The sequence below is a fragment of the Salvelinus sp. IW2-2015 genome, linkage group LG34, assembly GCF_002910315.2.
Source record: "Salvelinus sp. IW2-2015 linkage group LG34, ASM291031v2, whole genome shotgun sequence".
In the NCBI taxonomy this organism is placed as follows: Eukaryota; Metazoa; Chordata; class Actinopteri; order Salmoniformes; family Salmonidae; genus Salvelinus; species Salvelinus sp. IW2-2015.
The window spans coordinates 2,851,231-2,915,087 of record NC_036873.1 but is presented as its reverse complement, the minus strand read 5'-3'; the positions used below and the strand labels follow the sequence as shown (position 1 = coordinate 2,915,087).

The 63,857-nt window shown below is 42.9% G+C and overlaps 3 protein-coding genes and 1 long non-coding RNA gene across 8 annotated transcripts; 1 reads left to right on the top strand and 3 right to left on the bottom strand.

Annotated features, from left to right (window-relative positions):
- Positions 1 to 14,242: 14,242 nt before the first annotated feature.
- Positions 14,243 to 29,846, bottom strand: LOC111958422 (uncharacterized). Of its 2 annotated transcripts, none has more exons than XM_023979678.3 (7): positions 29,399 to 29,846; positions 28,939 to 29,069; positions 28,580 to 28,744; positions 22,531 to 22,692; positions 22,039 to 22,150; positions 21,684 to 21,805; positions 14,243 to 17,348 (listed from the first exon to the last, which is right to left on the bottom strand). In XM_023979678.3, exons 1-7 carry the CDS (start codon positions 29,661 to 29,663, stop codon positions 16,416 to 16,418), a joined length of 1,890 nt encoding a protein of 629 aa, XP_023835446.2. In that variant the 5' UTR covers positions 29,664 to 29,846; the 3' UTR covers positions 14,243 to 16,415. The 2 variants fall into 2 exon arrangements, with proteins under 2 accessions (XP_023835446.2, XP_023835447.2); XM_023979679.3 differs by having other exon boundaries at positions 28,948 to 29,069; positions 29,399 to 29,845.
- Positions 29,847 to 31,555: 1,709 nt separating this feature from the next.
- Positions 31,556 to 37,270, bottom strand: LOC112067929 (uncharacterized). Of its 2 annotated transcripts, XM_070437190.1 has the most exons (7): positions 36,988 to 37,270; positions 36,481 to 36,611; positions 36,071 to 36,262; positions 34,141 to 34,290; positions 33,687 to 33,798; positions 33,414 to 33,541; positions 31,556 to 31,862 (listed from the first exon to the last, which is right to left on the bottom strand). In XM_070437190.1, exons 1-7 carry the CDS (start codon positions 37,268 to 37,270, stop codon positions 31,659 to 31,661), a joined length of 1,200 nt encoding a protein of 399 aa, XP_070293291.1. In that variant the 3' UTR covers positions 31,556 to 31,658. The 2 variants fall into 2 exon arrangements, with proteins under 2 accessions (XP_070293291.1, XP_023990607.2); XM_024134839.2 differs by lacking the exon at positions 31,556 to 31,862 and having other exon boundaries at positions 32,180 to 33,541.
- On the top strand, positions 37,262 to 41,043 carry LOC111958452 (uncharacterized). 2 transcript variants are annotated; one of them, XR_002876530.3, is made up of 4 exons: positions 37,262 to 37,345; positions 38,471 to 38,593; positions 39,118 to 39,227; positions 40,624 to 41,043. It is a non-coding gene; the product is annotated as an uncharacterized lncRNA (long non-coding RNA). The 2 variants fall into 2 exon arrangements; XR_002876531.3 differs by lacking the exon at positions 38,471 to 38,593.
- A 173-nt stretch (positions 41,044 to 41,216) lies between these two features.
- LOC111958386 (uncharacterized) lies at positions 41,217 to 57,665 on the bottom strand. Of its 2 annotated transcripts, XM_024134838.2 has the most exons (5): positions 56,978 to 57,662; positions 56,494 to 56,618; positions 53,036 to 53,233; positions 45,199 to 45,310; positions 41,217 to 44,129 (listed from the first exon to the last, which is right to left on the bottom strand). In XM_024134838.2, the coding sequence occupies exons 1-5, from the start codon at positions 57,258 to 57,260 to the stop codon at positions 43,264 to 43,266; spliced, it is 1,584 nt and encodes a 527-aa protein (XP_023990606.1). In that variant the 5' UTR covers positions 57,261 to 57,662; the 3' UTR covers positions 41,217 to 43,263. The 2 variants fall into 2 exon arrangements, with proteins under 2 accessions (XP_023990606.1, XP_023835409.2); XM_023979641.3 differs by lacking the exons at positions 41,217 to 44,129; positions 45,199 to 45,310 and having other exon boundaries at positions 45,319 to 53,233; positions 56,978 to 57,665.
- Positions 57,666 to 63,857: the final 6,192 nt, after the last annotated feature.

Below are 63,857 nucleotides of genomic sequence, written 5' to 3'. Positions count from 1 at the left end.
TTCTTATCATACGCATAATAGTACTGTAGAGCTCTCTTTACTTGCACACAATAAGGCTGGATCTCCCCATCCTGCCCCTAAGGGTACACAACCCAACACACCCCACTCAGCTTTAGGATCTTAGTGAAACATTCATTATTGGTTTCCGGTGTGTTAGGCAAAGGCCAGAGTGACAAACAACAGTAAGGCAGACCCCCAGGGCCAGGACTGAGCAGCCCAGCATCTAGGGATTACATAAATATGTATCTCCCCTGACTTGGGCATGTTTTCAATACAGACTCCTTTTGTCGTACAGTATTCCATATAAGGCATCCAAACATTATAAAAGCTGCAGTATACCTTTAAACGTCTAATAAATCAAATGATACATAACTTGACATTTCTGCCATCATTGGGACATTGTGGGAGGATAACCAACCTTCCAAATAATGGCAATGGATTTCTTTGCCGCCATAAATGCTAGGTTACACAGTTTCTTATGATAAGTCTCTAGTATCTACAAAACAGTGAGAAGGGAGAATCTGTAGGCATGCTGAGATAAAAGAACATACTCTGTCAGAATTCAGCCGGCCTTCACAAGATCATAACATATGCAAATATGTCCCCTTTTGTGTTTTACATGTCTGAGTGCATGATAATCATTTTCTCTGGCATATAGTACGTTCTATGGAAGGTCTTAAACGGCAGAAGTTTATCTGAACATGACTGGGCATTCAAACATATCTGTATCCATTCATCATCCTCAATAGTCTCCCAGGTCTTCCTCACATTGTTGTTTTACATGTTTTGTGTCATCGGGAAAAGCCAATATCAACCCTTGATACAGTTTGGAAATCAACTGAGGTTTGTCAGCCTGCCTTAAAATATAGTATACAAAAATAAACAAAGTAAAAGTGCAATATGTGCCATGTAAAAAGCTAACGTTTAAGTTCCTTGCTCAGAACATAAGAAAGCTGGTGGTTCCTTTTAACATGAGTCTTCAATATTCCCAGTTAAGAAGTTTTAGGTTGTCATTATTATTGGCATTATGACGCGTCGACTATTTCTCTCGATACCATTTGTATTTCACATACCTTGGATATGAATGGATGTTCTTATAGGCACTTTAGTATTGCCAGCCTAATCTCAGGAGTTGATAGGCTTGAAGTCATAAACAGCGCTGTGCTTCAAGCATTGCTAAGAGCTGTTGGCAAACACAGGAAAGTGCTGTTGGAATGAATGCTTACGAGCCTGCTGCTGCTTACCACTGCTCAGTCAGACTGCTCTATCAAATATTAAATCATAGACTTAATTATAATATAATAAACGCACAGAAATACGAGCCTTTGGTCATTTATATGGTCAAATCCGGAAACTAGCATTTAGAAAACAAAACATTTATTTTTCCATTGAAATACAGAACCCTTCTGTATTTTACTGAACAGGTGGCAACCCAAAGTCTAAATATTGCTGTTACATTGCACAACCCAACCAAACAATGTTATGTTATAATTGTACAATTCTGGCAAATTAATTACGGTCTTTGTTAGGAAGAAATGGTCTTCACACAGTTCGCCAGGTGGCCCAAACTGCTGTATATATCCTGACTCCGCTTGCACTGTATGCAAGAGAAGTGACAATTTCTCTAGTTAATATTGCCTGCTAACATGCATTTCTTTTAACTAAATATGCAGGTTAAAAAATATATACTTCTGTGTATTGATTTTAAGGCATTGATGTTTATGGTTAGGTACATTTGTGCAACGATTGTGCTTTTTTTGCAAATGCACTTTTGTTACATCATCATGGCGAAGTTGAAGTAAGCTGTGATTCGATGATAAATTAACAGGCACTGCATTGATTATATGCAACGCAGGACAAGCTAGTTAACCTAGTAATATCATCAATCATGTGTAGTTAACTAGTGATTGTTAAGATTTATTGTTTTTTATAAGATAAGTTTAATGCTAGCTAGCAACTTACCTTGCCTCCTTGCAGCCACAGGTCCTTTTGATGTTGCACTCGCGTAACAGGTGGTCAGCCTACCACGCAGTCTCCTCGTGGATTGCAATGTAATCGGCCATAATCGGCATTCAAAAAGTCCAATTACCAATTGTTATGAAAACTTGAAATCGGCCCTAATTAAATCGGCCATGCCGATTAATCGGTCAACCTCTACTGCAGTGGAGCAGGTTGAGAGCTTCAAGTTCCTTGGTTTCCACATCACCAACAAACTAACATGGTCCAAGCACACCAAGACAGTTGTGAAGAGGGCACGACGAAACCTATTCCCCCTCAGGAGACTGAAAAGATATGGCATGGGTCCTCAGATCCTCAAAAGGTTCTACAGCTGCACCATTGAGAGCATCCTGACTGATTTCATCATTGCCTGGTATGGCAACTGCTCAGCCTCCAACCGCAAGGCACTACAGAGGGTAGTGCGAATGGCCCAGTACATCCAGGGTCTCTATACCAGGCGGTGTCAAAGACTCCAGCCACTCACAGATGAAGCAATCGCATTCCACACTGCCGTCCACCTGGACAAAAGGATCACCTATGTTAGAATGCTGTTCATTAACTATAGCTTAGCGTTCAACACCATAGCGCCCACAAAGCTCATCACTAAGCTAAGGACCCTGGGACTAAACACCTCCCTCTGCAACTGGATCCTGGACTTCCTGACAGGTTGCCCCCAGGTGCTAAGGGTAGGCAACAACACATCTGCCACGCTGATCCTCAACATGGGGGCCCCACAGGTGTGTGCTTAGTCCCCTCCTGTACTCCCTGTTCACCCATAACTGCGTCGCCAAACACGACTCCAACACCCTCATTAAGTTTGCTGACGACAACAGTGGTAGGCCTGATCACCGACAAGGATGAGACAGCCTGTAGGGAGGAGGTCAGAGACCTTGCATAGTGCAAAGTCACTTTACCCCTCCCTACATGTACAAATTACCTCGACTAACCTGTACCCCCACACATTGACACGGTACTGTTACCCCCTCTATATAGCCTCAGTAGCCTTTTCTTAGCTCTATTTCTTGAACTGCATTGTTGGTAAAGGGTTTGTAAGTAAGTATTAAAAGGAAAGATCTACACCTGTTGTATTTGGCACGTGACAAATAAAATTTGAACAGCTCTGGTAGGCATTCCTGCAGTCAGCATGCCAATTGCACGCTGCCTAAAAAATAAAAAATTGAGCCATCTGTGGCATTGTAGAGTGGCTTTTTATTGCCACCAGCACAAGGTTTACCTGTGTAATGATCATGTTGTTTAATCAGCTTCTTGATATGTCACACCTGTCAGGTGGATGGATTATTGCCAAAGGAGAAATGCTCACTAATAGGGATGTAAACAAATGTGTGCACAAAATTTGAGAGAAATACACTTTTTGTGGGTATGGAACATTTCTGGGATCTTGTATTTCAGCTCATGAAACCAATGCTTTACATGTTGGGTTTATATTTTTGTTCAGTATAGTTTCAATCTTTGAAGCTTCTGGCTTGTCTAGTGTTTGCTGCACAGAGAGAATAGTGTTGCATCAGCAAAAGTTCACCTTAGTACCATCACAGACTGGTCTTCACTGTCTCTCTGACCCTGCTGAGACCGCTGTCACCATCTGACCCTGTTCAGATGAGGTATGATAAAGAATTACCTTGGTGTGCATGTATACATCCAAGAAAAGAATCAATGGTTCAATAATTGAAATTACCATTATTCCCAGATCCCAAACTGTAGTCTACCCATCAACTCAAGATGGAACTTTCTATCCATTCACTGGTTGTTATAATATACTACAAAATTCACCGGAGCTCTGTAGACTGGTCTTTCCTGGCTGTCTGACCCTGCTGGGACGCCTGTCACCAACTTATCCCGCTAAGAGACATGGTGAGCATAGTGTTGTGTACTGACTGTGCACCATGACAGTGAAGCCTGTAGAGCTGTTTATACTGTGTCAGTGTGAAAAGTAGGGAATTAGTTAGGGAAACTAACAGATCAATAACGTTACATTGCTATACTGACTAATAAAAACACATTACACTTTAGAAACGTCAGAATAGATCGGTCTTTAATCATTTTACCGCTGGTTTCATCATTTGATTCAGGTCTAGTGTGATTGAGGCAAAAAAAATAGCTAAAGTTAGTGAGCTAGCTCTAGCTTATGGTACATCAAATTTACTTTTGAAATGGGACAAAACAACGGCTTCAAAACATTTCCATACACACAACAACCGTTAAATACTGCTAGCTAGAGCTGAACTGGCTACTAGCTAGCTAACTAGGTGCTAGTAGTTCATTTATTTCAGTCGAGTGGGGATGGAACGTTGGCTAACGTAACATGTCAGTTATATTAGCTCAGCTCAGCACTGGGAGTAAATACATACCTTGCCAGCTAGATCAGTCAACTAAAGAGTAGCCGGTTTCTGCTCTGCTTGCTTTTATAACTCTGAGAAAAAAGTGCAACACAGACAGCAGCTGCCTCTGATCATCTCTCCCATCCTTGTCCTATACGTAATGACTTCTCACATCCTGTTCGCATGCTCTGTGGTGTCCTTGTGCCCTAAATCCAGCCGGCTGAAACCGGAAAACATCCTGCACGACCGCTCTGAGGTGTCCACATGGTCCTAAAACACACCGGTGCTGTGTTTTGTATCACAGTGCGATTATAAAACTGGGGGGGACAGAAATGCAATGTCAGAATGTGGGGGGTCCCCAGTGAAAGTTGCACCCCTGGTCCTACCCTAAGTTTACTGTCTCTCTAAAAAGGTATTTACAAGCCTTTTTCAAATGACATGTTAATGAGGGGTACAGTTGAAGTCGGAGGTTTACATACACTTAGTTTGGAGTCATTAAAACTTGTTTTTCAACCACTCCACAAATTTCTTATTAACAAACTATAGTTTTGGCAAGTCGGTGAGGACATCTACTTTGTGCATGACAAGTAATATTTCCAACAATTGTTTTCAGATTATTTCACTTATCACAATTCCAGTGGGTCAGAAGTTTACATACACTAAGTTGACTGTGCCTTTAAACAGCTTGGAAAATTCCAGAAAATGATGGCATGGCTTTAGAAGCTTCTGATAGGCTAATTGACATAATTTTAGTCAATTGGAGGTGTACCTGTGGATGTATTTCAAGGCCTACCTTCAAACTCAGTGCCTCTTTGCTTGACATCATGGGAAAATCAAAATAAATCAGCCAAGACCTCTGGTAGACCTCCACAAGTCTGGTTCATCCTTGGGAGCAATTTCCAAACGCCTGAAGGTACCACGTTCATCTGTACAAACAATAGTACGCAAGTATAAACACCATGGGACCACACAGCCGTCATACTGCTCAGGAAGGAGACGTGTTCTGTCTCCTAGAGATGAACATACTTCGGTGCGAAAAGTGCAAATCAATCCCAGAACAACAGCAAAGGACCTTGTGAAGATGCTGGAGGAAACAGGTACAAAAGTATCTATATCCACAGTAAAATGAGTCCTATATCGACATAACCTGAAAGGCCGCTCAGCAAGGAAGAAGCCACTGCTCCAAAACCGCTATAAAAAAGACAGACTACGGTTTGCAACTGCACATGGGGACAAAGATTGTACTTTTTGGAGAAATGTCCTCGGGTCCGATGATAAAAAATAGAACTGTTTGGCCATAATGACCATCGTTATGTTTGGAGGAAAAAGGGGCAGGCTTGCAAGCCAAAGAACACCATCCCAACCGTGAAGCATGGGGGTGGCAGCATCATGTTGTGGGGGTGCTTTGCTGCAGGAGGAACTGGTGCACTTCACAAAATAGATGGCATCATGAGGCAGGGAAATTATGTGGATATATTGAAGCAACATTTCAAGATATCAGTCAGGAAGTTAAAGCTTGGTCGCAAATTGGTCTTCCAAATGGACAATGACCCCAAGCATACTTTAAAGCTGTGGCAAAATGGCTTAAGGACAACAAAGTCAAGGTATTGGAGTGGCCATTACAAAGCCCTGACCTCAATCCTATATAAGATTTGTGGGCAGAACTGAAAAAGCGTGTGCGAGTAGGGAGGCCTACACGCCTGACTCAGTTACACCAGATCTGCTGGTGTAACTTAAAAAAAAAAAAAAAAATATTATTTACCCAACTTATTGTGGGAAGCTTGTGGAAGGCTACCCAAAATGTTTGACTCAAGTTAAACAATTTAAAGGCAATGCTACCAAATACTAATTGAGTGTATGTAAACTTCTGACCCACTGGGAATGTGATGAAAGAAATAAAAGCTGAAATAAATCATTCTCTCTACAATTATTCTGACATTTCACATTCTTAAAATAAAGTGGTGATCCTAACTGACCTAAGACAGGGAAGGTTTTACTGGGATTAAATGTCAGGAATTGTGAAAAACTGAGTTGAAATGTATTTGGCTAAGGTGTATGTAATCTTCTGATTTCAACTATATTTCATAAACAAAGTTATGCAACATACAATGCTTCTATGTAAACAAGTAATTGCCCCTTTACACTCAACTGGTTGTGGCACCTTTAGCTGCAAAGACTTCAACCAAACGCTTCCTGTAGTTGTTGATCAGTCTCATGTCGCTGTAGAGGAATGTTGTCCCATTATTGCATGCAGAACTGCTGTAACTCAGCGACATTTGTGGGTTTTCAAGCCTGAACTGCTCGTTTCAAGTCCTTCCTCAATATCTCAATTGGGATTAGGTCTGGACTTTGACTTGGCCATTCCAAAACTTCACATTTGTTGCTTTTTAACCATTTTCATGTAGACTTGTGTGTTTTGGATCATTGTCTTGCTGCATGCTTCAGCTCACAGACAGATGCCCTGACATTCTTCTGTAGAATTCTCTGATAGAGAGCAGAATTCATGGTTCCTTCTATTATGGCAAGTCGTTCAGGTCCTGAGGCAGCAAAGCATCCCCAAACCATCACACTTCCACCACCATGCTTGACCATTGGTATGAGGTTCTTACTGTGGAATGCAGTGTTTGGTTTTCACAAGTCATAATGGGACCTATTTAGTCCAAAAAGTAATACTTTTGAATCATCTGTCCATAGAACATTCTTCCAAAAGTCTTGATGATCATCAAGGTGCTTTTTGGCAAACTTGAGTACAGTTTTGTCCTGAATACAAAGTGTTATGTTTGGGGCAAATCCAACACGTCACTGAGTACCACTCGCCACATTTTCAAGCATAGTGGTGGCTGCATCATATTATAGGTATGCTTGTAATCGCTAAGGACTGGGGAGGTTTTCAGGATAAAAAAGAAACGGAGTGGAGCTAAGCACAGGCAGAATCCTCGATGAAAACCTGGTTCAGACTGCTTTTCACCAGACACTGGGAGATTAATTCACCTTTCAGCAGGTCAATAACCTAAAAAACAAGGCCAAATCTACACTGGAGTTGCTGAACAAGATAACAGTGAATGTGGCCGAGTTACAGTTTTGACTTACATCTACGGAAAGACCTGAAAATGGTTGTCTAGCAATGATCAACAACCAATTTGACAGAACTTGAAGAATTTTGAAAATAACAATAGACAAATGTTGAACAATACAGGTGTGAAAAGCTCTTACAGGCTTACCTAGAAAGACTCACAGCTGTAATTGCTGCCAAAAGGTGCCGTTACAAAGTATTGACTCAGGGTTGTGAATACTTACGTAAATTAGATTGTGTATTTAATTTTCAATAAATTTGCAAACATTTATAAAAACATGTTTTCACTTTGTCATTATGGGGTATTGTGTGTAGATGGGTGAAAAAGGAAGAAGGGGGTAGCTGCATCTCAATATGGCGACTGGAGTATTGGCGAGTGGGTGTGTTGAGATTGGGGTCCTTAGTGGTCCTTAGTGGGGTCCTTAATTTGTTTATTCCCGCCAGCAAAGAGATTAGTCAAACAGCACAAGTTACTCAGAAGCTCTGAGGAGGTACTTCCCCCTCAGCATATTTATACTATCAGTACGGATCACACAAAGATAGAATGCACTTGGCTATCTCAGCAAAGTCTGATCTTTGATTGAGCAGTGTTTTTTCTTCTGTTTCTTACCATGCAACTACCGTACAATGAGCTACTGTACCGTGATAGTTTGGTCTTCTGTTTTGAAGCCAGAGAATGAGTTGTATTTCACTGTTAGTTTTACACAAATAATTTTTAAATGTTAAGTTATAAAACTGATGATTGATGGGTGTACTGTTACTTCATGCGTTGTATGTGTGTACTACTAGGTAGCTACTTCCCACACAGTTTCCGGACAGTAGTGCTTGTCAAGCAGGAGAGAAGGGCATTGTGTCCCGGTGTTGTTGCAGTTCGCTGCCATTTAAGATTAGGGAGGACAATTTTCTTTTATGACCATGGCCTTATTTCTATTACAGCATATTGGATGACTGTCATTCATCTTCCATTCACCTAGCTCAATGTAACATCGATAGGTTTAGGCTACTACATGAAACTAGAAATTTTCCCTATACCCATCATGGAGGTTGCTACAACCTAGCCTACGAATAAAAGTTTATAACGTAGGTGCACAGGTCGAGAGACAAATTGTTGTAATCAAGGTGACCCAGTGCCACATTCAATACCAACGTGCACACTCTTGCCTACATCTAGCTGATCTAGCTTGTAACCATTAGTCCAACCATTTTTTTTCTTCATTAGTCCAAACAGTTGGAAACGAGAGTTTCTATTGGACAAATTCAGGTAGGTTTATCCCTGTTTCGTTCTGTTTAAGAAATGTTTTTCAACAAAATTGGCAGAATGAATACACCCCTGATCACCTGCACACACAGTTCACCTTCATAGCAGCCACATACAAACAGCGTAATCATTTTGGTCATTGTATAATTCCTTCTCACATCTACATGCTCTCCTCCTCTCACATTTTCCCTTCACTTGTGGACTTCAGTGCACAACACAACAGCTGTCTGTGACCAGATGAAAAAACCTTTCCAAGCCAAACCATCATACCATAACCGCTACACACAGCCCACATTGTTGTCAATGTCACAATATTAGCTAACGTCATAGTCAACATAGCTACTAGAACTAACGCGTTAGTAAACCCGCAACAATCACGCATTACAGTGTACAGCAAGCAGTTTAGCAGTTTCACCGGCGGGCTGCGTGGCAATAAATTACTTAAACCGAAGCTTACCTTGACTTGGAAGAGTTCTGTTGGATAGCCTTAGCCAGCTAGCTAACATAATAGCATTCTTCTCGGTTTAAGTAGGCTAAATTAGCTAGCTGCACTAGCTAGCTAAGTTAGTAAAAGTGGAAAAAAAGACAACAAAATATAGCCAGCTCTCACTCTGCTGCTTCTCCTTAATTTAAGAGATTTATTTGTTCAAAACTGTTCAACTATTGTCTTTGAGTCAACTACTCACAACATTTTATGCACTGCAGCACTAGCTAGCTGTAGCTTATGCTTTCAGTACTAGATTCATTCTCTGATCCTTTGATTGGGTCGACAACATGTCAGTTCATCCTGCAAAAGCTCTGGTAGGTTGGAGGACATCCTCCGGAAGTCGTTATAATTACTGTGTAAGTCTATGGAAAGGGGTGAGAACCATGAGCCTCCAAGGTTTTGTATTGTAGTCAATGCACCCAGAGGAGGGCGAAAAATTGCTGTCCTCCGGCTACACCATGGTGCTACCCCAGAGTGTGCTGTTGAGGTTACCGTAGACCTTCACTGCAAAACAGTGCGTTTTAATCAGTTATTTGGTGACGTTAATATATTTAGCATAGTTTAATCTAAAAAGGACAACTTTTTAAATGTTTCCCTATTTTTTAAATGAAATTGACCGAGTAGGATGGTCCTTCCCTGAGGAGCCCCCACTGGACTGTACGTATGTATGTATCACGATGACATGTAGATGGTTATCAGTATTGGTTATATATTTTGTAGGCTGCTATCCTATGTTGAAATAAAGTAATGGGAGGGATATTGAGCATTACATATGCAAAGATTTGGTAATATTTTCCTAGTTTAAAAAAAATATCAATACCAAGTTCAGTATGGTTTATCTTAGGAACATCCATGATAGTGATTACAAGTCAAGTTATTAGGCCACTGTGGAGTGGATTTACAGTGGTTTACATAGACACGTAAAATCAGATTAGCATATGTGCATCTACTGGTATAGTGTGGCCATCTTTGAATGCGTCAACATTTTCTCAAACTATAGGGACCAAATTTGGAGTGAATCTGGCTTTTAGTTCATGAGAATATTATTTTAGGCATTAGCGTTATAGTAAAAAAAGATATCAATGCCAAACTTAACATGGTTCATCATGGTAAAAAGTTGAAAGTTGATAAACTATTGTGGAGTAGATTTACAAATAATTTAAAAAGACATGTCAAATCTGATTTCCTGATTTATTAATAATTCAGCCATTTCTTAACAAATCCTTTAGCTTTTGTTATGGTTCATGAGAAGACGTTTTCCAAAATGTCTAAGATGGAGGAAAATCTATCCTGACAGATCTTATGGATCCTTGAGGCAAATTTGTTCAGCATCAGGAAAGACACCTACATACAAAGTATCAAGTCTCAAGGTCAAACGGGGCGACGGATGATGTTCTAAAATCCTTAAGAGTCTAAGCTGGTTCTTACATAAAAGCTGTGAAAAAATCAATCAATCAAAAGGAAGTTTGTTTTAAAGTGTGTCTGAGGTATATATCTGAGGATATGCCTTTTTCCACATTTTGTTAGGTTACAGCCTTATTCTAAAATGTATTAGAACATTTTGCTAATTTATTAAAAATAAAAAAACAGAAATATCACATTTACATAAGTACTCTGACCCTTTACTCAGTACTTTGTTGAAGCACCTTTGGCAGCAATTACAGCTTCGAGTCTTCTTGGGTATACTGTAACGCTACAAGCTTGGCTCACCTGTATTTGGGGGATTTCTCCCATTCTTCTCAAGCTCTGTCAGGTTGGATGGGGAGCGTCACTGCACAGCTATTTTTAGGTCTTTCCAGAGATGTTTGATCGGGTTCAAGTCTGGGCTCTGGCTGGACCACTCAAGGACATTCGGAGACTTGTCCCGAGCCACTCCTGCGTTGTCTTGGCTGTGTGCTTAGGGTCATTGTCCTGTTGGAAGGTGAATCTTCACCCCAGTCTGAGGTCCTGAGCAGGCTTTCATCAAGGATCTCACCGTACTTTGCTTCGTTCATCTTTACCTCGATCCTGACTAGTATCCAAGTCCCTGCCGCTGAAAAACATACCCACTAGCATGATGCTGCCACCACCATGCTTCACTGTAGGGATGATGCCAGGTTTCCTCCAGATGTGACGCTTGGTATTTACATTTACATTTAACATTTAAGTCATTTAGCAGACGCTCTTATCCAGAGCGACTTACAAATTGGTGCATTCACCTTATGACATCCAGTGCAAACGCCACTTTACAATAGTGCATCTAAATCTTTTAAGGGGGGGGGGAAGGATACTTTATCCTATCCTAGGTATTCCTTAAAGAGTGGGGTTTCAGGTGTCTCCGGAAGGTGGTGATTGACTCCGCTGTCCTGGCGTCGTGAGGGAGTTTGTTCCACCATTGGGGCCAGAGCAGCGAACAGTTTTGACTGGGCTGAGCGGGAACTGTACTTCCTCAGTGGTAGGGAGGCGAGCAGGCCAGAGGTGGATGAACGCAGTGCCCTGTTGGTGTAGGCCTGATCAGAGCCTGGAGGTACTGAGGTGCCGTTCCCCTCACAGCTCCGTAGGCAAGCACCATGGTCTTGTAGCGGATGCGAGCTTCAACTGGAAGCCAGTGGAGAGAGCGGAGACGGGCGGTGACGTGAGAACTTGGGAAGGTTGAACACCAGACGGGCTGCGGCGTTCTGGATGAGTTGTAGGGTTTAATGGCACAGGCAGGGAGCCCAGCCAACAGCGAGTTGCAGTAATCCAGACGGGAGATGACAAGTGCCTGGATTAGGACCTGCGCCGCTTCCTGTGGTGACAGGTCGTACTCTGCGGATGTTGTAGAGCATGAACCTACAGGAACGGGCCACCGCCTTGATGTTAGTTGAGAACGACAGGGTGTTGTCCAGGATCACGCAAGGTTCTTAGCGCTCTGAGGAGGACACAATGGAGTTGTCAACCGTGATGGCGAGATCATGGAACGGCAGTCCTTCCCGGAGGAAGAGCACTCCGTCTTGCCGAGGGTTCAGCTTGAGGTGGTGATCCGTCATCCACACTGATATGTCTGCCAGACATGCAGAGATGCGATTCGCCACCTGGTCATCAGAAGGGGGAAAGGAGAGAATTAGTTGTGTGCGTCTGCATAGCAATGATAGGAGAGACCATGTGAGGTTATGACAGAGCCAAGTGACTTGGGTGTATAGCGAGAATAGGAGAGGCCTAGAACAGAGCCCTGGGGACACCAGTGGTGAGAGCACGTGGTGAGAGACAGCTTCTCGCCACGCCACCTGGTAGGAGCACCTGTCAGGTAGACGCCAATCCAAGCGTGGGCCGCGCCGGAGATGCCCAACTCGGAGAGGGTGGAGAGGAGGATCTGATGGTTCACAGTATCGAAGGCAGCCGATAGGTCTAGAAGGATGAGAGCAGAGGAGAGAGAGTTAGCTTTAGCAGTGCGGAGCGCCTCCGTGATACAGAGAAGAGCAGTCTCAGTTGAATGACTAGTCTTGAAACCTGACTGATTTGGATCAAGAAAGGTCATTCTGAGAGAGATAGCGGGAGAGCTGGCCAAGGACGGCACGTTCAAGAGTTTTGGAGAGAAAAGAAAGAAGGGATACTGGTCTGTAGTTGTTGACATCGGAGGGATCGAGTGTAGGTTTTTTCAGAAGGGTGCAACTCTCGCTCTCTTGAAGACGGAAGGGACGTAGCCAGCGGTCAGGGATGAGTTGATGAGCGAGGTGAAGTAAGGGAGAAGGTCTCCGGAAATGGTCTGGAGAAGAGAGGAGGGATAGGGTCAAGCGCAGGTTGTTGGGCGCCGGCCGTCACAAGACGCGAGATTTCATCTGGAAGAGAGGGGAGAAAGAGGTCAGAGCACAGGGTAGGGCAGTGTGAGCAGAACCAGCGGTGTCGTTGACTTAGCAACGAGGATCGGATGTCGTCGACCTTCTTTTCAAAATGGTTGACGAAGTCATCTGCAGAGAGGGAGGAGGGGGGGGGAGGGGGAGGAGGATTCAGGAGGGAGGAGAAGGTGGCAAAGAGCTTCCTGGGTTAGAGGCAGATGCTTGGAATTTAGATGGTAGAAAGTGGCTTTAGCAGCAGAGACAGAAGAGGAAAATGTAGAGAGGAGGGAGTGAAAGGATCCAGGTCCGCAGGGAGGCGAGTTTTCCTCCATTTCCGCTCGGCTGCCCGAGCCCTGTTCTGTGAGCTCGCAATGAGTCGTCGAGCCACGGAGCGGGAGGGAGGACCGAGCCGCCTGGAGGATAGGGGACATAGAGAGTCAAAGGATGCAGAAAGGGAGAGAGGAGGGTTGAGGAGGCAGAATCAGGAGATAGGTTGGAGAAGGTTTGAGCAGAGGAAGAGATGATAGGATGGAAGAGGAGAGGTAGCGGGGGAGAGAGAGCGAAGTTGGGACGGCGCGATACCATCCGAGTAGGGCAGTGTGGAAGTGTTGGATGAGAGCGAGAGGGAAAAGATACAAGGTAGTGTCGGAGACTTGGAGGGAGTTGCAATGATGTAGTGGAAGAACAGCATCTAGTAAAGATGAGGTCGAGCGTATTGCCGCCTTGTGAGTAGGGGGAAGGTGAGAGGGTGAGGTCAAAAGAGGAAGAGTGGAAAGAAGGAGGCAGAGAGGAATGAGTCAAAGGTAGACGTGGGGAGGTTAAAGTCGCCCAGAACTGTGAGAGGTGAGCCGTCCTCAGGAAAGGAGCTTATCAAGGCATCAAGCTCATTGATGAACTCTCCGAGGGAACCTGGAGGGCGATAAATGATAAGGATGTTAAGCTTGAAAGGCTTATTCAGGCTAAAGAGCTCAATCTTGGTTTCATCATACCAGAGACCATCTTTTTTCCTCATGGTCTGAGAGTCTTTAGGTGCCTTTGTAGAAACATCAAGGATGATCAATGGAAACAGGATTTATCTGAGCTCAATTTCTAGTCCCATAGGAAAGGGTCTGAATACTTATTTACATTAGGTATGTTTTTTTATTTGTAATAAATTAGCAAAAATGTCCAAATACCTCTTTTCGCTTCGTCATTATTGGGTATTGTGTGTAGATTGCTGAGGAATTTGTTTTATTTAATCCATTTTAGAATAAGGCTGTAACGTAACAAAATGTGGAAAAAGTCAAAGGGTCTGAATACTTTCCGAATGCAGTGTATTTGCCCATATTAAGCACATGTTTTAAATCAGCAAGGGATTCCTGCATAGCTATAAAGTTTGACCGTAGTTTTGACACAGCCAGATCAACAGTTGGTGCAATAGCATAAACAATAGTATCATCTGCATATAGATGAAGTTGACAACTTAACAGATTGACCAATGGTGTTTATATAAATAGTGAAGAATACAGGTCCCAAAATCGACTCCTGTGGTACGTACACCTTATGTACCTCAAGAAATTCAGACTTAACCTCATCAATCACGATGGCCTGAGTTCTGTCACTAAGATAACCAGGCGTCAGAACTCAGGCCTATCGATGACAACTTATTCAATAAAATGGCATAATCAACAGTGTCAAAAGCTTTTGACAGGTCCACAAACAAAGCAGCACATTCATTTGTGTCTAAAGCATTGACAATATCCATAACTAAAGTGGTTGCTGTAATAGTGCTCTGCCCAGGCCTAAACCCTGATTGGTTTACATTCAAAATACATTTCTCAGATAGAAAATAGCAAAGTTGTACATTTACCAAGGATTCAAGAATCTTAGCTAGACAAGGAAGCTTGAAATGGGGTGATATTAAGATAACTACTATCCTGGCACAAGAGCTGATTTACATACTTGTGTAATATTTCCTGATAAACGTTAAATAAAATCTGACGGTTATTGAGCCAACAGTAATGGGCGCTGCAAACCTAAGTAGACCTGGATCCAATTGGTTGGCCCCTGTGGATTTCTTGTTGTCGATTGCCAGCAAAGCACCCAGGACTTATTTTTCTGTAAATAGTATAAAAGAAAAGCTTTGACTATCCTTTCTCTGATCATTCAGCAAGTTTCCCCTATCAGCATTCAGCCCAATATTATTGTGAATAGGCTGAGAATTTATTTCAAAGAGATAGCCCGCTGAAATAAAATTGTGATTAAATGCAACAAAGGCACTTTTTACACCATACATTTTCCTTGACACCCAAAAGTACTCGTTACATTTTGAATGCTTAGCAGGACAGGAAAATAGTCGGTCAAATTCACGCACTTATCAACTGAACATCCCTGGTCATCCCTACTGCCTCTGATCTGGCAGACTCACTAAACACACATGGTTTGTTTGTAAACTATGTCTGAATGTTGGGGTGTTCCCGTGGCTTTCCGTAAATTAAAAAAAACAAGAAAATTGTGCCATCTGTTTAGCTTAATATAAGGAATTTGAAATGATTTATACTTAAGTATATTTTAAACCAAATACCTTTATATTTTCACCCAAGTAGAATTTTACTGGGTGCCTTTTACTTGAGTCATTTTCTATTAAGGTATCTTTACTTTTACTCAAGTATGATTTTTGGGTACTTTTTCCACCACTGATTACACATAAAATCTCCTATGATTAGTATCTTTGAAGCTGAGAGCAGATTTGTTTAGAACGAACAGTGTGTTAGAATAGTCATTCTACTCTATTCTTGCTATCTACATCACCTCAGTAAGGTAAATATGCAACTGTCCTTGTTCTAGCCTAGGTTTACAGTCACTAAAAACAGGTATTTACACAAGCACGTTTCATATTTTTTAAATTATTATAATTTATTGAACTAGGCAAGTCAGTTAAGAACAAATTATTATTTACAACGACGGCCTACCCCGGCCAACGCTTGGCCAATTGTGCGCCGCCCTATGGGACTCCCAATCACGGCCGGATGTGAAACAGCCTGGATATGTTCCAAGAAGAACCCCAAAATGGCCGGACCCCCCAAGAGGCCGGACCGTCCCCCTGAGAACAGAGACGCTGGATACGGAGGGGCAGGGGTGAGCACCAGTCCAATAGGTCCCCCTCAGCTGGCCCTCTTGTCTCCCCCTCAGCAGAGGAAAAGACCCCGCAGCTCCGAGAGGGAGTGACATCAACGATCTCCTCCCGAGGCTGCGCATTGGTTCTCTCATGCATGTAACTAACACTTCCTGCCAGTCTTTCACAGTTGACTTCACGTTTCCTTCAGGCAACTTCAACACGTTGCTTCAGAACATGACATGTTAATAAAGGGTAAATGAGGGGTATGTGGTTAACTACCTTCTTATCCCAAGACACTTCACATGATAACTATAATACGTCAGCTGAAGAATAATTCCCAGACATCCCCTGTGTACACCTCAAACCACACTGCTACAGATTTTTCCCGTTGTGGACACTCTTATGTCTGGTAAGGTTAGTCAGGAAGGAGAAGCTCTTGTAACATAGTTTGCACTTGAAGGGCCTCTCCTTGGTGTGAACGGTCTGGTGCTCCTTCAAATAGTTTGCCCTAGCGAAGCACTTCCCACACGTGGGGCAGGAGTAGGGCTTGTCGGCGTCGGTACTAATGCTCGGCCTCTCACGTTGTGACCCAATGACACCAGAGGAGATGAGAGGAGCCACCGCCCTCAGGTGGTTAGTCTTTGAGCTCCCTCCTTGACCTCTAGCCATTGTTTGGGTGTTGTTGAGATTGTTTGCCGTGTTATAGGCTAGGTACCTCTTGTGATGAACGCCCATCCTGACCCTGTCTGTATTTGTGGGGTAACCATCACCAGGAAGGCTGGACCCAGGTCCAGGCTGTCTATGAATCCAGTCACCAGGCATTAGATGAGACCCTGAAGGAGACGACAGACTTGCTGATAGACTACCACCAGGGGCGTCTCCCACTGCTCTCTGTGAATGCTGAAGCCCAGGGTAACCTGCTCTGTTCATCATGGATACAGTGGTGTTTGTATCATAGGAACAGGAGGGTCTATCTCTATCAGCCCCAGGCCCTGCTTCATCCCTGCACTGAGACTGTGAAGAGAAGGGTCGGGGCTGCAGACTGGATCCCTGACTGGAGCCTCTGTCTCTCTGATGACCACCAGGACTGAGGTTGTTCAGTCTACCTGTCCATTGGTTGTGTTCTGTGTGATGGTGGAGTCTCTGTCCCTCGCGGTTGGGACCTGGTTCCGACTCAAGAAGGAACTGTGACGGCTCCTGATCCAGTGTCCTGATCCGGGGCCAGGGTTTGTGTCCAGCCACCTCAGAGATCCAGTCTCTCCTTCCAGCAACACCGGAAATCAGCAGGTCCTCATGGACTGCAGACTGTAAACACAAATTGAACAGAAGAGCATATAAAGATTTATATAACAAACTCTTTGCTGTACACACAGAAACATGACATAAAAATGTTAACCACAGTCAAGCCCATCTCTAACACTGTGATTGAAGTACCTAACAATATGGAGTCATTGGAGTGTATTATTTTGGTATTTTATTAGGATCCCCATTAGCTGTTGCAAAAGCAGCAGCTACTCTTCCTTGGGTCCACACAAAACATGTAAAAATGACTTATTTTTACAAAAGGCACACAAACTGTTTAGGTCAAATACAGGAGAGTCGTTGTGCCATGAGGTGTTGCATTATCTGCTTTTTAAACCAGGTTTGCTGTTCACTTGAGCAATATGAGATGGAACGGAGTTCCATGCAATAATGCCTCTATATAATACCGTACACTTTCCTGAATTTGGGGACTGTGAAAAGCCCCTTTTGGCATGTCTGGTGTGGTAAGTGTGTGTGTCAGAGCTGTGTGTAAGTTGACTATGCATACAATTTGGGATTTAACAAATTGTTTCTTATTAAAAGAAGTGATGCAGTCAGTCTCTCCTCAACTCTTAACCACTGGCATGCATAGTAGTTATATCAGCCCTCTGATTACAATGAAGAGCAAGAAGTGCCGCTCTGTTCTGGGCCAGCTGCAGCTTAACTAGGTCTTTCCTTGCAGGACATGACCACACAACTGGACAATAATCAAGATAAGACAAAACTAGAGCCTGCAGGACTTGCTTTTTGAATTGTGTCAAAAAAGCAGAGCATCACTTTATTACAGACAGACCTCTCCCCATCTTTCCAACCATTGAATCTAAATAAATGTTTTGACCATGACAGTTTACAAATCTAAGGTGGCACCAAGTAATTTAGTCTCCTGAACTTGTTCAACAGCCATACCATTCATTACTAGATTCAGCTGAGGACTATAACTTATGGAATGATTTATACCAAATACAATGCTCTTAGTTTTAGAGATGTTCAGGACCAGTTTATTACTGGCCACCCATCCAAAACAGACTGCATCTCTTTGTTATGGGTTTCATTAGCTGTGGTTGCTGATACGTATATGGTTGAATCATCAGAATACATGGACACACATGCTTTGTTTAATGCCAGTGGCAGATCATTGGTAAAAATAGAAAAGAGTAGAGGGCCTAGAGAGCTGCCCTGCGGTACACCCCACTTTACATGTTTGACATTAGAGAAGATTTCATTAAAGAAAAACCTTCGATTTCTATTAGATAGATAGCTTTGAATCCACAATATGGCAGTGGTTGAAAAGCCATAACACATACGTTTTTCAACAACAGCTTTTGGTCAATAATATCAAAGGCTGCACTGAAATATAACAGTACAGCTCCTACAATCTTCTTATTATCAATTTCTTTCAACCAATCATCAGTCATTTGTGTCAGTGCAGTACATGTTGAGTGCCCTCTGCTATAAGCATGCTGAAAGTCTGTTTTTAATTTGTTTTAAAGATAAATAGCATTGTATTTGGTCAAACACAATGTTTTCCAACAGTTTGCTAAGTGCTGGCAGAAAGCTTATAGGTCTGCTGTTAGAACCAGTAAAGGCTGCTTTACCACTCTTGGGTAGCGGAATTACTTTGGCTTCCCTCCAGGCCTGAGGACAAAGACTTTCCTCTAGGCTTAAAGATATGACAGATAGCTGACTCTATAGCCACTCCTACCATCCTCAGTAGCTTTACATCTAAGTTGTCAATGCTGTCGATAACAATAATTTTCCCACCTCTCCCACACTAACTTTACAAAATTCGAACTTGCAATGCTTTTTTAATTATTTGTTTTTTCATGCATGAATACGATGGCTCACTGTTCGTTGTTGGCCTTTCCTGACTAATTTTGCCCACTTTTAAATCATTTAAATAATTGGCAGTTTAATTTGTAATTGATGGAGTTTAATTTGTCTTTCTGCCCATAATTTTAAGTACTCAAGTTTTCTTCCATCATTCTTTATATCATTGATCTTGGCTTCATAATAAAGTTTCTTCTTTTTGTCACATAATTTCTCAATTTGCAGTAAGTCAGCCAGTCAGATGTGCAGCCAGACTTATTAGCCACTCCTTTTGCCCCATCTCTTTCAACCAAACAGTTTGCAATTTCTCATCAATCCATGGAGCCTAAACAGATCTAACAGTCAGTTTAACAGGTGCATGTTTATCAATAATTGGAAGAAGCAATTTCATAAATTCATCAAGTGCACCGTCTGGATGCTCCTCATTAATCACATCAGACCAACAAATATTTTTAACATCATCCACATAAGAGTCACAGCACAATCTTTTGTATGATCTCTTATACACTATTTGAGGCCCAGCTTTTGGAACTTTGGCTTTCCTGGATATAGCCACTATATTGTGATCACTGCATCCAATGGGCACGGATACAGCTTTAGAACAAAGTTCTACAGTATTAGTAAAAATGTTAGGTTACAGTGAGAAGCTTCCTCTTGAGCAGACAGCTTACTGAAAACCAGTCAATATTAAGGTCCCCAATAAAGCAGACCTCTCTGTTTACATCATACACTATCAAGCATTTCACACATATTATTTAGATACTGACTGTTAGCACTTGGTGGCCTATAGCAACACACCAAACATTCAAGAACTAAGTATAATGTTTTGTTTTGACTGAAATACAGGAAACTTAGTCCCTGCAATGATACAAAAATAACCAAGTCAGCACAGAGTAAATTTTGTATTTAAGATCGACCAAATGGTCATACACTCACATAGCGTGAAGTACAGTACTTTTATTGTACAACACAATATGTGACAAGTAGTATAACGTTTCTGACTATGGTTACACTTTACAATTTCTGTAAATCTGACGCCCTTGCTTTGGAAAAGGTTGAACACTACACATCACTACTTCCTGTCAAGTAAACATGAATTAAAGCACTATAATTTCCTCATTATCAAACACCAGCATCAAACCACAGAAGTTTTTCACTTTTCATCAGTGAAGCATTTTGCAGACACATCACACAAACCACCATATCATCTACTCTGCCTCATCATACTCATTCTTTCCTCAGTTCACCTCACCCAGTTCCCTACTACATCCAAAACCAACAGAATGAACTACAAACAAACTAGTATTACATTACACTATACAAAAGCCTTGTACACTTTCTGCTGGTGTATCCTGAGTTTGATCCTCTCTGAGAAACTCTTCCAGCAGTGAGTACAAGCAAACAGCCATTATTCCGTGTGGACCTTCAGGTGCATCTTCAGATGGTGCTGGTGAGAGAACCTCTTCTCACATTGGGGGCAGCTGTAGGGCTTCTCCCGTGTGGACCCTCTGGTGCCTCTTCAGGCTTGACGAGTGGGAAAAACAGGCCCAGCACAGGTGGCAGCCGAATGGTGACTCCTTTGGTGATCTCCACCTGTTAAGGTAAACTTAAGGCTTTCCCACAAAACGAACACTGCCACCATTCTTATTCCCACCGTATCTGCTGATAGCGTTACAACTACTGTCATTTGTAGCCATTTAATGTTGAGGCACTGGCATTGTGTGGTCTGGTTTAACATTAATGTCTGTCTTGTCGCAGGGTTCATGTTCCAGTTGATAGATCCGATAGAAGGCTTGCCTGGCTTCCCAGACTCCTTACTCCGGCCAAACACTATTCCACACACACGGACACAATTTTCTTCTCCGCAATGAGTACCTCCCCGACCCTTCACTGAATGCTAACACATTCGGGGCCGTCTGATTGGTCCAGAAACCGATGAGTTGGGCCAGAGCCAGAACACACGTGGGTAAAGCGGAGGTTTGAAAATTCTTTATTGGCTTTGATACTCTAAACCCTAAACTTCAACTAAATATTGTAATGAATAATGTGGAAAGTTGAGGTGAATAAACTACTTGGAGCAACACTGGATTGTAAACTGTCATGGTCAAAACATGTTGATGCAACAGTAGCTAAGATGGGGAGAAGTCTGTCCATAATAAAGCGCTGCTCTGCCTTCTTAACAACACTATCATCAAGGCAGGGCCTACAGGCCATAGTTTTGTCACACCTGGACTACTTTTCAGGTGCCACAAATAGGAAAATTACAATTGGCTCACAACAGGGCAGCACGGCTGGCCCTTAAATGTACAAGGAGAGCTAACATTAATAATATGCATGTCAATCTCTCATGGCTCAAAGTAGAGGAGGGATTGACTTCATCACTACTTGTTTTTGTAAGAAGTGTTGACATGTTGAACGCACCGAGCTGTCGGTTTCAACCACTAGCAAACAGCTCAGACACCCATGCATACCCCCCCCCCCAGAGTTGAGGACACTATCCCATCCACTGACCTCCACCAAGTCACCTCTGGTTGTGGCCTGCTCAGTGATGATGTTCCCTGGGCCCTTGGCTGCATCTGTCTGGGAATCCAAGATGGTCGCCCAGTCTCCTCTATTAGCCTCTAGCCAACCACCTGCAGGAAGATGTTACAAAATAGACTTTCCAAACATGACAGAGAACTCTACATATTGAGTTTTTTTTGTCTATAACCTGGTGAAGTTCATACATTATAATGTGTGTTTTTGTATGTAAACATAGGTTGTAATGATTTAATTTTATGAATGAAGAAAAAACAACAGCCAGGAGTATCACTATTCCCATTTAAGATATATTACTGTATGTAGGCTATATGTATTTCTCCCTTACCTTGCTCCCCCATCTTTAGTCCACTCAGCAGATCAATGCTCTCTGGTCCGTCTTCTATTGTCTCTTCTTTGACCAGCAGCAGATCAGGCTTCCCATCCTCCATGTCTACTGACTGTAAGAGATACAGAGTGAGAAGATGTTGGATCAAGAAATGTGATATCAGCACCCTGCTATGGAGCATCTTCTGGTTAGGAAATGAGGGATCGCTATGAGTACAATGCAAACACGTTAGTTGATTTGATTGACACTCTTTAATGGTTTGATAATTTAAAGGCATGGTCCCACACTTAACACAAAATGTATCAAGACCTGGGCCCGTATCCACGAAGAGTCTCAGAGTAAAAGTGCTGATCAAGTATCAGGTCTCCACCTGTCTATATAGTCTTATTCATTATTATCTAAAAGGCAAAACTGATCCTAGATCAGCACTCCTACTCTGAGAGGCTTTGTGGATACGGCCCCTAATACCACAGTAGTTTACATTGGGCTCACCTCAGTTAGACTGTGTGTGGTCCTGTGCTGCTCAGCTGGTTCCTCTGTGGGTTCAGGAGGAGGTGTAGTCTGGTTGTCCTCCATGTCCATTGTTCCCTCAGGGTTCCCCAGACCCTCCTCATACCCCTCCTCCTTCACCAGCAGCACCTCTGGACCCTCCTCCTCTTGGAAGAGACAGGTGATACAGATCACACAGACATACACTCCCTCAGGTACGTATACACACAGATAATAAACACACTTTCAACATGGAGTCTTTACCCATCCCCACTAGGTTTGAGTCCTATACTGTAGTTACAGAATGACTTAATCGTTACAGCCATCATGGTGGACATGATTGATTGATTTTTTTACTGACAAATACACACACACACACATCAAAATCTTTGTACCATATATATGTATATATACACTGCTCAAAAAAATAAAGGGAACACTTAAACAACACAATGTAACTCCAAGTCAATCACACTTCTGTGAAATCAAACTGTCCACTTAGGAAGTCAACACTGATTGACAATAAATTCACATGCTGTTGTGCAAATGGAATAGACAACAGGTGGAAATTATAGGCAATTAGCAAGACACCCCCAATAAAGAGTGGTTCTGCAGGTGGTGACCACAGACCACTTCTCATTCCTATGCTTCCTTGCTGATGTTTTGGTCACTTTTTAATGCTGGCGGTGCTTTCACTCTAGTGGTAGCATGAGACGGAGTCTACAACCCACACAAGTGGCTCAGGTAGTGCAGCTCAATCCAGGATGGCACATCAATGCGAGCTGTGGCAAGAAGGTTGATGTGCTGTCAGCGTAGTGTCCAGAGCATGGAGGCGCTACCAGGAGACAGGCCAGTACATCAGGAGATGTGGAGGAGGCCGTAGGAGGGCAACAACCCAGCAGCAGGACCGCTACCTCCGCCTTTGTGCAAGGAGGAGCACTGCCAGAGCCCTGCAAAATGACCTCCAGCAGGCCACAAATGTGCATTGTCAGCATATGGTCTCACAAGGGCTCTGGGATCTCATCTCGGTACCTAATGGCAGTCAGGCTACTCTGGCGAGCCACATGGAGGGCTGTGCGGCCCCACAAAGAAATGCCACCCCACACCATGACTGACCCACCGCCAAACCGGTCATGCTGGAGGATTTGCAGGCAGCAGAACGTTCTCCACGGCGTCTCCAGACTCTGTCACATGTGCTCATGTGCTCAGTTGAACCTGCTTTCATCTGTGAGAGACGCAGGGCGCCAGTGGCGAATTTGCCAATCTTGGTGTTCTCTGGCAAATGCCAAACGTCCTGCACGTGTGTGGGCTGTAAGCACAACCCCCACCTGTGGACGTCGGGCCCTCATACCACCCTCATGGAGTCTGTTTCTGACCGTTTGAGCACGACATGCCATTTCGTGGCCTGCTGGAGTCATTTTGCAGGGCTCTGGCAGTGCTCCTCCTTGCACAAAGGCGGAGGTAGCGTCCTGCTGCTGGGTGTTGCCCTCCTACGGCCTCCCTCCACGTCTCCTGATGTACTGGCCTGTCTCCTGGTACTCCCTCATGCTCTGGACACTACGCTGACAGACACAGCAAACTCTCTGTCCACAGCTCGCATTGATGTGCCATCCTGGATGAGCTGCACTACCTGAGCCACTTGTGTTGTAGACTCCGTCTCATGCTACCACTAGAGTGAAAGCACCGCCAGCATTCAAAAGTGACCAAAACATCAGCCAGGAAGCATAGGAACTGAGAAGTGGTCTGTGGTCACCACCGGCCAAATCACTCCTTTATTGGGGGTGTCTTGCTAATTGCCTATAATTTCCAACTTTTGTCTATTCCATTTGCACAACAGCATGTGAAATTTATTGTCAATCAGTGTTGCTCCCTAAGTGGACAGTTTGATTTCACAGAAGTGTGATTGACTTGGAGTTACATTGTGTTGTTTAAGTGTTCCCTTTATTTTTTTGAGCAGTGTATATAAAAAACAAAGATTTTGGTTTATTATTATTTTCTCTGAAATATCACATTTACTTAAGTATTCAGACCCTTTACGCAGTCAAAGCACCTTTGGCAGCGATTACAGCCTGGAGTCTTCTTGGGTATGACGCTACAAGCTTGGCACACCTGTATGTGGGGAGTTTCTCCTATTTTCTCTGCAGATCCCTCAAGCTCTGTCAGGTTGGATGGGGAGGTTCAAGTCCGGGCTCTGGCTGGGCCACTCAAGGACATTCAGAGACTTGTCCCAAAGACACTCCTGTGTTGTCTTGGCTGTGTGCTTAGGACCATTGTCCTGTTGGGAGGTGAACCCCAGTCTGAGGTCCTGAGCCATCTGGAGGTTTTCATCAACGATCTCTCTGTACTTTGCTCGGTTCATCTTTCCCTTGATCCTGACACATTTCCCAGTCCCTGCCGCTGAACAATATCTTTACAGCATGTTGCCACCACCATGTTTCACCGTAGGGACGGTGCCAGGTTTCCTCCAGACGTGACGCTTTGCATTCAGGCCATAGAGTTCAATCTTGGTTTCATCAGACCAGAGAATCTTGTTTCTCAGTCAGAGTCTTTTGGGTGCCTTTTGGGTTACTCCAAGCGGGCTGATATGTGCCTGTTTTACTGAGGAGCGGCTTCCGTCTGGCTACTCTTCCATAAAGGCCTGATTGGTGAAGTGCTGCAGAGATGGTTGTCCTTCTGGAAGGTTCTCCCATCTCTACAGAGGAACTCTGGAGCTCTCTCAGAGTGACCATTGGGATCTTGGTCACCTCCCTGACCAAGGCCCTTCTCCCCTGATTGCTCAGTTTGGCCGGACGGCCAGCTCTTGGAAGAGTCTTGGGGGTTCCAAACTTTTTCCATTAAAGAATGATGGAGGCCACTGTGTTCTTGGGGACCTTCAATGGTTGGGTTCCATGGCTGAGCAGCCGCACAAGCCTAAGATCACTATGTGCAATGCCAAGCGTCGGCTGGAGTGGTGTAAAGCTCGCCGCCATTGGACTCTGGAGCAGCGGAAACGGTCTGGGGCTGTTTTTCATGGTTCAGGCTAGGCCCCCTAGTTCCAGTGAAGGGAAATCTAAACGCTACAGCATAGACATTCTGTGCTTACAACTTTGTGGCAACAGTTTGGGGAAGGACTTTTCCTGTTTCAGCATGACAATTCCCCAGTGCACAAAGCGAGGATCATACAGAAATGGTGTGTGGAAGAACTTGACTGGCCTGCACAGAGCCCTGACCTCAACCTCATTGAACACCTGTTGGATTAATTGGAATGCCGAATGCAAGCCAGGCCTAATCGCACCAACATCAGTGCAAGACCTCACTAACGCTCGTGGCTGAATGGAAGCAAGTCCCCGCAGCAATGTTCCAACATCTAGTGGAAAGCCTTCCCAGAATAGGGGAAGCTGTTATAGCAGCAAAGTGGGGACTAACTCCATATTAATGTTCATGATTGTGGAATGAGATGTTCGACGAGCAGGTGTCCACATACACTGTATGGCCAAAAGTAAGTCTCAACTCCGCATGACAAACTACACTGTACAAAAATATAAAAGCATCATGTAACGTGTTGGTCCCATTTTTCATGAGCTGAAATAAAGGATGGCAGAAATTGTCCATATGCACAAAAAGCTTATTTCCCTAAAATCTTGAGCACAAATTTGTTTATATCCCTGTTAGTGAGCATTTCTCCTTTGCCAAGATAATCCATCCAACTGACAGGTGTGGCATATCACATAGGTGTACCTTGTGCTGGTGACAATAAAAGGCCACTAAAATGTGCAGTTGTCAGACAACACAATGCCACAGATGCCACACATTTTGTGGGAGCATGTAATTGGCATGCTGACTGCAAGCATGTCCACCAGAGCTGTTGCCAGATAATTGAATGTTCTTTTCTCTACCATAAGCTGCCTCCAACGTCGCTTTAGAGAATTTGGCAGTACGTCCAACAGGCCTCATAACCGCAGACCACATGTAACCAAGCCAGCCCAGGACCTCCACATCCACCTTCTTCACCTTCAGCATCATCTAAGACCAGCCAACCGGACAGCTAATGAAACTTTGGGTTTGCACAACTGAAGAAGTTCTGCACAAACTGTCTCCGGGAAGCTCATCTGCGTGCTCGTCGTCCTCACCAGGGTCTTGACCTGACTGCATGTTGCGTTTATATTTTTATTCAGTGTACAATGCTTTTCTCATAAAAAGTGGAACAAAATTAAGTAGTTGAATGGAAGTAATGAAATAGGCATTTCTGAATATCATATAGCCTACACAGTACAAACAATATATAACAGTCGCTTTTATGTCTGGATGCAAAAATATGCGATTAAATAGATTTCACCTGCGTTCTAAAGAAACCAACTGACATTTAATACATGGGTCCACTCAGGCGGCTTAGTGGTTAGAGCATTGAGCCACTAACTGAAAGGTTGCGGTTTTGAATCCCCGAGCTGACAAGGTAAAAATCTGTCATTCTGCACCTGAGCAAGGCAGTTAACCCACTGTTCCCCGGACGCCAAAGACGTGGATGTCAATTAAGGCAGCGCCCCGCACCGCTCTGATTCAGAGGGGTTGGGTTAAATGCGGAAGACACATTTCAGTTGAAGGCATTCAGTTGTATAACTGACTAGGTATTTCCCTTTCCCCTAGTCTAGAATGGAGGAAAATATGGGTCAGTTCAAGAGGATGATAAGATAAAGAGAATTATGTTTTAACATATGTCACTATAAAATCACATACAATTACTATATTAATCTGAACAACAGCATAGCCTTAATTAATATGCTTGTACTGAACAGTGTTGATGAAATACGAACGCAATAATAGGTGTGTTGGATAAATGACGAGCTCTTGACACGCACCATTAATTCATCCTGAATCAAATTTATTTGATTTCATTCTTCATTAGTGTAACCACAATGTTCAGTTGAAATGACAGATGCACTCGCATATGAAATATGGATTTGGGCTAATTCACCATCTGAGGAAAAGGAAACCCAAAATGCATTAGCAAGAACGCGAATAAAATATGCTGCTAGTTAGCAGTGTATTGATCAATGTAACAGTTAACTCCTGTAAGTCTATGCCGTTGTTGGGGGAGGGTTCTAAGCTGACATATTGAATTATTTTAAGATGTCAGTTTTGGAGTAGCCTAGATACCGTGACTCAGCGGTCATGTGGAATTTGACTGCGGTCCGCCGGTAACAAGATCACCGTAACAGCCCTATATACAGGCGTTACAACCTCTCTCCCGTGTGGACCTTCAGGTGCATCTTCAGCTGGTGGGAGAACCTCTTCTCACACTGGGGCCAGCTGTAGAATCTCTCCCCTATGTGGACCCTCTGGTGCCTCTTCAGGTTGCAAGCCTGGGCGAAGCGCATGTGACACTGAGTACTGCAGGATTTCTCCCGTGTGGACCTTCTGGTGAATCTCAACCTTCTGGGGGCTGCTGAAGCCTTTGTTACAGAACATGCAGAGGAACGGTTTCTCTTTACTATTGCCTGATGTGGCTCTCCCTCCCTGAGACGTGGCTCTAATACCTGATCAAAAAGGACACGGACGTGTGAATCGGAAGGTGCCATAGTCATGGACACTGGGTCGCGATCCCTAAGCATGTGTAAAGCGACATTTGTATTTGTGGCTAAGCTTTCCCTGTAATCCCAGAAGTCACTGGTGTTGACCTGCGAGTGTCCTCCTAAGTTAGACTCTGCATTCCATGTCAGAGGAGAGTGGCCCTCCACTTTCAGTCACCTTATCGACAACCAGGCCCCTCTCCTTTCTTATCTAGGCACCCTTCAGAATATACACTAGTACTGTACCGGTTCCAATCCCCTCTCATTGGATTAGTCTGTGTATCTAAACCCACAGGCATGTCACCATGTATCATCTCGGTCTTTGTAGCATATCAACAAGACAGATAATTTACAGTCAGTAATGAGTCACCTAAATCCCGATGGGACAGAAACGCACTCGGGCTACTGTAAAGTAAATACTCTGAGCGGGGAGCATGAGCATAGCCCAGTTGCCTCAGCCCCGTTATTGTCTCTGTCTTGAGGACGGCGTTCAGCGTTCCACTGACCTCCGTGATGCTGTGTCGAGTCCTGGGCAGTGCTGGGGTGGTGACAGGGTCTTCTGTGGCTACAGGGGGCGCTTCAGTCTGGATATCTCTGCAGTACCGTGGGTCTTCCTCTCCTGCAGATCTCTCCTGCTTGACCCCAGGACCTGCAGCCTCTGCATCTGCAGACTGACACAAGAGAGGTTATTATCAGTACATGAGTTGAATTGGATAACAATGTTGTATGGAAGTCTCACAAGCTCCCCTATGGCAGATAGACGAGGATGTACAAGTAAGCAAGTAAATATCTGAGGGGAGCCTTCCTGAAATAAACAAGCCACATTAGATGTACTGTAATTTATTTGTTACACTATGACACTAACCTCTATCACCATAACATGCTGGGATGAGGTTCCACTTCCCTCAACAACCGTGATTGGTTGGTCATCTCTCCATGTATTGCATCCCGCTGGCTTCACAAAACTTCTGTGGCCTCCAGTGAGATGTCCTTCACCTGAGAGAGTGGTTGGGGTAAAATAGGTGGTTAGGTTAGGTACTGTGTTGTCAATGCTCAACACTATATTGTAAAGTATTTGACACTGTCTAAAATTGGCAAGGATATAAGGTAACATGTCACACAACTATTCATAGATAGTTTTCAATTAGTAAGTGATAGGAAATGCAGTAAGTCAAGAATATGATAGTGTCTTTGTGCAAGATTGCTAAGTAATCAGGGGAATTATTGCATACAATCCAAAAACTAACCAAGACACAACTCTGGTTAACCATACAATATGTGCTTAACACAGGCGTAGAGGGGAACGGGCCTTCTGCAAAATGTACCTCTTGCCATTCCTCTGTATCGGTCGAGGATCTTGATACCACTGGGACGACTGGCAAGTGCGCGCTCCCGTGATACCTTCAGTTCTTGTAGCTGTAGTTTCCTCCGCAAAGCCCTGTTTTCTTTCTGACTTTGAGAAATTTCCAAACGAAACACTGCATAGTCGTCGTCTACGAGTTTACAGATCTCTGCCACGGCTGAGTTCGCTAGTACCTCCATTATGGAAGCTATTTGAGTGTGAAAAACCATTACGTTACAGTTAGCCATTCTTAGCGGCTAGCTAGTTAGCATTAATTAGATAACATCTATCAACCAAGTCTTGTCTCCAACGCGAATTAAACACTACATGGAGGAAGTATGTGATATTTTGAGTTACAGGGTTATAATGTACGTCTAAATAAAAACAAAACGCAAACGTAAGTGTTCTTGGTCACGGTTCACTTCCGTTTACTACTTTGTGTGAATTTCCGGCAGACGAGACGATGTGTTGCCCATTGCTGCCTTTCACAGGTCGGAATGCGGATTGCACATTTTTGGTCACAAAAAAAAGTGAAATAGTAATGGACCAACCCTGCACCTACACACTATCCCCCAAAACCATCACCCCATCCCACTACTTCGGCCCTGAACGATCCTACACCAGGCCAGCAGGGAGGATCGAACCCCTTCTCTCAAAACTCCCTATAGATCTATAGCACTAAAATCTCTCACACCCAAATATTTCTCTGCTGCTGCGACTATCACATCTATCTAATGTGATTTCTGCTCCATCGGGGCAGTTGAACACCATGGCCATAAACGCAAGAAATCCAACATTAGTAAAAACTCATCCTCTCTGGATCTCTCTTCAGGCCTACTCACTGGGTGGCTCCCAGTCGAACCCCTCACCTTTGGGCTATTGAAGCGTTATGGGTTCTAGGTGCGCAACGATTAGCCGCTCAGATCAGAGAGAAGATAGAGCGCCTATTAAGATTGAATAACTGGGCCTGCTTGGAGCATGTGGTCACATTATTATAGGATGACGTGGGAGAATGATGATCCGCAACAGAGGCTGGCATTGAAGAGGTGGCATGTTTCACCAGCGCTGCTCTCCACATCACTCAAGTGTTGGCGGTCTGCGCCGGCCAAGTGATGGCTGTGTTGGTCATGACGCAGACACACCTCTGGCTCTCCATGACTTCCATCAAGGAGTCAGACAAGACCCCTTTGCTCAATGCACTAATCTCTGAAAAGGGCCTCTTCGGAGACACCATAAGAAAGACAGCGGGGCATCTCGTGAAGTTAGGGGAGGAAAAGAAGCAGCTGCCTCTTTCCTGTGGTGCGTCGGCTCCCAAACAGCCGACCTCCGCCTTCTTCATGCTGGCTGGAAGGAGCAACTCGTGGCCGAAAGCGTGGCGAGCAGGTCCAAGAAGCTCCTAGCTCCCCTGTGGAAGCCCCGGTCGCCTCAACAGCGCCGCCGGCCGCCCAGCAGCCTCTCTTGAACCCTAGATGGGTGCCTGCGCCAACTTGTCAGAACACTCTCGGAAGCGCCGCCAAACCTGATTGGCGGAAAAGTGACCTGATTACAAACCTTTTAAAAGAGAGAAACAGACAACTTGTAAATCTCCCTGTTGTGGACACTCCTATGTCTAAGGCTACTCAGGAAGGAAAAGCTTGTAACATAGTTTGCACTTAAATGGCCTTTCCTTGGTATGAACGGTCTGGTGCTCCTTCAAATTGTTTGCGTTGGCGAACCGGTTCCCACACGTAGGGCAAGCGTACGACTTGTCGCCATCTGTCCTAACACTCTCCCTCCCACGTTGTGACCCAATGACACTAGAGGAGGTAGAAGCAGGAGCCACCACCCTCAGGTGGTTAGTCTTTGAGCTCCCTCCTTGACCTCTAGCCATTGTTGGGATTGTGTGCTGTGTTATAGGCTAGGCACCTCTCGTGGTGAAAGCCCATCCTGACCCATCTGTATTGGTGGGGTAACCATGAGGTAACTGAGGAAGGCTAGACCCAGGTCCAGACTTTCAATGAACCCAGTCACCAGGCATTAGACGAGATCCTGAGGAAGAAGACAGACTTCCTGTTAGACTCCCACCAGGGGCTTTCCCACCTCTCCCGGTGAAGGCTGAAGCTCAGTGTAACCTGCTCTCTATCAGACTCAGGACCTGCTTCACCCCTACACTGAGACTGTGAAGAGAAGAGTCTGGGCTGCAGACTGGATCCCTGACTGGAGCCTCTGTCACTCTGATGACCACCAGGACCGACCGGGGTTGTTCAGTCCACCTGTCCACTGGTTGTGTTCTGTGTGGTGGAGTCTCTGTCCCTCCCGGTTCGGTCCTGGTTCCGATTCGGGAAGGAAAAGCGATGGCTACTGATCCATGGTCCTGATCCGGGACAGGATATGTGACCAGCCATCTCAGAGGTCCAGTCTCTCCCACCAGTAACACTGGATATCAGCAGGCCTTGATGGACTGCAGACTGCAAACAAAGATTGTACAGAAAAGCATAAAGGTTTATATAAGAAACGCTTTACTGTTCACACAGAAACATGACTTTATAAAATGTTAACCACAGTCAAGCCCATCTCTAACACTGTGATTCAAGTACATAACAATATGGAGCCATTGGAGTTTATTATTAAAAAATCCATGTTGGTTGATTCAAGAATTAAGTATAATGTTTTGGTTTGACTGAGATAAGGGAAACTCAGTCCCTTGCAACAACAATAACCAAGTCAGTCAGCACAGACTCAATTTTATATTTAATTTCAATAAAATGGTCAAACACTCACATAGTGAAGTACAGAACTTTTATTGCACAAAACGATACGTGACAAGTAGAATAACTTTGGTAACACTTGACCTTTTCTGTAAATCTGCCACCCTCGCTTGATAAATTATTTTAGAATACTTTGGAAAAGGTTCATTACATTAAAACAGCTTCACTATTTTATATCAAGTAAACATGAATCAAGGCACTATCCTTACCTCACTATAAAACACCAGCATCAACCAAAAGGGACTAAGTTGGTCACTCTTCATCAGTGAAGCATGTTTACAGACACCATCACACCAACCATCACCATATCATCTACTCTGCCTCATCATACTTATTCTTTTGTCAGTTTCCTTTACATCCAAAACCAACAGAATTAACTACAAACTAACTAGTACTACATTACATGTCACTATACTATACATGGGCCGTGTGCATTTTCTGCTGGTGTATTCTGAGGTAGCTCCTTTCTGAGAACCTCTTCCCACAGTGTGTACAGGCGAATGGCCTCTCTCCCGTGTGCATCTTCAGGTGCATCTTCAGCTGGTGCTTGTGGGAGAACCTCTTCTCACACTGGGGGCAGTTGTAGGGTTTCTCCCCTGTGTGGACCCTCTGGTGCCTCTTCAGCTTGGACGAGTGGGAGAAACTGGCCCGGCACAGGTGGCAGCCGAATAGTTTCTCCTCCGTGTGTATCCTCTGGTGGATCTCCACCTGTTTGGGGAAACTGAAGGCTTTCCCACAGAATGAACACAGGAAGTGCTTTTCTTTGCCACCGGAGCTACTGACAGCGCTACTACTACTATCATTTGTCAATGGGCTTATGTAGCCATTTAGTGTTGATGCACTGGCATTGTCTGAGGTTTGGTTTAACATTAGGATAGTGTGAGGAGGACGAAGGCCAGGGAGTGTCTGTGTTGTCGCAGGGTCCATGTTCCAGTTGATAGATCCTATAGAAGGCAGGCTGAAGGCAGCATCTGTTAGGGGGTTAACCTGAGGCGCCATCAGTCTCTCTGAATCACAACTATAGGAGCAGGATGGAGCCTCGCTAGCCGAGACTGTGCCTATTCGTTCCTGCTGCATACGAACCTGGCCACGTCCCCGCAGACCAAATCTACACCTCGCCCTGGTCTCAGACATTCTGTTGTCTTGGAGACTAAATTCAGTTGTTGTTTTGTGTTCCACTGTCTGTTTCTGGTTGTGGTTAACATTGTTGTTCCCCAGCCCAGAGTTGAGGACGCTGTCCCATCCACTGACCTCCACTATGTCACCTCTGGTCCTGACCTGCTCAGTGATGATGTCCCCTGGGCCCTTGTCTGCAACCATCTGGGATTGGGAATCCAAGATGGCCACCCAGTCTCCACTGTTAGCCTCCAGCCAACAACCTGCAGGAAGACTTTAGACTTTAAAAACACGGCAGAAAACTCTACATATGGAGTTTTTTTTGTCCATTACCTGGTGAAGTTGATACATTATGTGTTTTTGTATGTAAAAATAAGTTGCTGTAGGCTATATGTATTTATCTCTTACCTTGCTCCCCCATCTTTAGTCCACTCAGCAGATCAATGCTCTCTGGTCTGTCTTCTATTGTCTCCTCTTTGACTAGCAGCAGATCAGGCTTCCCATCCTCCATGTCTACTGACTAAGATATACAGAGTGAGAGGATGTTGGATCTGATATGAGCACCCTTCTATGGAGAATCTTCTGATTGGGCAATGAGAGATTGCTATGAGTACTATACACTATTTAATGGTGTGATAATTGAAAGGCATGGTCCCACACTTAAGACAAAATTCATCAAGACCTGGGCCCGTATCCACAAAGAGTCAAAGTACTGATAGAGGATCAGGTCTGTACTTGTCTACATGGTCTCATTATGATCTAAAAGGTAAATAGATCTTAGATCAGCACTCCTACTTTGGAGACTTTGTGGATACGGGCTCTGACCTAATACCATTCAATCAATAGTTTACAGTGGGCTCACCTCAGTGAGACTGTGTGTGGTCCTGTGCTGCTCAGATGGTTCCTCTGTGGGTTCAGGAGGGGTAGTCTGGTTGTCCTCCATGACCATGGTCCCCTCAGGGTTCCCCAGACCCTCCTCCTTCACCAGCATCACCTCCAGACCCTCCTCCTCCTGGAAAAGAGAGATGTTACAGATTACAGACATACACTCCCTCAGGTACGTACACACAGATAATAAACACACTTTCAACATGGAGTGTTTACTCATCCCCACAACGTTTGAGTCCGATACTGTAGTTACAGAATGACTTCATTGTTGTTAAACCCATCATGGCGGACATAAATATGTTGTGCGTAAAGATGTGTTAGCTATGATAAATCAAGTCATCAGACAAACCTGACTAAACTAGTTTGACAGGTACAGTAGGTGTTTGTTAGTGTGTAGGTATATTTAATAAGTGTATAATGGTTATAACGTTCAGTAAGGTGTATGCAGAATAGGGTGTAAATTGATGGATGTATACTAAAGAAGAGTTTCAATGAAAGTCTTAGAATGAAAAGTCAAATGTTGGTGTTTATTACACATAAACAAGTTCTAAATACGCCATATGAAAACCACACATTCTCAACAAAAATCTGCATGAACTAGATGAACTGCAATAATATTCTCAGGAAAAATGTCTTGGGGGGGAAAGAATTAAGTAGTTTAATGGAGGTAATGAAATAGGCAGTTGTGAACATCATATAGCCTACACAGTACAAACACAATATGTAACAGACTTTAGGCTTATATATACATTATAAATCACACGTCTGGATGGAAAAATTCTACCCAGGAATATTCAACACATAAATCTGTTACTCTCATTATTCCAAATTCATCTGGGGATATTTTCTACTGACAACAATTAAAATGAATCTTTGACTTTAATGCAGGGTTTGATCTAAACATCAGAAGTGATCGAGTGGAATGTTTACTTCCTATGTTATAGAGTGGAATGGTTTTTCTGCAGGTGTATCCTGAGGTAGCTCCTTTCTGAGAACCTCTTCCTACAGTGCGTACAGGCGAAAGGCCTCTCTCCCGTGTGGACCTTCATGTGCATCTTCAGGTTGCCAGACTGGGCGAAACGCATGTGACACTGTGGGCAGCTGTAGGGTTTCTCACCTGTGTGGACCCTCTGGTGCCTCTTCAGGTTGCCAGCCTCAGCGAATCGCATGTGACACTGGGAGCAGCTGAAGGGTTTCTCCCCTGTGTGGACCCTCTGGTGGATCTCCACCTTCTGGATGCAGCTGAAGCCTTTGTTACAGAACATGCAGAGGAACCGTTTCACTTTACTACCGCCTGATTTTGGTCCCTCTCTCTGAGCCTTTGCCCTTTGGTCGTTTGAGTTCAATACCTGATCGGAAAGCCCAATCGATGTGTTCACTGGTTCGTGATCCCTGAGTTTGTGTAAAGGGGAGTGGGTCATAACATCTGGATTAGTCTCTAAGCTTTCCTTGTAATCTAAGAAATCTCTGCCTTGTGAGTGTCCTCCTAAGTGAGTCTCATTCCATATCAGAGGAGCATCGCCCTCAACTTTCACAGTCACCTCATCTACGACAATGACCTCCTCTTTCTTATCTAGGCACCCTTCAGCGTATAGACTACTACTGTACTGGTTCCAGTCCCCTCTAGACAGATCAGTCTGTGTCTCTAAACCCAATGGCATGTTGCCAGGGTCCATCTCTGTAGTGTAAGAACAAGACGGATAATTGACAGTCTCTAACACATCACCTGAGTCCTGATGGGAATGAACCGTCCTCGGGCTACCATAAAGAAAATACTCTGAGCGGGGAGCAGGAGGACAGCCCAGTTTCTCTGGGTCTGACCTGTGGTCAGATCCTGTGTGTAAGAGCCTTTGTGTTACAGTTAAAGTCTCTGACTTGAGGACGGCGTTCGGCGTTCCACTGACCTCCGTGATGCTGCATCGGGTCTTGTGCTGAGGCGCCGTGGCGTTGGCGAGGTCTGCTGTGGCTACAGGGGGTGCCACTCCAGCCCCTGCTCCAGTCTGGATGTCTCTGCTGTGTTGTGGGTCGTCTCCTTCAGTCCTCTCCTGCTTGACCAGAGACGATCCTCCAGGACCTGCCGCCTCTGCATCGGCAGACTGACAAGAAGACACTAGGTTATTATCGGTACATTAGTTTAATTGGATAACAATCAGGGAATATAATAACAATGTCGTAGGGAAGTCTCACGAGCTCCCATGTGGCAGATAATTAAGGATGACCATGTAAGCAAATGAATGGCTAAGGGGAGCCTTTCTAAAATAAATTAGCCACATTCTATGTACTTTCATTTTGAATGTTACACAATGACACTAACCTCTATCACAATAACATGCTGGGTTGAGGTTCCACTCCCCTCATCTATAGCTATGGGTTGGTCATCTCTCCACGCATTGTGTCCCGCTGGCTTCACAAAGCTCCTGTGGCCTCCAGTGAAATGTCCTTCACCTGAGAGTGATTGGGGAAAAGTGGTGGTTAAGTTAGTTACTGTCAATGCTATATTGTACACTATTGACACTGTCTACAATTGGCAAAAAGTAAGGTAACACTTCTTAAATTCTAGATATACCATTTATTGATCAATGTATTGTATTCACATTGTTTTCATTGAGTAGATAATAGGAAATTCAGTAAATAAAGAATCTGGTTAGAATATGATAGTGTCTTTGCTATAATATGAAGTGCTTGCTATCCAAAAATTGACCAAGACCCAATTCTGGTTAACACATCTGAACACATGTACAGAAAGTAACCGAGCGACAGGCACTGAGCTATTAAATGATCCACGACAAGTCGCGCAGCCTCTGCCTTCTGGGAAATGTACCTCTTGCCATTCCTCTGTATCGGTCGACGACCTTGACACTACTGGGACGACTGGCGGGAACGCGCTCTCGTATTGTTCTCTCTGCGCGCTCCCGTGCCACCTTCAAGTCCATTAGTTGTAGTTTCCTCCGCAACCCCCTGTTTTCTTTCTGGCTTTGAGAGATTTCCAAACGAAACACTGCATAGTCGTTGTCTACGACTTTACAGATCTCTGCAACGGCTGCATTCGCTAGCACCTCCATGACGGAGGCTATTTGAGTGTGGAAAACCATACAGTTAGCCATTGTTAGCAACTAGCTAGCGTTACGTAGCTCTATCAACCAAGTCCTGTCTCCAACGTGAATTAAAGACCACCTGCGGTAAGTATGTGATGCTGTACAGTTAAATTAGTCATATTTTGAGTTCCATGGTGTTAATAAACGTCTAAATTACAACAATAAAACCGCTAACGTGGAAATTGAAAACATGCACGATTACTGTTCACTTCCGTTTTCTACTTCTTCTTTGGTATCATGGTGTAGGCACATTTTATTTGTGCATGCCGCCACCTACTGTGTGATCGGCCACGTTACATTTTGTGATACAAAAATAAACAACGGGCAAAAGGGAGGAGAAAAAAACACCACCAACTAACCCAGCACCTATATAACACTATTTCATAACACAAATAAAAATCACCACCCAATTCCACTACTTTAACTGTTTGGGTTGATGGGACTCTTTCGTTCAGCAGACCTTGTAACTCTTCTCCAGTAAAACCTGGTAAATCCAAGTACTTACCGTAGCAGCTGCCACCACAACATATATTTTCTGTGATTTACATTCCATTTCTGCGGTACAGTTGATAACCATGGCAATGAATGCTAAGAAGCCAATCTTACTGAAACATACATTCGTATCACTCTATTGGCCAAGGCCCTTGACCCATCATCCTCTGCTCTCCCTGGCAACCTCAACCTGTCTCTTGCACCGGGCACTTCTGATCCCCAGCAACATGGGCACCCCCACAATTTACACAATGTTTTTTTCCACCTATACTACACATTCCTTTGTCCCATGCCCTCCTGCACACTTTTCACATTTTGGAATCTCCCTCCTACAACATGACCATAAGCTTGGCTTCTGAAACACCTTAGTGGGTTCGGCACAAAAGCTCTCACGGGATAACTGACATATCCCAACTTGACTATCAGGAAAAGACTGCTTCAAAACTCAAAAGGACAGACAGTTTCTAATCAGTTTCACGACGCTCGCCACCAGGTCTGCTTCGCACCAAAACGGCGGGCGTCACAGACACAGAGAATATTCCATTTTAGTTGCTCAACCTCAACACTTAACAGCAACCCAGTAATCACTCCTTTCATAGGCAAGTCATCCAAGTCTTTTCCCTAGGCACATAACGCAAAGAAACACAGACAGAAGAAACACAGAAAATCATCACAAGTCCATTTCGAGCTAACAACACCAATTTATTTTCTACCCAGCCTGAGACTACATATGAATCAGCCAAAAGGCAGGGATCCACTTTCTCCAAAAATGTCACTCCCACTGCACCCAAATCATCCTTTGCTTGGACTTGGAGGTCTTCACCACACCTGCCACCAGAGGTAATTCATCCTCACTCTCGTCAGGTAAAATTCCTGAGCCATCAGACAGCAGAATACGGTTTGTACTTGGAACCATTCTTCCTCAACACACATCTTCCCATTGCACTTCGCTCTTCTACTTCTTCCTTGCTATCCATAACCAAGTCTTTCCGTTTACCACGCTCATGCCATGCCTAAATCCGCTGTACTGCTTGCAGCAGACACACTGATGGCCTTTGTCCAATACCCACCTTCTGTTCCTTATCCCAATTTATCTCTGGCCTCTCCATGCTCCCAAAACTTGCCACAGTCGTCAGTCAGGTTTCCTCCTCATCATCCATCTTAACTTCTTCTTCTGTGGGTTTTATGGCGGATTACATCCCAAAAAGGTGTATTGCCGCCACCAACTGAACGGGGTTGAAAAAACAATGTAAATAGTAAATTAATACGTGGTGTAGACAAACTTAATCCACACAACTAAAAATAATACATTTACAATACTCCCAATTCTTCTGTCCTTCAAAGCTCCATATCTCCCTTCTTAGGCTAGGGCCTGAGAGGGTGGTACGGCTCGTGACAATACTCGATGCAACTCCTCCGCTGAGAAGTCTTCCAGTCCCAGGAACCAAAATACTAGTCTGTATCATGTGAGAATGTGAGTATACTGCATACCTAGATGCTCAAATGGGGGACTTAGTAATACAATTTTTTTTTAACTCTTACCCCAGGACACTTCACAGGATGATAATAAAATAATCAGCTAAAGAATCATTCCCCTGCGTACATCTCAAGCCACAATTTCTCCCTGTTGTGGACATTCGTATGTCTGATAAGGTAACTCAGGAATGAGAAGCTCTTGTAACACAGCTTACACTTGAAGGGCCTCTCCTTGATGTGAATGGTCTGGTGCTTCGTCACATAGTTCGCCTTAGAAAAGTGCTTTCCACACGTGGGGCAGTCGTACTGCTTGACTGCGTCCGTCCTAACGCTCGCCCTCCCACTTTGTGACCCAATGACACTGGAGGAGGTAGAAACAGGAGCCAACACCCTAACTAAGGTGGTTAGTCTTTGAGCTCCCTCCTCTAGCCATTGTTTGGATTGTGTGCTGTCTTCACCACTTCTCGTGGTGACACCCATCCTGACCCATCTGTATTGGTGGGGTAACCATGAGGTAACTGAGAAAGGCTAGACCCAGGTCCAGGCTTTCTATGAACCCAGTCACCAGGCATTTGACAAGACTCTGAAGGAGAAGACAGACTTACTGAAAGACTCCCACCAGGGTAGTCTCCCACACACTCTCTGTGAAGGCTGAAGCCCAGGGTGACCTGCTCTGTTCATCATGGACACTGTGGTGTTTGTTTGTTCGTATCATAGGAACAGGAGGGACTATTTCTAGCGAACTGTTACTGTAGGACCTAAGCCTTCAGAGGGACCAAAAATCTTCCAAACGCCTACATTGTATCTTCTGTAGCCGGACCATTCAATTTATAGCGAAGGAGGAGCAATGCATTTTGGTGACATTATGAATGAATCAAACAGCCCTGGCCGCGCTTCGGGCTGCCGCTTACACAGAGACAGAAACAGCACAGACACAAATGTAACACACAGCATAAAATAATGCAACCAACAAAACAAAAACCACTGTTTACACAACCTACTGTAGCCTAACACCACTATCACACCATCACCAAAAGTAACAACAGTGACACATCAAAAGTGTTTACACAACCTACTGTAGCCTAACACCACTATCACACCATCACCAAAAGTAACAACAGTGACACATCAAAAGTGAGGCTCGTGGTGCTGAAAGGACAGCGACCGTAATACATGCGCACTCCATGGCTAAAAGAGAGCGCGGTTTTGGTCAAACACAGACACGGCAGATAGACAGCATCAAATAGTGTCAAAGAATAAGCAGCCTATTCACAAAAACATTCAAATCAATCTATATATCCTCTCTGAAGGCTTAGAAGGCCTTCAAGGTTCACCACTGGTTCCCAGGATGACATGCTCTGATCATCATGGATATTGTGGTGTTTGTATCATAGGAACAGGAGGGTCTATCTCTATCAGCCCCAGGCCCTGCTTCATCCCTGCACTGAGACTGAAGAGAAGGGTCTGTTCTGCAGACTGGAGCCTCTGCCCCTTTGATGACGACCAAGACTGAAGATGTTCAGTCTACCTGTCCACTGGTTGTGTTCTGTGTGGTGGTGGTGGAGAGTCTCTGTATCTCGTAGTTCGGTCCTGGTTCCGACTCGGAAAGGAACAGCGACGACTCCTGATCCAGGGTCCTGATCCGGGGCCATGGTTTGTCACCAGCCACTTCAGAGATCCTGTCACTGCCCTAAAAACAAATAGTACAGAAGAGCATATAAAGGTTTCTAAGTCTTTGCTGAACATGACATATTATAAAATGTTAACCACAGTAAGGCCCATCTCTAACAATGTGATTGAAGTACCTAACAATATGGAGTCATTGGAGTTTATTATAAAAAATGTCCATATGTGTTGATTCAGGAATTAAGTATAATGTTTAGGTTCGACTGAGATAATGGAAACTCAGTACCTGCAATGATACAAAAATATCCAAGTCAGTCAGCACAGTGTCAATTTTGTATTTGATTTGAACAAAATGGTCACACATTCACGTAACCTGGTGTACAGTACTTTTATTGTACAAAACAATACATGACAAGTAGTAACTTTTCTTAGTATGGTAACACTTGACTTTTTAGGTAAATCTCACTTTGATCAAAAACATTTTAGAATAGTTTTTGAAAAGATTCAACATTACACACATCTTCACTACTTTATGTCAAGTAAACATGAATTAAGGCACTATCACTTCCTCATAAAACACCAACATCAAACATGACAGGTTGTCACTTTTGATCAGTGAAGCATTTTTACAGACACCATCACCACCAACCATCACCTTATCATCTACTCTGCCTTATCATACTCATTCTTTCCTCAGTTCACCTCATCCAGTTCCCTACTACATCCAAAACCAACAGAATTAACTACAAACAAACTAAAAAGTACTACAGTGCCTTCAGAAAGTATTCACACACCTTGAATTTTTCCACATTGTTGTGTTACAAAGTGGGATTAAAATGGATTTGTAATTTTTTGTCAATGATCTACTAAAAACACTGTCAAACATCAGTAAAAAATTAAATAATTAGAAAACACTAATATACTGTTTCTACATTATATAAGTATTCAACCCCCTGAGTCAATACATGTTAGAATCACTTTTGGCAGCGATTACAGCTGTAAGTTTTTCTGGGTAAGTCTCTAAGAGCTTTCCACACCTGGATTGTGCAACATTTGCCCATTATTATTATTTTTTTATTCTTCAAGCTCTGTCAAATTGATTGTTGATCATTGCGAGACAACCATTTTCAGGTCTTGCCATAGATTTAAGCAGATTTAAGTCAAAACTGTAACTCGGCCACTCAGGAACATTTATTTTTTTCTTGGTAAGCAACTCCAGTGTAGATTTGGCCTTGTGTTTTAGGTTATTGTCCTAGTGAAAGGTGAATTAATCTCCAAGTGGCTGGTGGAAAGCAGACTGAACCAGGTTTTCCTCTAGGATTTTGCCTGTGCTTAGCTCCATTCCGTTTATTTTTTTATCCTGAAAAACTCCCCGTTCCTTAACAATTACAAGCATACCCATAACATGATGTAGCCAGCACTATGCTTGAAAATATAGAGAGTGGTACTCAGTAATGTGTTTTATTGGATTTGCCCCAAACATAACACTTCGTTTTCAAGACAAAAAGTTAATTGCTTTGTCAATTTATTTGAAAACAGTATGTATGTTTTGGAATGTTTAGGCTTCCTTCTTTTCACTCTGTCAGTCAGGTTAGTATTGTGGAGTAACTACAATGTTGTTGATCCATCCTCAGTTCTCACATCACAACCATTAAACTCTAACTATTTTAAAGTCACCATTGGCCTCATGGTGAAATCCCCGAGTGGTTTCCTTCCTCTCCGGAAACTGAGTTAGGAAGGACGCCTGTATCTTTGTAGTGACTGGGTGTATTGATACATCATTCAATGTGTAATTCATAACTTCACCATGCTCAGAAGGATATTCAATGTCTGCTTTTTTTATTTGTACCCATCTACCAATAGGTGCCCTTCTTTGCGAAGCATTGGAAAACCTCCCTAGTCTTGGTGGTTGAATCTGTTTGAAATTCACTGCTCGATTGAAGGACCTTAAAGATAATTGTATGTGTGGGGTACAGAGATGAGGTAGTCATAAAAAATGATGTTAAACACTATCACTGCACACAGAGTGAGTCCATTAAATTTATTATGAGACTTGTTAAGCGCATGTTTACTCCTGACCTTATTTAGGCTTGCCATAACAAAGGGGTTGAATACTTACTCAAGATATTTCAGCTTTTCATTTTTTATTAATTTGTAAACATTTCTAAAAACATAATTACACTTTGAAATTATGGGATATTGTGTGTCGGCCAGTGACCAAAAAATCTAAATGTAATCAATTTTAAATACAGGCTGTAACAACAAAATGTGGAAAAATCAAGGGGTGTGAAAACCTTCTGAAGGCACTGTACATATTACTATACATGCGCTGTGTGCATTTTCTGTTGTGTCCTCAGGTAGCTCCTCTCTGAAAACCTCTTCCTGCAGTGCGTACAGGCGAACGACATCTATCCCGTATGGACCTTCAGGTGCATCTTCATATTGTGCTGGCGGGAGAACCTCTTCTCACACTGGGGGCAGCTGTACGGTTTCTCCCCTGTGTGGACCCTCAGGTGCCTCTTCAGGTTGGACGAGTCTGAAAAACTGACCCGGCACAGGTGGCAGCCGAAAGGTTTCCCCCCTGTGTGCATCCTCTGGTGGAGGTCCACCTGTTCGGGGAAACTGAAGACTTTCCCACAGAACGAAGACGGGAAGCACTTCTCTTTGGTGCTGACACCTTTACTGATTCCGTCTCTATTACCATCATTTGTCAATGGGCTTGTGTAGCCATTTAGTGTTTTGGCATTGTCCGAGGTCTGGTTTAACATTAGGAGAGTGTGAGGAGGACGAAGGCCAGGGAGTGTCTGTGTTGTCGCAGGGTCCATGTTCCAGTTTATAGATCCTATAGAAGGCAGGCTGAAGGCAGCACCTGTTAGGGGGTTAACCTGAGGCGCCGTCAGTCTCTCTGAATCACAACTATAGGAGCAGGACGGAGAATCACTCGCGGAGTCTGTGTCTGTTCTCTCCCGCTGCATACCGACATCTCCCTGTCCCCGCAGACAAAATCTACGCCTCGCCCTGGTCTCAGCCAGTCTGTTGTCATGTAGACTATGTTCGGTTGTTGTTTTGTGTTCGACTGTCTGTTTCTGGTTGTGGTAAACAGTGTTGTTCCCCAGTCCAGTGTTGAAGATGCTGTCCCATCCACTGACCTCCACTATGTCGCCTCTGGTCCGGGCCTGCTCAGTGATGTCATCCACTGGGCCCTTGGCACCCGTCTGGGTCTGGGAATCCAAGATGGCCGACCAGTCTTCTCTGTTATCCTCCTGCCAACCACCTGCAGGAAGCGTTTAGAAAATAGACTTTAAAAACATGGCAGAGAGTTTTTTTGAGTTAGTTACCTGGGCCCGGTTTCCCAAAAGCATCTTAAGGCTACGTTCATCGTTAGAACCTTCGTATGAGCATCGTTAATCTGTTTCCGAAACCATCATTACTAAAGTTGCTCTTGAAAACGCTCGTTATTTAACGACTGCCTCAGACCACTTGTAGAACAGCTAAGTTCGTCGCTTTTTTTGCCCATCCGCATCACTTTATACACAGAATCAAGATGTTTATCGGTCTTTCTGTGACAGCCGATAACTTCAGAACGAATGTGACAGTGACTACAAAACTACAAATACAAAGTTGCTCATTTCTTTGCATAACAAGCGAAGGATATAAAGATGCTTCAAATGAAAAACCAGATGACTGTATTAAAATAAATACAGTAGGCCTATAGGCTACAGAGACCTGTATTTTGAATGTTTAGTTTTATTTAGCTATTTGTATGCTACTGTCTGTCATTTTTGCCTCAATATATTTCATGATGTGTAACATGTGCGCAACGATGTTCCAAACCTTGATCTAGTGCATTATTATAGGGTACGCATTAGAATAAGCCACCTCAATATTTGTAGCCATAGTTGATACTATCTCTAGGAGCTGATCCGTCGTCAGTATTGTGGAATAATTCAAATGTTAAAGGTAAGATTGGAAAGGGAAAACGCTGATCCGACAGCAGCGCTGCCTTTCTTTTTAGATCCTATCAGTATCGACACGTGCCTCAACAACACACTTAGCGAACGTTCTCTCTGCGTGGGGTTTTGGGAAACGCATGTTACATTTTAGGACGTTGTAAGAAAGATGCATCTGTAAAAAAAACTTGTACGCCTAAGTTCCATCGCTATAGGGAAATCAGGCCCTGGTCATGTTCATTCATTATAATGTGTGTTTTTGTATGTAAACATGTTTTATTAACTTCATTTTATGAATCAAGAAATAATATAATAAAAATCAATAGCCAGGAGTATCACTATTCCCATTGAAGATCTATTACTGTATGTAGGTTATATGTATGTCTCCCTCACCTTGCTCCCCCATCTTTAGTCCACTCAGCAGGTCAATGCTCTCTGGTCCATCTTCTATTGCCTCCTCTTTGACCAGCAGCAGATCAGGCTTCCCATCCTCCTTGTCTACTGACTGTAAGAGATACAGAGTGAGAGGATGTTGGATCAAGACATCTGATATGAGCACCCTGCTATGAGCATCTTCTGATTGGGCAATGAGGGATTGCTATGAGTACTACGCAAACATGTTAGTTGATTTGATACTATACAAATGTACACTGAACAAAAATATAAAAACGCAACATGGAACAATTTCAAAGATTTTACGTTGTTACAGTTCAAATAAGGAAATCAGTCAATTGAAATAAATTCATTAGGCCCTAATCTATGGATTTCACATGGCTGGTAATACAGATATGCATATGTTGGTCACAGATACCTTAAAAACATGTAGGGGCATGGATAAGAAAACCAGTCAGTATCTGGTGTGACCACCATTTGCCTCGTACAGCGCGACATCTCCTTCACATAGAATTGATCAGGCTGTTGATTGTGGCCTGTGGAATGTTGTCCCACTCTTCTTCAATGGCTGTGCAAAGTTGCTGGATATTGGCGGGAACTGGAACACATTTTCATACACGTCGATCCAGAGCATCACAACCATGCTAAATGGGTGACATGTCTGGTGAGTATGCAGGCCATGGAAGAACTGGGAAAGAACAGGAACTGTGTACAGATCCTTGAGACATGGGGCTGTGCATTATCATGCTGAAACATGAGGTGATGGAGGCGGATGAATGGCACGACAATGGGCCTCACGATCTCGTCACGGCATCTCTGTGCATTCAAATTGCCATTGATAAAATGCAATTGTGTTCATTGTATGTAGCTTATGCCTGCCCATGCCATAACTATCATGAGGCACTCCGTTCAGAACGTTGACATCAGCAAACCGCTCGCCCACACGATGCCATCTGCCCAGTACAGTTGAAACCGGGATTCATGCGTGAAGAGCAAACTTCTCCAGCGTGCCAGTGGCCATCAAAGGTGAGCATTTGCCCACTAAAGTTGGTTATGACGCCGAACTGCAGTCAGGTTAAGACCCTGGTGAGGACGATGAGCAGATGAGCTTCCCTGAAACGGTTTGACAGTTTTTGCAGAAACACTGGTGCAAACCCAGTTTCATAAGTTGTCCAGGTGGCTGGTCTCAGACGATCCCTCAGGTGAAGAAGCCAGATGTGGAGGTCCTGGGCTGGCGTGGTTACACATGGTCTGCGGTTGTGAGGCCGGTTGGACGTAGTGGCAAATTTTCTCAAATGGAGGTGGCTGATAGTAGAGAAATGAACATTCAATTCTCTGGCAACCGCTTTAATGGACATTCCTGCAATCACATTTAAGAGTGGCCTTTTGTCCCCAGCACAAGGTGCACCTGTGTAATGAACATGCTGTTTAATCAGCTTATTGATATTCCACATCTGTCAGGTGGATGGAATATCTTGGCAAGGGAGAAATGCTCACTAACAGGGATGTAAAGAAATGTATGCACATTTGAGAGAATTACGTTTTTTTGTGCATATGGAAAATTTCAGGGATCTTTTATTGAAGAAACATGTCATCAACACGAAGCTTACTTAGGTCCCCAGCACAGTTGAGCCAGTCACGTGTTTGTTTGTAAATAGCACAACAGGAAAAAGCGGGAGCAGGTAAGTCCAGCTGTGTATTGACATGGGTCGCGTTTTATATTTAAAGGTAACTGGGAGTTTTTTTGTTGCATCAAGAGAGTGATCAGGGACGTGCAATTATGGTTTTCTAAACAGAAAATACATTAGAGCAAGACATTCGGCAGAAAATAGCTTAATTTTCATCAGATGACAACAGAAGTGCAACGCTATTTGACTGGCAGCCACACAAGTAAATGGACTTACAATGAAAAAGTAGTCTTTTTTTCTACCAAAAACGATGGATGGCCAATATCTTTCTAATGTTTAGACCTATCATAGAAAGAATATTAAGACATGTAGCTAGCTACATGTCTTAATATTTTGCTTAAAGTGAATCTAGCATTTTACCATCGAAAATAGGCTGGCTACACCAAGAAATGTACCGGAGAAAAAAAGCTACACATCAGTCTGAGTACTGTCTGCCTGTTCGTGAATTCTCATTCAAGAGGAGTTGCAACTGAAGTACAAAATTGCTCTGATGCCGAGCACAAATTACAATAAGAAGCATTTTAGATCTGCGTTTATAAAACGCAGCAAGATATTTCTTATGCGTTGTTTTTTTCCCTGCGTAAAGAAAAACGGAATTTTGCGTTAACACGACCCCTAGTTTAACTTGCTAAGTCAGTGTCTGTTTTAATAAGGTGGTGGGGCATCATATTGTGTTAGCTTTCTGTCGTGTTTGAGAAGTCAAAGCCATTTGGATTAGTTATCTGTACAGATGCCACTTATCTTGATTTCCTTGCATTTCTCTCTTCTCATAGCAGGCAGGCCCGTTGCCCTAGCGACTACAGACTCCACACATACACAGTTGTAGACATGCTGCTTGAGAGCCAGTACTGTATGTATCAAAACTTTGTTCATTTGCACAATGTCTCTCATTCACATTTACTTGTAAATGTCCAAACAATAAAAAATATAAAATATCGGTATGTTTAACTTCATGAGCTGGATTGCCTGTCTTTGCAATTCGTTTATTTTCGTTTGCGCTTGTTAACATATTCAGCTATCAGCCTCCATGGAAATTTGCTATTAATTGTGACAATTTTGTGAGAATTGTGGTAAGACACCCAATGGGCTTTTATTTGTTTGTTTCCTGGGTTGAGAGGACAGTATGACAATATGAAAATGTGGATACCGCCCAACCCTATCTAAGTGTAGGGAATCGTTGTACCATCTAAACCTCTGTGAAATATCTTGTCAATAATCAAAAATGATTTCCAGCTGGTGTACAAAACCGAAAGTTAAAGACGCAAAAATTTAACTTTTGAACGCGAAGCATAAAAATAGTGCACATAGAACAGATCTACCGCTTATTAGACTTGCTTTCAATAAGAATGACAGATCTATAACTGTCATTTCTATGTGAATTTGGTGGGGTCGCCCAAAAATGTACATAATGCAGTATTGATGGTTTGATGATTGAAAGGCATGGACTTTCAACATGGTGTGTTTACCCATCCCCACTGTAGTTACAGAATTACTTAATTGTTGTTAAACCCATCATGGTGTACATAAATATGATGTGGGCAATAACAAGTCAGCTATGATAAACAAAAAAATCTGACAAACCTGACTAAACTATTTTGACAAGTACAGTAGGTGTTTGTTAGTGTGTGGGTATGTGTAGGTATATTTAGTAAGTGTATATTGGTTATAAAGCACTGTCAGGTGTTTGCAGAATAGGGTGAGATCAGATGTGATGTATACTAAAGAGTCTCACTGAAAGTCTTAGAATGAAAAGTCCCATTTTGTGTTTATTAACCCTTTCCACTCACAGCCCGTCATTCCGTGTACGGGTTGAAAATACATGATTTTGTCATTGATAAGCGCCTAAATTGGAATGCAGTGGCTGTACAGTAACATGCTATATATGACGGCAGAGCTCCGCTTCCCATCACTGTATGAGATTTGACTGACATCCGTTATAAACTTGAGCACTGCGCAACAAGATGTCCCCATCCCACCTGTTAATTGGGTTACTTTAGCACATTTGTTGTTGTCTGAGTGAGGGGGATGCTGGGAATTGAGTCAATGTGTTCAGAAAGATGAGACGTTGAGGATTATAATAACTACCACTGATGTCATACGAGCAAACCACACACCTGTGTCCAAATGTGCACTTCACATTTCCATTTTTGAAAACATGTAATTTAGAGTATAAACGTTTATGATCACCATGTTTGATCCACAGTTACAAGGATGACATGCGTTAAACCCTGGGTTGTCCTGAACACAATGAGCCTGTGTTTGTCGTATTGTGAAGAACATTAGCCGCGGAACACGCACTTGAATACACTCATGACTCCATTCTATGTGCATTCACAGATTGACATTTCAGAGCCATAAGGTTCTATCAGGGTTCAGCCATATCAGGCATAGCATGTTACAAATATTTCATTTGAAAAGTACATATATGTAATGACTAAATTAAGAGAATATCATTCTTTCTAATCCCATCAATATATGAATTCATGTTCATCACACATTTTGTTAAAGCGATAGTTTACTAAAGTGACAAATACACCATATCCTATGGAGAACGAGCAAAAGCTAAAGCTTAGCTCTGGATGAGAAACTGATATGTTTTTTGGGTCTCTGACACCCACAATCAAACTACAGTCAAACTATCAATACATTTCGTAACTTTGCAATTTTTGTGAAATACCCCTTCCATGGAGGTTTTCGTATTGAAAAACAGCAATGCCTCTAATGGGCCTTAACAACCTCTTAAAGATCCTCCCCCTTTTTTTAATTTTCACCTAAAATTACATACCCAAATCTAGCTGCCTGTAGCTCAGGCCCTGAAGCAAGGATATGCATATTCTTGGTACCATTTGAAAGGAAACACTTTGAAGTTTGTGGAAATGTTAAAGGAATGGAACACAATAGATCTGGTAAAATAAAAAAGTTATTTTGTATTTTTTTGTACCATCATCTTTGAAATGCAAGACAAAGGCCATAATGTATTAGTCCAGCCCAGGTGCAATTTAGATTTTGGCCACTCGATGGCAGCAGTGTATGTGCAAAGTTTCAGACTGATCCAATGAACCATTTGATTTCTGTTAAAAATGTATCAAGACTGCCCAAATGTGCCTAATTTGTTTATTAATAACTTCGTTCAAAATGGTGCACTCTCAAACAATAGCATGGTATTCTTTCACTTTAATAGCTACTGTAATTTGGACAGTGCAGTTAGATGAACAAGAATTTAAGCTTTCTGACAATATCAGATATGTCTATGTCCTGGGGGAAATGTTTTGTCACTTACAATCTCATGAGCCTACGTTAGCTCAATCGTCCCGTAGACAGGACACCGATCCCGAAGTTAAACATGCTCTAAGGCACCTACCTGTATTTATTTGTAAACAGCTTAAATTATGGCCATTCTTCTGAAAAAGTAATTAATTGAAAGAGAGGACCAGAACCTATGATATGAATAATCAATGACTTGGCCCTATAAGGTTCTATCTGCAAAATGTTTGGATTATTTTTCATAAATCCCAGAACTGTTTTTTGGTGTCTTTCATGACTCAATAAGTGAATCATCATACATACAATTATGTTTTATTGACAGCACATCATTGTGTGATTCAAAGATGTTTGCAAAGATATCACCTTTTCTTTATCACAATTCTGACATCACACATGTGAAGGACCACCTAAAGAGCAACTATGTGAATAACACATTTTTGACCAAAATGTGAGAACCTTTATAGTCCCAAGGTCTCAAATTGTGTGATGGTGGGGACGCAGGGTTGTGTTCCAAACAAAAAACTGCAAGTGTGCTTGCTTCAGTTCCTCAATGGCAATGCTAGCAGAGCTCAAATAAGCCATAATGTCATAAAAGTGCATTGAAATTACTTCGGAACAAAGCACACTTCTTTAAAACCAGTTAGACCTCTCACTCAAACCATTTTTGTTACTTATCTTGCTCCTACTCCAAAATTACAATGAGTATTCTTATTATGTTACTGAATGTTTCCAGAGTATTTTCAGATTTTGTTATCGACAAACGCCATGAAAAGTACAGTAAATGTCCAATGCACATAAAATCAACAGTGTACTGTTTGGATTCAGTCTTGTCAGGTGAACTGTTGTGTCTTCACCTTTGGTCAAATAATTTCCCCATCAACTCTAAAGTGTTCTCCTTCAATTTCTACCATGGTAATGCATATGCTTTTAATAGTTCTTCTGTTAGAAATTTCAATTTGGCCCTATCCATATTGACCAATTTCCACGGGTGGAAGGGGTTAAACATAAACAAGTGTTAAATATACCATATGAAAACCACACATACACAAAGAAACTATTCATTTTCTCATTAAAAGTGTTTTGGGTTCATTTGTGAACATCATATATCCTACACAGTACAAACACAATATGAAACAGACTTTTCAGGTGTGGATGTGCGTTATGTGTACAAAACATAAGGAACACTTTCCTAATACTGAGTTGCACCCAGAACAGCCTCAATTCGTCAGGACATGGACTCAACAAGATGTCGAAAGCGTTCCACAGAGATGCTGGCCCATGTTGACTCCAATGCTTCCAAAGTTGTGTCAAGTTGGCTGGATGTCCTTTGGGTGGTGGACCATTCTTGATACACACAGGAAACTGTTGAGTGAAACACCCAGCAGCATTGCGGTTCTTGACACACTCAAACCAGTACGCCTGGCACCTACTACCATACCCCATTCAAAGGCACTTTAGTCTGTCTTGCTCAGTCACCCTCTAATTGGCACACATACACTATCCATGTCTAAATTGTCTCAAGGCTTTAAAATCCTTCTTTAACCTGCTTCCTCCCCTTCATTTACAGACTGAAGTTGATTTAACAGGTGACATCAATAAGGGATCATAGCTTTCACCTGGATTCACCTGGTCAGTCTGTCATAGAAAGAGAAGGTGTTCCTAATGTTTTATACATTCAGTGTATATCACAATGTCTGGATGGAATATTCTGCCCAGGAATATTCAACACTGAAATCTGTTACTCTGGTTATTCCAAATGCATAATTTCTGTTGACAACAATGTTAATTAATATTTGTCTTTAATGCAGGGTTTGATCTAAACGCCAGAAGCTATCGAGTGGAATGGTTACTTTCTATGTTAGAGTGGAATGGTTTTTCTGCTGGTGTATCCTGAGGTATCTCCTCTCTGAGAACTTCTTCCCGCAGTGCGTACAGGCGAATGGCCTCTCTCCCGTGTGGACCTTCAGGTGCATCTTCAGGTTGCCAGCCTGGGTAAAGCGCATGTGACACTGGGGGCAGCTATAGGGTTTCTCCCCTGTGTGGACCTTGTGGTGCAACTTCAAGTGGTCCTGGCGGGAGAACCTTTTCTCACACTGGGGGCAGCTGTAGGGTTTCTCACCTGTGTGGATCCTCTGGTGCCTCTCCACCTTCTGGGGACAGCTGAAGCCTTTGTTACAGAACATGCAGAGGAACCGCTTCTCTTTAGTATTGCCTGATGTTTCTCCTCCTGCCCGAGCCTGGGCTCTAGCCCTGTCGTTTGAGTTCAATACCTGATCGAAAAGGACGGGGCCATGTGAATCAGAAAGCCCCATCGACGTGGACTTTGGGTCGCGATCCCTGAACGCGTGTAAAGGGGAGTGGGTTGCGACATTTGGATTTGTCTCTATGCTTCCCCTGTAATCTAAGAATTCTCTGCCCTGTGAGTGTCCATCTCCTAGGTGACTATCTGCATTCCATATGGGAGGGGCATCACCCTCCACTTTCACATCTATGACCAGACCCTCCCCTTTCTTATCTAGGCACCCTTCAGAGTACACACTACTACTGTACTGGCTCCAGTACCCTCTAGACAGATCAGTCTGTGTCTCTAAACCCAAGGATATGTTGCCAGGTTCCATCTCTGTAGCGTAAGAGGAAGACAGATCATCACTGCCAGTGTCTAATGTGTCTCCTTCACCAGCTCCACGGGAATGAACTGTCCTCTGGGTCTGGTGAAATACTGGTAAGTAATCTGAACTGGGAGCAGGAGGACAGCCCATTCTCCCCAGCCCCAGTCTGTCTGGGTCTGATCTGTGGTCAGATTCTGTGGGTAAGAGCCTGCGTGTTACAGTTAATGTCTCCGTGTCTGTCTCTGACTTGAGGACGGCGTTCGGCGTTCCACTGACCTCCGTGATGCTGTGTCGGGTCCTGGGCTGCGCTGGAGCAGTGGTGGGTTCCTCCGTGGCTATAGTGGGTGCTGCTGCTGCTCCAGCCGCTGTTCCAGTTTGGATGTCTCTGTTGTGCCTTGGGTCCTCCTCTCCTTCAGACTTCTCCTGCTTGACCAGAGGCGATCCTCCGGGCCCTGCAGCATCTGCATCTACAGACTGACAAGAAGAGAGGAGCTTATTATTGGTACATGACTTGAATTGGATAACAACGTCGTAGAGAAGTCTCACAAGCTCCCCTATCCCCTATCCTCCTTAATTTGCCCTCTCTAATGGACATTCCTTTTTGATCTGTATCTCTAATTAAGGCCATACATGTGTCAGGACCTGTGTCAGGTCATGTTGTACCTTTGAGAAGACAGTCTGGGCTTTTCAATTATATTATGTGTGGTGGTATCACCGTCATAATTCTTTTTTTTCTTCCTGGTTCTCCAAATGGCTACAATCACAATTACCATCACAGTTAGTAATTGTATAATTATCATTTTTGTGAGTTTGATATTCAAATTGTTTCTAATTGGTAAATCTCAGTTGTAGTTTGGTCATCATTTATTCAGATTAAATAAGAGCTTGTTGTGATGCTGAGTTATTTACCGAAATGTTGGTTTTTAAATAACTAATTGATGGACTCAATTATTTGAATTCCATTTAGTTTGTTGTTGGTTTGTTGTTGCTCTCAACGTGCCGTTTGTGCCGTTTTTCAAGAGAGATCTCTCTCTGGGATATGTTGCCCAACTCATCATAGTTAAGCATAGAAAATGTGGTAATTAACTACAATGACCAGAATCAATTGCATCTTCATCTGCCTGTTCTCATTGGTTCTTGCCAGTGGGGCTGGCAGACAGACATGGAGAGGAAGAGCGATAGAGAGACACGAGAATGCAGTTGCTTAGGTATCTCTACATGACAATAAGTTCATTGATTGAACGTTTTTATTTAGCAGTCTTAAAAGTATGGCTTCTCTACTTTGATGAACTACTGAAATGGTGATTTCGTCAAACATCTAGGCTAACCTACTAGCCTGAAGGGTGACTTTGGGGAGCACAGAGATCGATGGCTGCAGTGTTCATTTTGTCACCTATTTTAGGTTGAGTTTTTATGACTAAAATACCCATTTTAGTAATTTCATCCTTCTTAGTTTTAGTTATTATCAGTTGACTACAACTCTCGTCAATTTTAGTCTAGTTATAGTCACAATCATTTTAATCATTGTAGTTATTTTGTTTTACTGAACAGGTCATACAAACCTCTAACTTAACTTCCATCATGCTCATAATAGCTTCCACTTCCTTATTCACAGACATTTTAGTCACGTAAGTCAGTGCATTATTTTCTATTAAATAATAAAATATTTAGGCAACGTCTAACTTCCATCATGTGCACATTCAGATAGCCTTGTACATCTAGTTCTACTATCCCCTCTTATACCATAGCTGGCAACAGTGATATTGTGGCATATTGTAACCAATGCCAGCCATACTTAACCATATACTATAAAGCCTTGGCTACAGGGTAAACAATTTACAGCTCTGATTTTACTCCCCATCATAACTGTCATGGGGGTAAATAAGTGGTTTCCTTAAAGCGGAGAATTGGAGCTTTCCAGAAATGCCAGAAGTATTACTGTATTCCTAATAATCAACAAATAGCATTTGTTAACAACCGCAACTCACATTTGCAGATCGTGAGACCGCATCCAACACATATTAATGAATAACAGCACACATGGGAAAATAGAGCTGCTGATTAAATCAAAGCAAAAATAGCCTACATGAAAGAGAGAGTAAACATTATTGTTTAAAGTTGAAGTTAGTTCCAAGTGAAATCTCACTTCGCATCAGTTAAAAAGATTAAGGAGTGACTGAAGAGACTGTTTTTTTATGCAATACTATTGAGCTCGCCAGCTTGTAGTCCCCAAAATTTTTTATGAGTTAGCATTTTCTACCTCTGGTTCGTTGGGCATTCCTCTGGGGGGAAATCATCAGGTTTGGGGTATAAGCCAAAAGTAAGAGCTGAGGTTAACACAAGGCTTCGGAGATCTTATAGGTTTTGTTCTATGAGATAAATGTAATGTTAACTGACTGATATTATGAAGCCTTTATGTGCTCAAAATATGTAAGTTGCTAACGAGTCCCTAACGGTCATAAAAATTGAACTACAACATAAATCCGTTTTTTGTGTGTTTGTTTTACATCTCTACGCCGACTACGTAAACTAGTCTAAGCTACAGTCCACCAACATTCTAGTTAGCTTTTTTTTTTTATAGCTTTCTACGTAGCTCTACGTACATTTGTGCGGCTGAATTTTTGGAATGCAACCCAAAAACGGACCTACATGTTACCAACATCTTGATATTAACCTGGCCAGATTGTATAATATGGATAATTTCGGTCGTCACATTCTGCGACTACAGCGGTGTATTTGATCTACGCATGTGCCTGCACCAGCAGCGCAAGTCTCACTCTATGCTTATGTACGAGTGAAGTGAGTTCGGAAAAACGGAAAAGTATGCATTTTAGAAATAGTTTTCACGTACAAACTTTATATGTCCGAACTCAGAATCAAATAGGCTTACCCAAAATAACATGGATGCTGTGGTAGAATGTTTATTTTGATTGGGGATTTTGATAAATGCACAGAATCGCACCAGGTAGCCTGATTTCAGATGTGTCATGAAAAAGATTATTGGGGAAATCGTTCTTCTTGCAAAGCATGTAACCGTTTAAATCAAACTATTATATTGTGTTCTTATGGGCCAGTCCCCCGGATCAGCTCTTAACACCAGCCACTCTACACGATAAAGGCTAAACATTTCTAAACCTGACAAAACTTTGTCAGAGTCTACGAACGCACGTAGTAGTACTTAATCGGCCGACCTAAACGGTCACACTGAACAAGCCAAGACTTCCTATAATCGTTTACGACCTAATAATTTGCCCACATAAGACGGCTAAAATCATACAGCCTGTGGAGGCCTTTACCAGATCGAACGAAAACGCAAGGATGGTATATTATTTTTCTTCAGGCTGCAACCATATCTCTACAGCGGGAAGGTTATAGTTTTGAGAACGATGTTGTAATAAATTAACTTTGGGTCCGTTTGATAAGGTAAGCTAAATCTGTTAGCGAGACTTCAAAGGCAGATGTAGTTTTATTTTCTACGTGTTAGCACATCTTTTCACTTGTTTTGATTACATAAATGCTTCAAAATTCACAAAGTTATGTTAGCTGATGATTTTCATATAACACAACGTATAAGATCTCCTAAGCCTGCGTTCACCAGACCTTATTTTCGGCATTTATAAAAAAAAAACTAATAATAATTTCCCCATAAGCTTTGGCCAACGAGCCATGGCGGAGTTAGCCTCCGTTAGTGCCTACAAAAATGCGCCTTTAATATTGCTCTCTATTACACTGACCTCTATCACAATAATGTTCTGAATTGAGGTTCCAGTGCCCTCGTCAGTGATTGGTTGGCCATCGCTCCATGTGTTGTGACCAGCTGGCTTCACAAAGCTCCTGTGGCCTCCAGTGAGATGTCCACCTGAGTGTGAGGTTGGGAGAAAATAGGCGTAGGTTAGCTACTGTCAATGCTCAACGGTATATTTATCAAACATCGTCTAGAATTTACAAGGATGTAAGATAACTAATCAAATTCTTGATATACTATTTACTGATCGATGTATTATTATGTAACATGCATCACATTGCTTTCATTGAGTAGATAATAGGAAAGGCAGTAAATCAAGAATCTGGTTAGAATATGATAGTGTCTTCGCGCAAGAGTTACTATCCTGCTTAACAAGACCCAATTCTAACACACGTGCAGAAGGGAACGGGGCGACAGGCACTGAGATATGAACGTCGACAGGCCGCGCAGCCTAAGCCTTCTGCAAAACGTACCTCTTGCCATTCCTCTGTATCGGTCAACGATCTTGACACTACTGGGACGACTGGCGAGGACGCGCTCTCGTATTGTCCTCTCTGCCCGCTCCCGTGCCACCTTTAGTTCCAGTAGCTGTAGTTTCCTCCGCAATGCCCYGTTTTCTTTCTGGCTTTGAGTTATTTCCAAACGAAACACTGCATAGTCGTCGTCTACGAGTTTACAGATTTCTGCCACGGCTGCATTAGCTAGCACCTCCATGACGGAGGCTATTTGAGTGTGAAAAACCATACAGTTAGCCATTGTTAGCTAAGCAGCTAGCTAGCGTTACCTAGATAACATCTATCAACCAAGTACAGTCTCCAACGCAAATTAAACACTACCTGAGGTAAGTATGTAATGCGGTGTAGTTCAATTAGTATTTTTTTTCAGTCTAGGGTGTTGTTAAACGTCTAAACAAGAACGCTAACGTGGAATTTGTATTTGGTCGCTTGACTTCCGTTTACTTCTTCTTCTATAATATTACGGCGGTCCTCAAACGTCAGAGGTGCATGCCGCCTCTACTGTACTGGAATGTGTAGTCAAGCACAGCTAAATGAATAGACTAAACGAATAAAGAAACGAACATTAAGAGAAACGAAACCTTCCTATCGAATCCTGTATTACTAAGAAAATAAAAAGAGCCCTGTACTTACAACAATCCATCAACACATGGGCCAGCAGCATACCACCCTGCATACCACTGCTGGCTTGCTTCTGAAGCTAAGCAGGGTTGGTCCTGGTCAGTCCCTGGATGGGAGACCAGGTGCTGCTGGAAGTGGTGTTGGAGGGCCAGTAGGAGGCACTCTTTCCTCTGGTCTAAACAAAGATCCCAATGCCCCAGGGCAGTGATTGGGGACACTGCTCTGTGTAGGGTGCCGTCTTTCGGATGGGACGTTAAACGGGTGTCCTGACTCTCTGAGGTCATTAAAGATCCCATGGCACTTATCGTAAGAGTAGGGGTGTTAACCCCGGTGTCCTGGCTAAATTCCCAATCTGGCCCTCAACCATCACGGTCACCTAATAATCCCCAGTTTACAATTGGCTCATTCATTCCCCTCCTCTCCCCTGTAACTATTCCCCAGGTCGTTGCTGCAAATGAGAACGTGTTCTCAGTCAACTTACCTGGTAAAATAACGGTAAAAAAAAAAAAACATGCATTACTGCTTCATCAACCATACACTCTGTACACAAACCATTTTCATACTTGCCAACCAGACATAATGATGAGTTCGCTGTACAATGTCCTAAACGCAACCACCACCTCTTCCTTCATAATCAGACCCTTGAATCTTGGTCCACCTTTGGCGGGCATATAAATGCTGGGCCTTGGGTTCTGAGTCCCACCTCTTCTGCCCCACATCTATCATAATTGGTCTAATCTTACATTTGGCCTCACCTCGTGGAGCATGAATATCAATTATATCTCTTTTTTAATACCCTTTTAAAGCCCATAACACAGCACACAATCCCAACAACACCCAAACAATGGCTAGAGGTCCAGGAGGGAGCTCAAATACTAACCACCTGAGGTTTGTGGCTCCTGCTTCTACTGCCTGTTACAAGAGCCGTTCTACGTTGCAGAAGGGCCTCTCCTTGGTGTGAACGGTCTGGTGCTCCTTCACATAGTTCGTTTCAGCGAAACACTTCCCACATGTAGGGCAGGCGTACGGCTTGTCAGCGTCAGTCCTAATGCTCAGCCTTCCACATTGTGACCCAATGACAGAGGCGGTAGAAGCAGGAGCCATCACCCTCAGGTGGTTAGTGTTTGAGCTCCCTCTTTGACCTCTAGCCATTGTTTGGGTATTGTTGGGATTGTGTGCTGTGTTATAGGCTAGACACCCTGATGAAGACAGCATGTCTGTCGAAAGGTTGGACATAAATATTTTTGCATCTGAGCTACTAGCGGCTCTCCTTTATTTTCTTATAGGCTAGGTACCTCTCATGGTGAACCCCCATCGTGACCATGTCTGTATTCGTGGGGTAACCATGGGGTAACTGAGGAAGGCTAGACCCAGGTCCAGACTTTCTATGAACCCAGTCACCAGGCATTAAATGAGACCATGAAGAAAGATTACCACCAGGGTTGTCTTCCATCACTCCCTGTGAAGGCTGAAGCCCAGGGTGATCATGGATACTGTGGTGGTTGTATCATAGGAACAGGAAGGTCTCTCTATCAGCCCCAGGCCCTTCTCCATCTCTGCACTGAGACTGTGAAGAGAAGGGTCTGGGCTGCCGACTGGATCTCTGACTGGAGCCTCTGTCTCTCTGATGACCACCAGGACTGTTGTTCAGTCCACCTGTCCACTGGTTGTGTTCTGTGTGGTGGAGTCTCTGTCCCTAGTGGGTCATTCCTGGTTCCGACTCGGGAAGGAACAGCGACGGCTCCTGATTCAGGGTCCTGATCCGGGGCCATGATTTGTGGCCAGCTGTTTCAGAGGTTCAGTCTCTCCCGCCAGCAACTTCTGAGGTGCGTTCAGTTCGCTTGAACGTTTGCTATGTTGCAGAATGGTTTGTACTGAACAACACGTTTCCTCAAAACGTTCTTGTAAGTACTTGAATAGACTGAGGTTCGTTTGCTCCCATTTGGTGGGTGTGGCTTGAAACAATGAGTGACATATTTAAAAGGGAATGGCCATGCTGACAGTGTTCCCCAACCCACAAGCCCTCCCCATTTTGTAACTGGTTGAGTACAGCACCATCTGTTCAATTGAACATTCCAGAACGTAAAAACGTACTGAACAGAGCCCTGGTGACTGTAAAGGGCAATTCCACAGTAACATAATAACGCTGAGACTCAGACTTTTCACTTTAGAATGTATGCCAAACAAAATCCATTGATTTCGAAGTAAAAAAAAAAAAGATAACTCTATGCACAAGGACTATGGTTAACAATTGACACAGACATTTTGACAAAAACACATTTACTTCGTTTTTGGTCAATTAGTTTTGGTCAACATTTTTGTGCATAGAGTTGTATGGTTCCACTGAGATAAGGGAAGCTCAGTCCAGGCAATGAATAAAAAATAACTAAGTCAGTCAGCACAGAGTCGATTTTGTGTATTTAATTTCATAACGTAAAGTACAGTAATTTTATTGCACAAAACATTACATTTTACTAGTAGAATAACTTTGATTACTATGGTAACCCTTCAGCTTTTCTATAAATCTGTTGCCCTCACTATTGTAACATTTATTTTAGAATACTTTGGAGAAGGTTCAACATAACATTACAGACATCTTCATTTCATCATTATAAAACACATGCGTGAAACAACAGGACAAGGCTGTCACTTTTCATCAGTAACAACGTTTCCATCCACAGTTTTTATGCAAGTAAAGTCATACCATATAAAAAAAGGTTACGACAGCTGTGATGGAAACAGGATGTTTCGATACAATTTTATAAATGCCGACAGATAATTTGTTCGTTCGACATGATGGGATCTTTTTGTGTCTAAAATTAATGATGCGAGAAATTGCGGTGGAAACGCATTTATGAGCACATATTGATATAATAACCATCATATCGAAGTAAACTTGGAGTCACGTGATGATATGGTGTGTGGTCCTCCCACTACGACTTGGGAAACCATGCAGTTTATTAGGCTACAGATAAAATAAGTTAATGAACTTCACAGGGTGGTAAAAATGCACGGTATGAGCTTGATGCTCCTGTCCAATAAATAGGTCTTATTCTAGTTACATGATAATCGATGCTTGACTGCTGTCGTGCCTTCATCATTAATGTGATGACGATTATTTTATCACATCGATGAACTATGTTTAATTATTACGATGATTACATTAATCCTGTAACAGTTAACTCATTAGCAATCTTGGGGCACCACGGAAAAAGTTTATTTAACAAGTTATCGTTTTACAAATTAACTCTTACAGATATAAAGATCTCTTACATTTCAGTCATCAATCAGTCATTCATTAATTGTTACCTTCTATCAGTCTCATTCTGAATGTTGCAAAATCCTTGGATATCTGCATAAACCCTAGCATAAATGATGAATCAGCGATATACAAATTGGCTAAAATATTTATTTTCTAACTAACTAATCACACAGAATTACATAAACACAAACAGAATAGCTTACACATTGATTACTACAAAATGCAATGAAAAGTCACTAGTGGACTAAACCGATATGATGGCTTGGTAGACAATGGAAAGGGGTGTGGACAGATAAAGAGTGGGAAAGACAGAATGGACCCACTACATACAGTTGATAACTATGCTCTTGGAAATGCTAATACTTTGCACATAAATGGCCGCTCATTCGAAAATAATTGCAATGTACATATTTACGCTTGTATGTCTTGTCGTCTCTCTCTGTTGAAATTGCTCGGTCCATTTTCTGTGGAGAGTAATTTGTCAGAAGTCTCTGGTTGTGTTCCCCAAAAGTCACAATGTTTTGTGTAGTTGGAGCTTCTCAGATTTCTTGGAGTGTCTGTTATAATGGATACATCAGACATACCAATGGTCGTTTGATAGGGAAATGTTCTTCTCTCGTCTTCGGTCAAGTTTCCTAGACTATTTTACATATACAGCTGCAGACTGTGAATGTGTAGTCTTTAGTTTTGTAGATTTCTTAACCATTTATAACGTATTCAGCTTGCGCTGCACGTAACTGGTCTATAGAGTGGTAGCTATTTAAATTGCTAACCATTTCAACATGTAGCTACAGCTCCATGCTCTCTGGTCTATAGAGATTTTCTTCTTCTCTGTTGAAAGTTTTCGGAGTGTCTAACCATTTCGTACCTTCCAGCTCACGCTGTCGGTCCCGCTGGTCTAATGTTAATTTCGCTAGAAGTGGGTTTTATGCACTCTGGGAAAAGGGGGCGTTCCATGACGCTGACATAATGTCTGTGCTCACGTGGGTGTGGTCACTGACTGGTTAAGACTTTATATGAAAAACAATTATCTCGTTTAGAAGGCTAACACATTTCATCTTCTCACAAATAGTTTCATATTTAATCATATAAGTTCCCCAACATTTGGATGTGAACCTGACAACTGGGAAATATACACATTCAGAGATACAGTTATGTTGTTATACTGTTCTTAGTTACATCACAAATTAGTAACAAATTAAACAGGAATATTCTTTAAGTAGCCACGGACCATTCCAACTGTTTGGATTACAGAAATATTGTTTCATTATTCAACCCTTTGAACCCTTTGATGTCACAGTACTACAAAAAATTTCTCTGTTGTAACGAAGGGATTTTTCACTTCCCTTTCATTGTGTGGGAGAAAGAGTTCCTGCAGGTATTTACGACCATCATAAAACGGCCAACTTCACCCCTCTCCCGCTCTGAGGAGGTAGGGATAGAGGGGGGGGGGGGGGGGGAGGGGGGGGGATCTGGCACCTGTGATCCTCACCGAAAAGGGCAAGTCATGACACTGCCATATGACAAATAAAAATATTTTCACTCTTATCCATAATAATCTCATCATGTATTGTAGACTAACCCAGATTTTCGCAGTCGCATATTGTCTTTATGCCGATTTTTGTATATTTGCATGAAAATCTTTCGCCAATTTTGGATGGACACCTAGATACAGAAGCATTTTTGCATACACCATCACAGCAACTATTACCATATCATCTACTCTGCCTCATCATACTCATTATTTCCTTATTTCACCTTAACCAGTTCCCTACTACGTCTAAAACCAACAGAAATAACTACATACTACACTATACAAAAAATATATACACAACATTCAACAATTTCAAAGATTTTACTGAGTTACAGTTCATATAAGGAAATCAGTCAATTGAAATAAATTCATTAGGCCCTAATCTATGGATTTCACATGACTGGGAATACAAATATGCATCTGTTGGTCACATATCTTTCAAAAAAAAAAGTAGGGGCATGGATCAGAACCAGTCAGTATCTGATGTGACCACAATTTGCCTCATGCAGTGTGACACATCTCCATCGCATAGAGTTGATCAGGCTGTTGATTGTGTCCTGTGAAATGTTGTCCCACTCTTCAATGGCTGTGCAAAGTTGCTGGATAGTGGTGGGAACTGGAACACACTTTCGCACATGTCAATCCAGAGCATCCCAAACATGCTCAATGGGTGACATCTGGTGAGTATGCAGGCCATGGAAGAACTAGGACATTTTCAGTTTCCAGAAATTGTGTACGAATCTTTGTGACTTGGCCGTGCATTCTCATGCTGCAACATGAGGTGATGGCAGTGGATGAATGGCACAACAATGATCAGGATCTCGTCACGGTTACTCTGTGCATTCAAATTTCTCACTAACAGGGATGTACACAAATTCGTCCACAGAATTTGAAAGAAATAAGCTTTTTGTGCGTATGTAAAATGTCTGGAATCTTTTATTTCAGCTCATGAAACATGGGACCAACATTTTACACGTTGAATTTATATTTTTGTCCAGTATATTTTTTTTACACACACATTTGATTAATAAAATATTTAATCAGTTGCCTTCCTCAAATGAAGGGGATGGTGGCACAATCTTTGTGAGAGGGAGTGTATCGGATTTCATTGGTCGGCAACTCTTCATTCAGGATAAATTGAGTTAGCCCTGACTGCCACTGAGCAGGTCAGTTTTGAAAGATTCGTTGACATTGAAATTAACCTGGCTAAAGGTGAGCCACTTTCCTGTTTTTCCAGTTATCCCGAGTTGAACTCTGAGTTGACAAAAGTTACCTTACTAACTCCTCAAACCTGATTCATAGTATAGGGCTCTGAAGGATTCAGGCCTTGCGATGACTAGGGTGAAATATTAAACATGAATGAATAGGGTGAAATATTAAACATGAATGAATGTTGCCCTGTCCTTGATATTTCAGACTGA

Excerpts from the sequence above, each read along its gene's own strand:
- LOC111958422 (XM_023979678.3), bottom strand. The coding sequence starts at position 29,663 with ATGGCTAACTGTAACGTAATGGTTTTTCACACTCAAATAGCTTCCATA. Across the intron at positions 28,745-28,938 it reads AGCATGTTATGGTGATAGAG|TCTGCAGATGCAGAGGCTGC; the intron begins GTTAGTGTCATA and ends CTCTTGTGTCAG. Across the intron at positions 21,806-22,038 it reads ACTAAAGATGGGGGAGCAAG|GTGGTTGGCTAGAGGCTAAT; the intron begins GTAAGGGAGAAA and ends ATCTTCCTGCAG.
- LOC112067929 (XM_024134839.2), bottom strand. The coding sequence starts at position 37,270 with ATGGCTAACTGTATGGTTTTCCACACTCAAATAGCCTCCGTCATGGAG. Across the intron at positions 36,612-36,987 it reads ATACAGAGGAATGGCAAGAG|GTGAAGGACATTTCACTGGA; the intron begins GTACATTTCCCA and ends AATCACTCTCAG. Across the intron at positions 33,542-33,686 it reads ACTAAAGATGGGGGAGCAAG|GTTGTTGGCTGGAGGCTAAC; the intron begins GTAAGAGATAAA and ends GTCTTCCTGCAG.